The sequence below is a fragment of the Pleurodeles waltl genome, chromosome 3_1 (genome assembly GCF_031143425.1).
Source record: "Pleurodeles waltl isolate 20211129_DDA chromosome 3_1, aPleWal1.hap1.20221129, whole genome shotgun sequence".
NCBI lineage: Eukaryota > Metazoa > Chordata > Amphibia > Caudata > Salamandridae > Pleurodeles > Pleurodeles waltl.
The window spans coordinates 979,297,103-979,369,191 of record NC_090440.1 but is presented as its reverse complement, the minus strand read 5'-3'; the positions used below and the strand labels follow the sequence as shown (position 1 = coordinate 979,369,191).

The 72,089-nt window shown below is 45.1% G+C and overlaps 1 protein-coding gene across 2 annotated transcripts; it reads left to right on the top strand.

Moving 5' to 3' along the window:
- The first annotated feature begins 12,140 nt into the window (after positions 1-12,140).
- LOC138284870 (interferon alpha-inducible protein 27-like protein 2A) lies at positions 12,141-70,859 on the top strand. 2 transcript variants are annotated; one of them, XM_069224094.1, is made up of 8 exons: positions 12,141-12,410; positions 41,038-41,126; positions 44,117-44,182; positions 45,039-45,200; positions 49,335-49,400; positions 50,257-50,418; positions 67,226-67,353; positions 70,426-70,859. In XM_069224094.1, the coding sequence occupies exons 4-7, from the start codon at positions 45,125-45,127 to the stop codon at positions 67,327-67,329; spliced, it is 408 nt and encodes a 135-aa protein (XP_069080195.1). In that variant the 5' UTR covers positions 12,141-12,410; positions 41,038-41,126; positions 44,117-44,182; positions 45,039-45,124; the 3' UTR covers positions 67,330-67,353; positions 70,426-70,859. The 2 variants fall into 2 exon arrangements, with proteins under 2 accessions (XP_069080195.1, XP_069080194.1); XM_069224093.1 differs by lacking the exon at positions 41,038-41,126 and having other exon boundaries at positions 12,143-12,410.
- Positions 70,860-72,089: the final 1,230 nt, after the last annotated feature.

The window sequence follows — 72,089 nt, the reverse complement described above, 5'->3', positions numbered from 1 at the left end:
CTATTAACTATTAACAGTGCTTTTCATTTTTGTAACATCTCTGTTAGTAAAATTGTATATATTGAACCATCATTCACCAAGAGAGTGAGAAGCGAGAGCTCTCTCACCTTCCCAAATTACTATCAACAACCACAAGAAGCAAGCACGCTGTCAAGTCTCTTACTTCTGTGATGTCCCAAACACTCAAATTATGAGAATACCTTTGGCCGAGGTAACCACATTCTAAAACACTCCTTATTGCTGGGAAATCACAAGACAATTTTATTGCACTTCTTTGAGTTTGGAATTCAACTCACAAAAAAAAACCTGCGCTGCTGTAATCATGCATCAAAGTACACCACTAACATGCAAGGTGTCTTGGGTGGGACCCCAGTAATGAAGCATGCAACTAACTAGGTTGGTGGGAGAAGGGTCTTTTAACAAAACCCAAGGGCATTTTCTTCACAATTTGAGTGTTTGGACATCACAGAATTAAAAGTCCTTGTAGCGTGTGTGAGCGTGTCTGACCTTATTGGTTTGTTATTATAAAATGATAAGGGGGCGAGCTTAAAGGGTCGATGGACCTTTGGATTCTTTTAAGGTGTTCACACCCCTAAGTCTGTACATATCATATATATTATCAAACAATCAATAAAATTTCCTTAGAGTCAGTCATTTTCACACACCATGACCCATTTGGCCACGAATAACCACACCTTTAGTATCAATTAGAAAATGTATTTCCATAGATTAACAATGCTAGTATCACGTAAATTAGTCTCAAAACCACATGATATAAGTTCAAGAACAACACTGGTTGACCAAATCTTCTAAAGAATCTTAAATTAACTAATGCGTTAACAATTAGTCCTTCTAAAGCTAGAGTACAAATCAACAATAAGAGTAATTGTGCAATAGAAATAACATACATTTGAATTCAGCAATTGAGTAACATCAATCAGTAATTTAGTTGAATAGAATTAAATCTCTCTAACATCAGATTAGCATCAGCATGTTTGGGCTTCATGGAAAAGATTTAGTCAACATAAATTTGGAAAGACATCTAACTATGGCTCTATCAAAAGCAGCAGTTGGTACCTAGAAACATAAGACAAATCATTACCAAAGACATTTACAGATTGGTATACCTGTCCTTTACGGATCAGCAAGCGGTGATTAGTCAGTTCGGTCACTATCGGCAACAGGACATGGAAAGGGGTAATGGTTCAGAATCAGGGACTCTAAGCTCTCCAAACCATTAGAAAGAAGTATCTAAGATGAGCATCAAAAGGTGCAATGAGCTCTGAGCATTGAGCGCAAAGTGAGCACTAGCATTTACGCATGGAGCATGTGAAATGAGCAGCGGAGTGGGGTCCCTGCAGAGAAGTGTTGAAGTGACCCAAAAAGAATGAGCTCTGAAATAGCCAAAGGTTCTTAGTTCGGTGCGGTTAAGTTAAAGTTGTCCCACGTTGTCATTGGTCAGAGAATATTATGATAGCTATTAGTCCAATAAAATTAATATTTTAAATCAGAGATATAACTAAACAGTCTTTCACACATTGATGATTGGTTCTTCTTCCTTTACGCACGTTGTTTGACTTGGCATGAAGCAACATTTTCATCCTTCTGTCTTTCCATCAGTAAATCCATTGTTTGTTCCTGGGAACATTGCCTTCACACACATTTCGAGTTAACATTTGTAGCAGTTTTGGAACATTCAAGTTTCTACACACATTACCTAATACACATAATATGAAGACAGGAAAAATATTTGCTAGTACATATGATTTGGTCAACCTTCAGCTAGAAACAATTCAATTTTTTATTATTCGGCAACCATGAGATCATATTTTATTCTGATATTGCATTTTTCAAATATTTATTAGTAAAATTTAAGCACTCACAATTGCTTGCTTCTTGTCTAAGGAAAATCTACTAACTCTAGATATGTTGGAAAACTAGACACCCAGGGGACTACAGTGTGGTGGGCCCCTCGTGGATCCCAACAAGTTTTCTTACCTGCAATGCCCTGCAAAACCTCAAAATGTAACTATAATCACACATTTTCTCTGCATTTCCGTTTATATACTTCCAGAAACAGAAATAAACCACAAATTTCCTACCACCCAGCTCGGTCTCCCAATAAAAATGATACCTTGCTTATGTGGGTGTCCAAAGCAGAGTCAGCCTAAAAACGTATTAACACAAACTGCACTTTTTGACCTGTTTTGGTTCCCATCAAACGCTACACATTTGTGGCCCTTCCCTGTCACAGACACTTGGCCCACCCACATAAGTGAGGTATCATTTTTATTGGGGGACCAGGGAGAAAGCTGAGTGGTAGGGATTCCAGAACTTTCCATCACAGAAATGTGATGAAAATGTGTTTTTAAGACAAATATTGAAGGATGCAAGGGATTCAGGATAAATAAAATGGGGTGCAAGCCACACAAGTCACCCCATCCTGGATTCCACTAGGTGTCTAGTTTTAAAAAATGTACAGGTTTCTCCAGGCTTTGGGTGAGCTAGGGCCCAAAATCCACAGCTAGGCACATTACAAAAACGTGGAAAAATGTGATGTGTCCATGCTCCATTTTGGGCCATTTCCTGGCGCAGGCACTGGGCCCACCCACACAAGTGAGGGGCCATTTTTATTGGAAGACTTGGGAGAATGCTGGGTGGAAGGAAGTTTGTGGGTACCCTCAAATTCCAGAACTTTACATCACAGAAATTCGAGGAAAATGGGTTTTAGACAAATTGTGAGGTTTGCAAGGGATTCTGGGTAACAGAACCAGATGAGAGCCACACAAGTCTCCCCATCCTAGATTTCCCTAGGTATCGAGTTTTCAAAAATGTACAAGTTTGCTAGGTTTCCCTGGGTGCCGGCAGAACTAGGGCCTAAAATCCACAGCTAGGCATATTGCAAAAAAGAGTCTGTTTTCAATGTAAAAATGTGATGTGTCCATGTTGCGTTTTGGGCGCTTTCCTGTCACAGGCACTATGCCTACCCACACAAGTGAGGTACCAATTTTATTGGGAGACTTGGGGGAATGCTGGGTGGAAGGAAGTATGTGGCTCCCCTCAGATTTCAGACTTTCCATCACAGAAATGTGAGCAAAATGTGTCTTTGTAGACACATTTTAAGATTTGCAATGCGTTCTGGGTAACAGAACCTTGTGAGAGTCACACAAGTCACCCCATACCGGAATCCCCTAGTTGTCCCCTTCGGTGTCTGGTTTTAAAAAATGTACATTTGCTAGGTTTCCCTGAGTGCCGGCTGTGCTAGGGCCCAAAATCTACAGCCAGGCACATTGCAAAAAACAAGTCAGTTTTCAGTGGAAAAATCTGATGTGTCCACATTACGTTCGTTTTGGGACGTTTCCTGTTGTGAGCACTAGGCCTAACCACATGAGTGAGGTACCATTTTATTCGAGGACTTGGAGGAATGCTTGTTGGAAGGAAGTTTGTGGCTCCCCTCAGATTACAGAACTTTCCAACACAGATATATGAGGAAAATGTGTTTTTTAGACAAGTTTTGAAATTTGCAAGGGATCCTGGGTAAAAAATGAGGTGGGAGCCACACAAGCCTGCCCATCCTGGATTCCCCTATGTGTCTAATTTTTAAAAATGTACAGGTTTGCTAGGTTTCTTAAAGTGCCCAGTGAGCTAGGGCCCAAAATCCACAGCTAGGCACATTGCACAAAAGGGTCAGTTTTAAGTGGAAAAATGTGATATGTCCACATTGTGTTTTTGGCCATTTTCTGTTGTGGACACTACACCTACCCACACAAGTGAGTTACCATTTTATCGGGAGACTTTGGGGGAATGCAAGGAGTTCTGAATAAAAAGATGTGGTGAGTGCCCCCATCCTAGATTCCCCTAGGTGTCTAGTTTAAAAAAATGTTCAGGTTTGCTAGGTTTCTCTAGGTGCCGGCTGTGCTATGACCCTAAATTCACAGCTAAGCACATTGCAAAAAAACAAGTCAGTTTTCAACAGAAAAAAATTGATGTGTCCACATTGCGTTTTGGACCATTTCCTGTTGTGGGCACTAGGCCTACCCAAACAAATAAGCACCATTTTTATTGGGAAACTAGGGGGAATAAGGAATTGCAGAACAAGTGTTATTACTAATTGTCTTTCTCTACATTTGTGCCTTCCAAATGTAAGACAGTGTGTTAGAAAGAAGTAGAAGTCATTTTGAGAAATGCCCTCTAATTCACATGCTAGTGGGTACCCACAAATTCAATGATGTGCAAATAACCACTGCTTCTAGACTCCATATCTTGTGCCCATTTCGGAAATACATAGGTTTCCTTGATACCTATTTATCTCTCTTTATATTTTACCAAATTAATTGCTATTGACCCAGTACACAATAAAAAACCTTTGCAAGGTGCAGCTCAGTTATTGGCTCTGGGTACCTTGGGTTCTTGGTGAACCTACAAGCCCTTTATATCTTAGCAACCAGAAGGGTCCAGCGAACGCAACAGTATATTGCTTTTAAAAATCTGCCATAGTTTGAAAAAGTTACAGATGATATCCTTAGACACAAATGGCTGTTTTTGTTCCACTCCATTTCAATATTTAAAATTTTGTATACGTTTCAGAAATGTATAGCTTTCTGGGATCCACCATCGGTTTCATACCCATTTCTACCACTAACTGGAAGGAGGTAGAAAGCACAAAAATAGGAAAAATGGGGTATACCCCGGTAAAATGGAAAATTGGGTTGAAAAATGTGGTTTTCTGATTGAAGTCTGGGAAGGTGGTTATTTTAGCACCACAAACCATTCCTTGATGCCATTTGCAAGAGCAAAACAGACGCTTTCTTCATCAGCCCTTTTTCCCATTTTCCCCCCAAAAAACTAAAATGTAACTGTTCTTTGGCGAATTTCTCAGTCCCCCTCCAGAGGAATCCCCAAACCCTGGATACCTTTAGAATCCCTATGATGTTGGAAAAAAAGGATGCAAATTTGACATGGATAGAATTTGTGGACAAAAATGTATGGGGGCCTAAGCGCTAACTACCCCAAATAGGCTTAGCACGATGGGGGGATGGGGGAGCTTAGCAGCGAAGGGATTAAGGAAATTAAGTAAGCATTGCACCCTGCCAATCAATCAAATAATATTAAATAAGCCCCAAATACAGAATGGAGAACATGTGTCCAGTGCTCTCTAAGCAACAAGCAGAATGATTTCAAAAGCATGGCTGTGATGTAGGAACGGTAAAAAAATCTGGCTCATTCCCAAAAAGCATGCTTTTAAAATAATACTCTACACAAATAAAGCACACAATTTTCATAGCACAACTTTAAGTAGAAGCACCACTGAAATGTTACTTGCGCAGTGAACCAGTCAGCTATTCATTTAAAAACAGCTCCTACTTGTACATTATTTACATTGGCAAATATGGCAGATAATTTGTTGCACAAATGAAATCCTATGTTTTATCAGTGCAAACAAGGGAAACAATGAACTGGTTAAAAATATTTCTAGCTAGTGTGTCAAGAATTTTAAATTCTATTAAGGACTCTGAGGTGAGGATTATGCTTCTCCTTCTTTGCTGTTTATGAACAAGAAACTGCCAGCAGCCAATCAATAAGACTTTTTCAACAAACCACATTTCCCATAAAACAAATCATAACATCATATCACATGCACCAATCCTCATATCTCTAGTCGTATAAATTATAATGTTGCCATGTTGACTACCCCTTTCTTTGCCCCAACGGCTGAGTGAAATTCGGAAAATCTTCCTCCAAGGGCTGGATATGAATGGAGTGCTTCTGTCACAAATAAAATGTCAAGGATAAAACTCAAAAGATAAGACATCCATGAGACCAACAGGGTCCTGAAGAATAGGAAAACTGTAGCTCCACTCTTTATGTCTATTTAGGTGTTCAATCAGGATCTGGAGAAAATAGAGAAACACACTATTGTAATACCCAATACTTTGCAGAGTAAAATATCACACAGAAATGTTGTATCACATAATACTCAAGTCCTGTAATTAAAGAACTTAACATAAGAATACCCTATTCCATGAGGATGGGCAGTATAATAAAATGTATATTGCAGTGTAATAATCTAACATTATTTAACTGTGGGTGGGATAATCCTCGCCTCCAAGTCTTTAATAGATTTCCATTTCTTTACGTGTTAGCTAGAAATTTATTCATTCTATGTCAGGACCAGGGGCTTTGGAGTATGCTTGTTCAAAGCTGATGTAACGCAATAGAGGCCTCAATCAACCCATTTGTAGGAAAAGGGAATAAAACTGAATCAGTAGACCAGCTCGCTTTTGATTGGTATGACATCATAGATATGAGAACTTATATTATAGGGTCGAGACCCTCACAACTTGGATTGAATAAGCGCTCATTCATGCGGTATCCACACTTGCTACGGGGCAACACTTTCCCCTTCAGTGTGTTAAGGGAACAACAAGACTGCAAAAAAAAGTATATAAAGGATCCTAAAGAGGAAAATCCCTTAAAGGATTAATGAGAATCCTCAGAACTGAGATCGCATCTCTCTTCACTAAGCACTAAGCGTGAAAATGGGATTGCCTAGAAGCCCAAAGGAATTAGACTATTTAGAGAAAACATCTCCAACAGCCTAACAATGATGACAGAACACAATTCCAGGAAAAAAAACTCTACCTGAGCTGACTAAGGTTAGGCCCTCAACCTTGGTTTATAGAGAACAACATTATAAGTGAATAGTCAACATATCTAGAAACCTGTTCTTAGAATAAAATAAAGTTGGTGTGCCATCTCTGTAACCTGCGGCTAAAATGTATTTCTCAGATGACATCAGCCTTCACAAAACTCAAGTGGAGAGTGGGGGGGGTTGGTTGGGACGGAGACAAGGTAAAGATAAAAAATAGAAAAAGCACTTACCTTGCCTCCGTCCCTGCCGCCTTGCCCTCCTCTTCTCCTGGTGTCCCAGCATTCACCAGCACAGGCTCCCCAGCAAACCTGGTGTTGCTTTCATGCAAAGGTTTGCATGTAAGCAGCGCCAGGATTGGTCTGAGCGGCAGTGACTGCCTCTCAGACACAGCACTGGGGTCTGTGCAGTTTCTCCAGCCCCAGTGTTAAACACAGTGGGCTGAAGAAACTTAAGTGTGCCACAGACGGCCAGACAAACACACACACACTTAGGTGCACTCTTTCCTCCTCTCTACTCCCACCTCCTGGGGCCCAGCCCAGCTCCCTCCCTGCACTGCTGGCTGTGCCAGAAGAAGAAAAATAAAACAATGGTAAACTGTTGTTTTATTTTTCTTCTTTTGGCACAGCCAGAGGGACGACTCGCGACCTCTGGATGGCACGTCCTATTGTAAGAGGGGAATATACTATGGGAATACTCCAAACATTTTGTTGGTCGGAAGAAAGAATAATCTACTGGACTCCTCTGAGATTAAGAAATGATATCTGGATAGTATCAACTGAAAAGTGATCTCGGAAAGGTAAGGAATCCATCAGAATGTTGTTTTGCCTGGTAACGGGCAAACAAGGGAAAACAGAATCTGAGACGTCTTAACAGTATTGTTCCCTCCCAGTTAAACACCACTTTTAGGGAGAGGCATCCCATGAAGAACAGAGTCGGATTATGTTCTGGAGAGATAAAAGATGGATAGGCCGAAGGTTGGAGGTGAATGAGTGTTTATAGAATGTGATAGGCTATGAGATGGAAACAGCCTTGCTAGGATAGGTGACACGGGCTCGCTGGCCCAAACAGGAAGGTTTGGAAAGGTAAGGGAAATCAGAACATCATAGGGTCTCTCAGAAGCATCAGGGATTGAGAGATTATAACTAAATGAAGAAATAATAAAATTTCTGTGTTAAAAATAGAGAGTATAGAACAATACCTTTAGGAACGCCAGAACTGAATAAAAACAGGGTACAACAGGATGTTCCGAAATCGTAGAAAGGCTTTCGAGGAGAAAGACCTATGGATCCGATCTCTCAGAGAGTAAACCTATCCACTTAAGAGTACAGGTATGTGTTAAAATATTTGAATAGACCTAGTTACCATGAGATAGTTGAAAAACTATGAAAAGAGGGACTCCTTTGGAGTAAACTCCTAAGTAAGAAGCGACCCCAAAGGTAGAAAAATCGGAATGGACTATTAAGTTAGGTACTTTCATTCTCCAATTGGGCCAGAAACGGACAGGCAAGGTAATGGCCACTCCACCAAAAAAGCCATGTAGAAGTAGGGACCAAGGTGTCATTATACTTGTGACTAAGAGCCAGATGTGTGAAAAGTTTTTGCACTCGCAAACGGTGCGAATCGCAAAAATCGTCCGTTTGCGAGTGCAAAAACGTGGTCTGCGATGCATGAAAGGAATTCGCAGACCAAAAATAAGAAATCGCAAAAATTTCGATTTTTTGCGTTGCGACCTGTTTTTGGGAGTCGTATTTTGCGATTCGGTATTTCCAGTAGGAAAATGCAAGGCGCAAAATGCGATTCGCAAATTCCAAGTCGCAAATAGATGCATGAAAAAATCGCAATTTGCAAATTTTTCGCAGAATGGCATTTTGCACATGCAAAATACCAATAAGTGAAACCAGGTGGTAACCAGGTGCAACCTATATAAAGAGGCCCAGAATGCCTCAGACTCTTTTCCACAATGGCTGCACTCTATGTCATGGCGAGGAGGATGAGGATCTTGGCAGGTTTGAGGAGAGGGAGGAGGAGACAGGAGCGCATTTTCAGAGTGCGCATTACACTATTTGACCTGACAGAGGAGGAAATATTTGAGAGGTATAGGTTGAACTCAGCCATGATACTTGATCTGATAGCTGAGCTACAACCCATACTGCAGCGCAGAACACTAAGGACTCACAGCATACCCACCCATGTGCAGTTATTATGCTCCCTACACCTACTTGCGTCAGGGAGCTATCAAGGGGACATAGCAGCGGCTGGGGGGGGTGTCACAGAGTACCCTCTCCAGATTTTTCAATGCATTTATCAACGCCATGCTAAGCAAACTCCAACAGTACATCAGATTCCCCCACACCCCACAGGAAATACAGCAGACAAAAATAGAGTTTTACCAGATAGCACAGTTCCCCCACGTCCTAGGTGCCATAGATGGCACACATGTGGCAATCTGTCCACCATCAGCCACAGAGTATGTGTACCGAAACCGTAAATACCAACATTCCATGAATATACAGATGATATGCAATGCCTCCTATATCATAACTGATCTCGTGGCCAGGTACCCAGGGAGCACACAATTCGTACATCTTTCGCCACAGCGGCATTCACACAAGACTGCTAGCTGGGGAGTTTGGTGAAGGATATCTACTAGGTAATGTCACTCTGTACACTGGTGCATAGATGGCGAACCCATGTCAGATGGCTCAGTTACTCAGCACACCTTCTGTCCCTTCCAGGAGACAGTGCCTACGCAGTGTGCACCTACATGATGACGCCCTACCTCAATCCCACAACACCAGCAGAACGGAGATACAATGCAGCACACAGGGCAACCCGCAACGTTGTGGAGCGCACATTTGGACTGCTGAAGAGTCGCTTCCGTTGCTTGCCTCCACAAAAGTGGAGGGGCACTACAGTACAGTCCAGAAACCACATGTAGAATAATGGCTACTTGTGCAATCTTGCACAATATACTGTAGCTACAAACAGGGGCATACCTATAGAAATCAGTGACACTGAATCAGATGAGGATGACGATCCCATACCACCTCTACAGCCAGCAGACAGGACCAGTGCAGCAGAGGGAAGGCAAAGGCGTGCCGACATCACACACAACCATTTCAGACGTGAGTATGAATGACAATAATCCACTGACAACTGTACCTGTAGTGATATTAATTTACTACCTTACGTCAGGTAATGAATGAGTGATAAATAAAGTAAACAGGTGATGTTAGAAACTCAAATTAACAAATGAACTGAGTCATGCACTATTCCGTCATAGTGGCAACAGCAGTGTAATGGCGGCAAGAGTCACTTTCTCCTCCCACGCACACCATTCGGGTGCCCAGTTAACTCACTGGCACCTTGATTGTCACCTTCAGTGGCAGTGCTGCACCTGGCACTGCGCCGTCTGGTATCTGCTGCTGGTACGGCAACACTACTGAGGCTTGAACTGTCCTCAGTGTCCCCCAAGGCTACCTCACTGGGAGTGGCAGATCTCTGTCCCATGACATGTTCAATCACATTTGTGATGTGCACAAGGCCCTGGACAACATCCCTGCTGGTATGTGCAGCCTCCACTTGTGCCGCCACTGCGCGACGGGCGATTAGTGCTGTTGAGTTCGCCATCCTGTTGGAGGACCTGCAGTAGCTGCCAAACATTGTCCGGAATCTGTGTTCCTGTCTGCACAGGCTAACCCTTTCATGGCGCAGCTCCTGGCAGAGGTCACGGACTGCACTAGTTAGGTCCCTAGTGTCCTCAGAAGCCTGCACCTGTCCCTCATGCAGCTGTGTAATGTTGCTATTCAGTGCGTCCAGTTGCCGATGCAGGCCCATCGTGTGTCGGTTATGCACTCGCAGGTTCCGGTCCAAACTAAGTATGCGCTTGTTTTGCAGGCGCTGCAACATAGCAGCCTCAAGGCCCCCGAACAAGGACGGACCCTCACCTGCCTCATGAGGTTGCTGCTGGGACTCTGTTGCACTCCTGCGTGGTGCTGGCTGACCCCTGCCCTCCAGAATCTGGCTGTGCCTGTCTGGTGCAGACGGTGTGCATGGACCTTCCTGCTGCACATCCGAGTCGCCGCTGAACTCTGGCAGTGGTAGTGCCCTGGGCCTGCGGCGGACAGTGGAGATGTGGAGGGACCCACTGGTGTTGGTGTCTGAGGGCTGATGGGTGTCCGTCTCCCCTACACATGGACTGTGTGTGGCTGCTGGGCTTGGCCCACCTGCAACAACAATATGCAGCATGTCAGTTCTGTATGTTACATTATCTGTCAGAAAATGGCAATAAAGGTACAGGTACTGCTCTACACGGTGTTGTGTGTGTTGTGTTAAAGAAGTTCAACTGCATCCCGTCCTAATAAAGTGGTATTTTACTCTGATGGGAAGCTCTGTTATTGTCTCATACTGGCCACTGCGGCACCAGGGGTCGGGCAGCCTGCAAGGTGCCCCTACGCCCCACTCCCTTCAAGGGTACTTCGGCCAGTGGTACAGTCCTAGGATTCAGTGGGTCCTTGATTAGTTAGCTCAGGTAGTGGGCGGAGAGAATATGATATTTGGGGACAGTCTGAGGCGACAGTTGAGGTGCAATGATGCTCCGTTAGCCAAGACCTAAAAGGCTCCAATGGCTCGATAGATTTGCCCTCCTCCTAATCTCTTAGCAGCAAGTTGGAGATGCTGAAGGCCTAAAGGTAGAGTCAAGGGTCAACCCTCCCAAAATCATAAGTGGTCAAAGGTTGTGTGATGTCACGTATGCTATTCCCACAATCTCAGCTGAATGGCGACCAGGTTCTTTATTTGTTCTTACCAACACTGGAGAAGAAACTTGCTGTGTGGCAGGTTATCGGACAGTGGCTGGCAACAATTCTCTGGCCTTGATGTGGTTGCTCTGGTCTGACAGAGAACGTGAGGTTGGGCAAACACACACAGGCACAGTCTTCCAGTATGATGAGAGGAGATCTGGCTCCTGATAAATGTTTCTCTCCGACGTCCCTACGACATTGCCCTAGAAAGTGAAACAGTAAGCAGGTAAACTGAGCGATGGACAAACCACACACTGCCAGTGGGAAGCGAGGATGTCATACCTACGCTGCAGTAGTCCCGCTCGTAGCCATGGCCCCTGGTACTACTGCACCTCTTGCACGTCCATCCATACATAGTTATGTCCCTGCAGGGTAAATGTAAGCAAGCAGACTGGAAGGAGAGCTATACCGGCCAGAGGTAAGCCGTGCCCTGGCACCCACCCAGCTGACGTTCAACACACACATAATAGAAAGAAGTACGGAACAGGAACATACCAAGAGACAACAATAGACGTCATAAACACGAAAGTGGGCAGACGTGTCTGTGAAGAACATAATACCCTGCGCGCCAACAACAGGTAAATGAGACACCGGCTCTTTAACAACCAGTGAAACGAAACTGTGAGCGGTCCAGAAACGAAACCTATGGCTCGGGTGGGGCGCGGGTATTTATATATGAGGAAATCCAGTCTGCGCCGCCAACCTCCTCAGGGGCTGGGGGAGTGGCGAGTAGTCTCCGTAAGAAGACACCCCACCGTTTCACCTCGTCCATTAATTTGCCAGCAGTGACGGTTCCTACTCCGACCCTCGGCCGAGATAAGTCGTGCCTCCCGCCGCAAGAGCCCGCACTTCAGCACTGCCCCTGCCTGCCGCCTTCGACGCCTCTCTGACCGACCTGCACGAGTCAGGCCAAGTCACACGGAGCGGGCGCTGCGCACTTTCAGATCAATCCTGAGGTAGGTGCAGGGACAGTGTGTGCTGTGCAGGCTGGGAGCGGGGCTAGTAAGGGAGACCACCTGGCACTGAGGCAAATTCTTGACAGGGCTGTAAAACATTCAGAACATAGGGTCAAAATTCAGGACAAAAATTCAGGATAAAGGGTCAAAATTCAGGACAAAAATTCAAGAACAAAGGTCAGTTTTACAGACACACACAAGAGAGGCCATGCCTCACTATGTTGTCAGTGCATTTATTTACTATTTTTTTAACATAGCACTATGTATTCACTGTGGTCTTTTTGTGATTGCCTCCTGGTATGCTACATTCAGGTGTCACATTACGTCCTTGTTCAGTAGTAAATCAATGACCTTCAGTACTGTGTCAAGGCCATCACCCCGACCCAAATCTTCCCAATCTTTCTTGAAGAGAAAGTAACTGCAACGTTTTTATTATGTTTCTGAACATTTTAAAATCCCTGGCAAACAGTTTGGGAAACATTAAGGTAAGTAACCTTAGGCTAGTTTAAATAAATTGAACAAAAACATCTGGCTCACCCCAACTGCCCATGGACTTTCAGCCTAATTTATTTTTTAAGAGGCATGGCAGATGGTGTGGGCGACAATTTCACACCTAATGTCAGGATGTGAGTTACCCACAACTTGTCTGTAGCCTCACAGCACTAGAGTCTATGGGGGTCAACGACCGCGGGAGCAACGCCAACAGGCTGGCGGTGCTCCCAAGGGCATTCTGACCGCGGCGGTGTGGCCGCGGTCAGAAACGGAAAACCGGCGGTCTCCCGCCGGTTTTCCGCTGCCCTGAGGAATCCTCTGCGCCGCCATGGGGATTCCGACCCCCTCACCGCCATCCTGTTCCTGGCGGTTGTGACCGCCAGGAACAGGATGGCAGTGAGGGGTGTCGTGTGGCCCCTGGGGGCCCCTGCAGTGCCCATGCCAGTGGCATGGGCACTGCAGGGGCCCCCGTAAGAGGGCCCCTAAAAGATTTTCAGTGTCTGCCATGCAGACACTGAAAATCGCGACGGGTGCTACTGCACCCGTTGCACCCTTCCCACTCCGCCGGCTCCATTCGGAGCCGGCTTCCTCGTGGGAAGGGGTTTCCCGCTGGGCTGGCGGGCGGCCTTCTGGCGGTCGCCCGCCAGCCCAGCGGGAAACACAGAATAACCGTGGCGGTCTTCTGACCGCGCAGCGGTATTCTGGCGGCTCCCGCCGGCACCGCGGTTACTGCGGCCGGCGGGAGTCAGAATGACCCCCTATGTCTGGTACTCTACATTTATCTCAGATCTGGGACCCCGACTACCAATAAAAGATAATAAAAGAGGAGGATGAAATCGAGATCAAATGGAAGATCCACAGCAAGAGATTCAAAAGGTTGTTGCTCAGAACTGGATAAATGAGGAAGAGAAGAACAAGGTGGGACAAATCCTAAAATCAGACAAGATGGAACCACCAGGACTATCCAAAGGTATTGGGTACCTGGGGAGTTCTCTCTGCACACAGGAGAGAAACAGAAAAGGCACTGTCAAGTGGTTGAACAAGCAACACCCGTCCACCTTGGCAAACTCTTCTGATGTAATGGTCCGCTGTTCGTGCTTGTGAAGGGCCAGCAGGGGCCAGAGCCCTTGCAAGGTTGTGCAAGGAAATTGCCTGCTTTGTCCATCTCTTAAAATGGTTTTGAAATTGAGCAAATGCCAAACTAGTGATCTGGGTTATCCCTAAGTGTCAAGTACACATAGAATCTTCAAAATATTTGGGATGTTAATTGCACAAACAAACTGTAAATATTTTAAAATGTACTCAGTGTTTCTTTAACATATGGTATTGTTCCCCTTTATATACAATTAGATCTCAGATTGAACTGGGAGCCAGTTGCCTTTCGATACCTAGTGATTGACATCTACCATTCTCCCACTGATTTGCAGGATGGAAATCTCAGCAGAGCGTCACGGTCCCTCCAAGCCCAGTTTGCTTTTTGGTCTTCTCTTCTGTGTTCAGTAGTGGGCCACGTGGAAATGGTGAAGATGGTGTGCTACCCCAATGATAGTATTATTTTGCAAGCCTTCCCCTGCTCGTCCTTCATTCCTTCTCAGACATGCCACACATCTGATTTGGTCGCTGGAGCACCGTCGGGTAGCTCTTTCCACTCTAAAGCTACCTGTGACTGCGGGTGGATTAGGCCTTCTGGACTTAGAATGCTATTATTCAGCTGCACATGTCCAATGGGTGGCCCGCTGGCTTTCTGCCCATCTCCCTGCATGACATGGGGTTTATCAGTAATGACTTTTAAGGAGGGCTTACTGCACTGCTCATTGTTTCCTACTGACCATTCTACAGATAACCATCCGGGGTTATCATGCACAGCTTCCTCTTGCCTTGCTAGAACCTGTAAACTCACTGACACAAAGAAACCCTGTGCTCCTCACTATCTTTGCTAAGCCTTCCAACTTGCACAGGATGGCTGCGCTCAGAGCAACTCAATCAGTGACATGCTGTATGTGTCTTAAAGTTGGGGGATTTGTTTCTGGACGGCAAGCTACTAAATTTCCAAACTCTTGTGACAGTCTACCATCTTCACCCAGGTCAACTCCTTACTTACAACCACTTTAAATAATCATTAAATGCCTTATTTCATGTCTGTCACCTAGAACTAACCCTACAAGAGGTGTGCCAGAAGCTCTACACCATAGGAACTGGTGGCAAACTGATAGAATGGGTGTACAGACCTTTCCTGCAACATGGAAACCACTCCAGGTCTTCTCATCATACTACCTGGGTGATTGATTTGGCCAAACCTCTGCAAGATACAGACTGGACTAAAATACTGGACTTTCCCCACAAAGTACTTTAAGTACATTCATAGTGCTTCCTTGGGAATGCATTCCGCCCGTTGCTTGTCATTGGCCTTGTGGTTTGTAACTCACATTTTGTTGCTTTCAATTTGCTGGTTTATTTGTTTTAGGCTATGCAGCTTGAATTCGTTCCTTCCCTTGCCCAAACCTTATTTACAGTATCCTTCCAAGTGCTCCCTTTCTGTAAACAGGCCTGTAAATCAAGTTCTTATCACATTTATTGTGCATTCAAAGAACAAAGTCAAATGTCAGGCTCTGTCTTCGGTGGGAACTTAGTGTTTACTTTTCTTTCTCTGACTTCAAAGTGAGAGGTATCTGTATTTGAGAAGCACTTTTTTTATTTTAACTAAATGTATTTGCACATTTTGTAGCAGCTTATATTATGATGTAATTGTACTAATTGTAATTGCTTACGACCCCTGACGTGGGTTCAAATGCATGTTTAAAATACAATCTTGCTGGATGATGGGGTTAGGAAACAGTTTTTTCTATCACATAACATTTAAATAAACTTCAGAATATATCAGAAATAGAAGTACAAATGAAGCACATTTTTGTTCATTCTGAACTGTGCTGGAAACAAATACCTTTATATGATTAAAACAAATCATTGCATTAGGTGATGCAATTCCCACACATCATCGTCTGTGCACAGTATAGTTTGATTTGAAAAACTATATGTCTGTGCAAATGTAATGGTCATTTCAATAAAAAATGAGTTGTCTGTAATGGCAGTGTGTTACCACACCATGCATACTCCACTCCACGCTGCTCTGCACCACTCCACACCACTGCACCCTTCTCTGTATCACTCCACTTTACGCCACTCCATGCCACTGCACTGTGAGACACTGCACTCTTCTCCATTTTGAACCACTCCACATTTTACCACTGTACTCTATGCTACTTCACACTATCCCTCTCTACTCTACTCTACGCTGTACCTGTCACGGTTTTCAATGGTCTTACCGTCGAAGCTGAGAGACGTAGGGGAACGATCCTTGTTCCGGTAGGTTCTGCTCTGGCCGAGGTAGGGGCGACCCCTTCCAGTAGCCACGGTGCTGTTTGGTATGAGCAAACCACTACAGTCCGTGCCCTCCAGAAGGAGTCCCAGAGGAAAAACCCCAGTAGGGTAAAAAACCTCCACAGGAACTCCCTGAAATGAAAGGAGGACACCAGGGCGTTAGGACCGAGGATCAGGAAGACTGGAAAACAAGGCAGGACAGGAACAGACAGGATTCGCAGGAGGAGATCAATCGGAGCGTGACTACCACCAAGGAGTGTTGCAACGCAATGGACAAGCAGTTGGAATCCCCTTATATACCCCTGGACAGGAAGTAAGAAACAGGAAGTAGAACACCACCATCTTGGATTGGGGAGAAGACAACAATAGTGAATGAAGTATGTGTGTTTAACAATGCATGCTGGGCAGACAGGAAGTGGTCAGCATGCTGGGAAGAAGAAAGACAAGTATAAAGTACCCCAAGTGTAAGGGTTCGGTTTGATCCAGGAACATCGGTAAGTGGTTGGCAGGTAAAGGACATGCAAGAAAAATGTTAAGCGCAAACAGCGCTGATGCAGCCATGCCTGAACCCCCTCGGGGTCTCAGGCTCTGCCGCTTCTGCCTTTACGGCAGAACTTGAAATAGGGCAAACAGCGAGTGCCGCGACCCCTAGACCGGTTCCCTGGAGCCTCCATGGCTCCGGCCCGGGCCGCGGCAACCCCCGCGACCTGAGCGTCGGCCGCGGCGCTCTCCGCGACCCGGGCGCCTGCCACGGCAGAATAAACGTGCTGCGCCGTGGTAACCGGAGCCCGCGGCCGCGGGGAGCGTCGCGGCATAACAGTATGCCCCCCCGAGGCCCCGGGTTTGTGAGGGAAGAGCCGAAAAAAGCGGCGGAGCAAAAGAGGAGCATGGACTGAAGAGGCATCCTCCCAAGAACACTCACTCAAAGGGTATCCCTTCCAATGAATAAGGTATTGGAGGCGCCCATGGAAAAACCGAGAGTCACAGACCTCCTGAACTTCGTACTCAGGCACATTGTCAACCAACAGAGGAGGGGGACAGGGCAACTGCCTATGAAAAAGATCAGGACGGTAAGGTTTCAATTGCGAGCCATGAAATACCGGGTGGATCTTCCATGTCCGAGGTAGGCGAAGACGCACAGACACTGGGTTGATTTTTTTGAGAATTAGAAAGGGACCATAAAAGCGGGGTTTGAATTTGTTTTGGGTGAGTCGGAGAGGTAGGAATCTAGAGGAGAGCCAGACCTTATCATGGACCTGATATAGAGGAGCCGCACAGCGTCTCCTATCTGCTATCTTCTTCATGCGGGACTTGGAGGACACAAGGTTGGAATGGATAATTCGTTGTATACCCCGTAGCTGTCGAACGTAGGAGGAGATGGCGGGAAGATTGGAGTTGTATCTCAGGGGAGTTGGGAAGGCCCTGGGATGGAAACCGTAAGAGCCATAGAAAGGAGAGACCTTAGAGGCACTGTGTAGAGAGTTGTTATAGGAGAATTCTGCAAGCGGTAGGTAGGGAGCCCAATTACTTTGTGTAGCGTTACAGAAGCTACGTAAGTACTGTTCAAGACCCTGATTGAGTCGTTCCATTTGTCCATTGGTTTGTGGGTGGAACCCGGATGATAAGGCCACCTGGATCCCCAAGGTCTTGCAGAATTGATTCCAGAATCGGGAGATATATTGAGGACCCCTGTCTGATATAATAACTTGGGGTAACCCATGTAGCCTGAAGATTTCTTGAGTAAAGATCTGACTTAACTCCTTTGCCGTTGGTAACTTTCTCAAGGCCGTGAAGTGGGCCATCTTGGTGAAGGAGTCCACAGTTACCATTATGACGTGGTTTCCCATTGAGGAAGGTAATGCGCACATAAAATCGGTGGATATGGTATGCCATGGGCCTGGGGGAACAGGTAATGGGCGAAGTAACCCCACAGGTCTGGTTCGGGGTGTCTTGGCTTGAGCACACGTAGGACAGGATAACACATATGCCTCAGTGTCAGCCTTGAGAGTTGGCCACCAGAAAGAGCGAAGCAAAAGATCTTGAGTGGCTTTCATTCCTCGATGACCTGCGATAGGGGAATCATGGCACATGCGTAAAGCTTCGATTTGCACTGCTTTAGTGGGTAAAAACAGGGCCTTATCACAATAGTAATAGTCATGATCTGTGTGCAGCTGCGGACGTAACTTTTTTAGTTCTGTTTCGTGTAGATGGGCATATTCGGACTTGACTTGATCTAAAAAAGTCTGTGCTACCCCTATGATTTTATTGTTGTCAAATAAGTTTTGAACCGCGGAATCACCGCACCCAGGGTAACGTCAGGACAGGGCATCCGCTAGGATGTTCTGAGAACCAGGGATGTAGGTGATATAGAAGTCATATTGGCTGAAGAAGAAGGCCCATCGAGCCTGCCGGCTATTTTGGCACTGAAAATTTTTTAAGCACTGTAGATTTCTGTGATCGGTCTGGGCTTCAAAGGGTTCTTTTGATCCCATCAAAAAGTGTCTCCATTCGGTGCACGCGACTTTTAAGGCGAGTAATTCGTGTTCTAGCACGGAATAGTTTCGCTCAGAATCAGATAGAATGTGTGATAGATAAAATACAGTGTGTTCTAGGTCATCATCGTCTTGTTTTTGTAACAAGGCAGCCCCAATGGCTCTTTCTGAGGCGTCTGTGACAACAATGAATTGTTTGCTGGTGTCTGGGTGTCGAAGAATAGGGGCTTGAATAAAGGCTTTCTTTAAGTCCTGAAAGGCTGACTCAGCGCCTGGTGTCCAACAAAACCCTTTCTTCAGATGTTCCTTTTTGAGGGTTTGAGTAATGAAACTGGTTCTCTGGGCGAAGTCTGCTATGAACTGTCGGTAGAAGTTGGCTAGCCCCAGAAAACATTGAGTCTCCTTGATGGAAGAAGGAGATGGCTAATTCAATATAGCCTGTACTTTGTCTGAGTCCATGGCAACTCCGGTCTGGTTTATACAGTATCCCAGGTATTTTACTTCTATCTGATCAAACTCGCATTTTTCAGGCTTACAGAACAAATGATGTTGTTGGAGTCTCTCTAAGACTTGGCGAACATGCTTGGAATGTTCCTCTGGATGAACCGAATAGATTAGGATATCGTCAAGATACACCACCACTGTTTGTTGCAAAAGATCAGAAAAGATAGAATCCATGAATCTTTGAAAGATGGATGGGGCATTAGTGAGTCCGAATGGCATTACTCTGTATTCGTAGTGACCAAAAGGTGTTCTAACGGCGGTCTTCCACTCATCACCTTCTCTGATTCGTAGTAGATGATAAGCTCCTCGGAGATCCAACTTGGTGAACCTCTTGGCTCCTCTGACTGCTTCTAAGATGTCCTTTATGAGGGGTAACGGATACCGGTCTTTAATAGTGATCCTGTTTAACCCTCTGAAATCAATACAGGGACGCAAATCTTTGGTTTTCTTTGGTACAAAGAAAAGAGGAGCCCCGGCGGGTGAAGAGGAGGGAGTTATCAACCCACTTTGTAGATTCTCATCTAGGTACTCTTTCAAAATTTGTTTCTCTGGTTCTGTGAGAGAGTACATCCGCCCAAAAGGAACTACTGTGTCTGGTTCTAAAGGAATGGCACAGTCGTATTCTCTGTGGGGTGGCAATTCAGGCTTTTCTGGCTTCTGGAATACATCGATATAGTCCTGATAATGTCTGGGAACTCCCTGTAGGACATTAATGGATCCTCCCACCTGAGAAGGTACTGTTGAGAGACTTTTTGGGGACCAATAATCCCCGGCCGGATAGCAGTGGTGTTGACAAAAATGGGAAGATAACAAAATGGTTTTTGTTTCCCAGTTGATGTAAGGATTGTGCCGTGCAAGCCATGGAATCCCCAGGATCATGACGTGGTGTGGTGATGAAATTAAGTCAAACGAGAGAATCTCCTGGTGCTTTCCAAACTGTAAACAGAAGGTAGGGGTGGTATATTGTACAGGTCCAGAGGCCAAGAGTGACCCATCAACGGTATGTACCTGTTCTGGTACTTCTTTGGGTATTTGTGTTATCTGTCGTTCTTTGGCCCAGGTTTCATCTAAATAGAGGCCACTGGCTCCGCAGTCCAATAAGGCCAAAGTTCTTTCTTCCCGGCCATCAGTTAAATGGAGGGTAACTGGTAAGAGAAAAAGAGCAGTTCCTTCCTCCCTGGAAGAGCAAATAGAAGGTATATCACAATATCCCGTCCTCACCCTTCTTACTGAGGACGGGAGTTGGCGTTTCCCAAGGGTTTGGTTGGACGAATGGGGCAAGCGCGAATTAGGTGACCAGCTGCACCACAATATAGACAAAGCCCCTTCCTTCGTCTATGTTCCCTTTCACTGGCGGATAAAGGTCCGCGAGCTGTGTCAATCTGCATGGGCTCTTCCTCGGTATTCCCTTTGGATTCAGGACGGACTTCCTCGGTACGATGGGCGAAGGGACGAGATGGTACTGAGTGAGAAGGCAAACGACTCTTCTTTTTCTCCATTCTTCGTTCATTCAACCGATATTCTATCGTTAGTGCCTGGTCCATCAATCCTTTGAGGTTTTCTATTCTGGCAGAATGCACTAGTTCATCCTTGATGTCCTCTCTGAGACCTCTACGGAAGAGTGTCACCAAGGTACGTTCCACCCAGGTTGTTTCTGCTGCTAATTGTCTGAAACGGGTGATGTATTGTAAGACATCTTGACTCCCTTGTTGGACTTCGCAAAGAGCCTCTTCTGCTGACGCCTCGAGTCCAGGGCGTTCAAACATCTGTTTAAAAGTAGTGATAAAGGTGGAATAATTAGATAGACAGGGATCGTTTCTGGTTACTAGAGGTGTGGCCCAAGCCAAGGCTGGCCCTGATAAGGCACTAATCAAATACCCCACCTTGGTCTTATCTTGTACAAATTGCGAGGGGCGAAAGGCAAAGTACACCGTCAAGGCGTCCAGGAATTCTTTTAATGTGGTGGGATCCCCGGAAAATCGAGGTGTAGAGGTGGCTACTGCAGGGACATCTGTGGTCCTGGAGGCAAAGGCTTGTCGATAAACAGTATTCTCAGTACGTAATTGCTGGAGTTCTTGAGCCTGTTGTTGTATCGTCGCCAGTAGGTCCTGGTTAGTAGGTTCCGTGTTTGCCACTGGGTTATCCATAGTACCGGACTGCAACTGGAATTTTTGGCGTTGCAATCTGTCACGGTTTTCAATGGTCTTACCGTCGAGAGGCGTAGGGGAACGATCCTTGTTCCGGTAGGTTCTGCTCTGGCCGAGGTAGGGGCGACCCCTTCCAGTAGCCACGGTGCTGTTTGGTATGAGCAAACCACTACAGTCCGTGCCCTCCAGAAGGAGTCCCAGAGGAAAAACCCCAGTAGGGTAAAAAACCTCCACAGGAACTCCCTGAAATGAAAGGAGGACACCAGGGCGTTAGGACCGAGGATCAGGAAGACTGGAAAACAAGGCAGGACAGGAACAGACAGGATTCGCAGGAGGAGATCAATCGGAGCGTGACTACCACCAAGGAGTGTTGCAACGCAATGGACAAGCAGTTGGAATCCCCTTATATACCCCTGGACAGGAAGTAAGAAACAGGAAGTAGAACACCACCATCTTGGATTGGGGAGAAGACAACAATAGTGAATGAGGTATGTGTGTTTAACAATGCATGCTGGGCAGACAGGAAGTGGTCAGCATGCTGGGAAGAAGAAAGACAAGTATAAAGTACCCCAAGTGTAAGGGTTCGGTTTGATCCAGGAACATCGGTACGTGGTTGGCAAGTAAAGGACATGCAAGAAAAATGTTAAGCGCAAACAGCGCTGATGCGGCCATGCCTGAACCCCCTCGGGGTCTCAGGCTCTGCCGCTTCTGCCTTTACGGCAGAACTTGAAATAGGGCAAGCGGCGAGTGCCGCGACCCCTAGACCGGTTCCCTGGAGCCTCCATGGCTCCCGCCCGGGCCGCAGCAACCCCCGCGACCTGAGCGTCGGCCGCGGCACTCTCCGCGACCCGGGCGCCTGCCACGGCAGAATAAACGTGCCGCGCCGCGGTAACCGGAGCCCGCGGCCGCGGGGAGCGTCGCGGCATAACAGTACCACTCTACTATATACCAATGCACTTTACGCCTCTCTACACTACTGCATTCTGCTCCTCTGCACGCTATACCACTCCAGTCTAGGCAACATCAATCTAGTCCACACAACTCCACTCTATGTCACTCTGCAACATTCCACTGTACGCCACTGCACTCTAAGCTAATACAGTCTATGCTAGTGCACTTCACTCTGTAACACTCAACTCTATGCCCCTGCACTCTACATGAATACACCGTACGTCACTCTAATCTACTCTGCACCTCTGCACTCTATGCCATGGCACTCTACACCACCTTACTCTATGCCATCACACTCTATGCCACTCTATGCACCTCCATTCTACCCTGCACCTCTCCACTCTAAGCCACTTCACTCTACTGTGAAACAATCTATTCTACGTTACTGCACTCTACGCCACTCTGACCACTGAACTCTAGTTCAATGCACTCTACACTACTGCACGCTGACACTCTACTCTGTAACACTGCACTGGCCGCCACTATACTCTACACCACTCTACTCTGTACTAATACACTCTGCACCAATACACTCTATTCCACTGCACTCTATGCCACTCTACTCTGCCCCATGCCACTGCCTTTTACTCTACACCACTGTACTCTATGCCACTGCTCTCTGTGCCACTTTACTCCACTCTACATCACTGCACTGACATTCTACTCTGCAGCATTGCACTCTCCGCCACTGTACTGTACAGCAATCTACTCTGTACTACTGCATTCTACGCCACTGCACTCTATGCCACTCTACTCTGCATCACTCCACTCTACGCAACTGCACTCTACAGCACTATACTCTACTCTGCACTGCACCACTCTACACTACACCACTGCACTCTCTGCCACGCAAGTCTACTCTGCAGTCTATGTCACTGCACCACTCTACACTACTGCGCTCTCTGCCACTGTTGTATGCCACTCTACTCCACTGCACTCTATGTCACTCTACTTTGTCCCACGCCACTCCATGCCATTGCACTCTAAACCACTGTACTGTGCGCCAATGCACTCTAAACAACTGCACTGCACCCCACTGCACTGTACCCTGCACCACTGGGCTCTACGCCACTGCTCCTATGCCACTCTACTCCACTCCACACCCCTATGCCACTAACGTTTAGCTATGCTGAACAGCAGCCACTCTGGTGCATAACATGACTAAAACACATTGGCAAAGCCAATAACTCTTACTAAGACAAGACCTATTGGCTTTGCCAATGTTTTTAGTACTATGAGGTACCAAGGTCCCTGAAAGAACTGAATGTGTAAGACCTTATTTTAAACATGCATTTGAAGCCTCGTCAGGGGTAGTAAGCATTATATAAATAAAATTGCATCATAATATACGCTGCTACAAAATGCGCAAATACATTTAGTTATAATAAATAAAGTGCTTCTCAGATACAGATTTGAATAATATACAGTTTATACCTAGTACTAACATTTTTTATAACACTCCATTAAAACCACACACTCCACAGCTCACCCTTACAGTACCTTTCTAAATGAAAATATCTTTGCCATCAGAAAGCTTCAAGTGACTCCTTTGGTTAAAGTCAATGCAGGTCTCCAAGCCCCTTTCTAGTTGCAGATTTACCAGTTGTGCACATTTGCATTTCTTTAGCGAAGGAGACACCCTGGCAAGAAGGTCTGTTTCCTATCTGTCTGACCCTCCCTCCCTCAGAGCACAGGAGACTCCCTGCCTTTCAATCCAGCTGGGGAAACTGATCTGCCAATAATTTCGCCCTGCCTCCATTGTCATTTTGGTGAAATGCTAAAATTGTGGACAAATGCTGTCCGTTAAGCCTTTCATCACGGACAACGGACGGCAGGGCGAAATTACGGGCAGTCCGTGAAATTTACAGACGGGTTTTCACCCTAGTGCTAGTCTGCCAGGGACCTACCGCTCTCGGCTTCCTGAGTTTTAAAGGAGGGTGAGAGAGCGAGCGTTTTTGAAGTGCAAGCCGTTTTAAATAAATGCAGAGGAAATAGTGTTTGGAGGGTGACGAATACTTTCAGTGCGTGTGTTTGCACTGAAGCCCACGGAAGGCATTTTACTTGTTTGGAGTGTGAAAATGAGTGAAAGGAAGATAGCACCATACAAATGAGGATGGTTGAGAGGTAGTCAGTCTTTAATCACGAGTACCCGTAATTGAGAGCATAATGGGGCTGGGTCAAACACATGATTAAAAAGAACAAAATATTCTTTAATTGTCTTGTTGCCATTTGCCCTACCGGTAACTGCATTATAAAATTTAACGTGCATCCCTTAAATAAAAAAAAAGCATGTTGAATTATTCTGTGTGAAATGTGTTATTCTGGTGGAAAAGCTATCTTGGTTCATGTGATCATTTCAGATGTCGCTGTGGAGGGTCACTGATAAAAACCCCTCCATGCAGCCTACTCCCGAAATAATGATACATGAGCCCTTTCTGGTTGTGGGAAATATTGGCAGCAGTTTATTAACATAGACGTATACCAAGACCACCCTTGTATTCTTTATAAGGGCCATAAATCATTGTGTCATTGTGTCAGATCTCTCCATTTATGATAACTACAGACCACCTGGAACTATTTGTATTGTATTTGTATTTTGGTATTTATACAGCGCATTCCGGCCGTGGCCTCGAAGCGCTAAGATGAGAACAGTAAGTGTTAAGGAGCATGAGGAGGGCAGGGAAAAGAGATTATAGAGGAAAAAAAAAGGTTTTCACCAACCTCCTGAAGGTCAGAAAATTATGCTCTTTTCTTATATCCAAAGGAAGCGAATTCCAGTGTTTAGCCGCAGGAACCGTGAAGGCTTAATCTCCCCATCTAGCTCTCCGAGTACGACAAACTTGTATCAAGTAAGCTTCTTTTGATCTGAGTTGCTGACTCGGCTTATACCAGCATAACCTCGAAGCCAAGTAGTCAGCTCCACCTCCATGTACAGACTTAAAAGTTAGACATAGAGTTTTAAATATAAGCCGCTTAGCATCCAGTAGCCAATGCAGTAATTTCAAGCTATTGCTAGCAGAAGCTGAGCGAGGGAGAGCTAAAATCAAGCAGGCTGCATTATTTTGAATCAGCTGAAGCTTCCTAAGTGACCATTTATCCAGATCGAGCAGCAAAGAGTTGCAGTAATCCAATCTGGACATTACTAAAGCAAGGATAACCGCAATTCTCTCCTCCATCTGCAAATAAGGAAGGATTTATTTCAGTGTTTTCAGAGTCCAGAAACTTGTTTTGATAATGGAGTTCACTTGGGGCGTAAAGGAAAGACAGTTGTCAAAAATGACTCCTAGGTATCTGGTGGCAGTAACAGGAGCGGGAAGCTTGCCACACTCCGGAGGCCACCATTGAGAATTCCACAGTTCTTTACTAGAGCCGAACAACAAAATTTCTGTTTTGTCACCATTCAGCTTAAGCCAGTTCTGACTTATCCAGTGGTTGATCTCTCGCATGCAATTATAAAACTGATCTGCCACTTCCTCCCAATTTGTTTTAGAAACAGAGATGATCAATTGGGTATCATCAGCATATGAGGTGGACATGAAACCATACAAACAAATCAGTCTGGCTAGAGGAGCAACATAGATATTGAATAAGGTGGGCCTAAGAGCAGAACCTTGTGGAACACCACATGGTAGACAATACGCCGGGGCCCTAATATCGGCCCAGCTCACTGTAATCGGTCTGACACCTAAAAAGGATTCCAAAATCTTCAGTGCCGTATCTCTAATCCCTGCTTGATGGAGACAAGATACTATAATCTGAGGTGAGATGGTGTTGAAGCAGATAAATCCAATAGGACTAGTACTGCTCCCTGCCCCTCATCCACTAACCTACAAATAGTGTCTGAGGTGGTAATGAGCGCAGATTCGGTGCTGTGGGCCTTCCTGAGCCCATGTTGGGAAAAGTCTAAGCTTCCTGAGTTATGGAGAAAACTGGCCAGCTCTTTCTTAATGTGTTTCTCAAAGAACTTATCCTGAATAGGGAGTAAAGAAATAGGCCGTAAATTGCTCAAATCATGTGCTGCTTGGTCCAGTTGGTTTTTCAGAGGAATCACTGTCGCTTCCCTCCAAGATGGAGGAAAGGCTCTTGTGGAAAAAACCTCCTGAAGAACCGGAACAAGAGCTGTGGCAACTAGTTCTGGAACCTGCTGTAGTATGTATTGGGGGCAAGGATCATTCGGGGAGCCCAACTTAATTCCCATTAAAATCTCTTTGATCCTATCGGGAGATAATGGCTGAAAGTTGGTAAGCAAAGGGATGTCATTATCTGAAGTGCTATTCGAGAAATCAAGGAGGCGTAAAGCCTCTTCAGAGTGATTAAAGCTCAAGTGAATTTGTAAAATGTTATTTTCCAAAAAAGTTGCCACCTTATTACAAAATTCTTGAGAATTCTCCACCTTAAGCCAAGGAAGGGGGCCCCATCAAGGCCCGTACCACACTAAACAATTCTCTAGGGGCATTCAATGCCCCCTTAATCTTTAGAGTAAAATAATCTGATTTGGCCTTAAAACTAGCATCTTTATAAGCCTTCAGGACCATTCTAAGCTTATCTTTCTCTACTGAATTAGGAGCTAACTTCCATTGTCGTTCTTGCTGGTGATATTTTCTTTGTAAAACCGTGAGGTCCTTAGTGAACCATGGGCATCTGATTTTTTTGTTTCCTGAAGGGGCCAAGGTCTTGAGCGGAGCAAGTTGATTGATTGCAGTATTAATACCGCAATTAAAACTGTCCAGAGCAGACATAGAGAGATTTACAGCAGCTTCTCAACCTGCAACCGAGGCTGGGCCTAGCTGATGCTTTTAAACCCCTTCGCTGCCAGGCCCTTTCCCCTCCTGTGGCGAGCCTTTTTTTGGCTAATTGGGGCAGTTTGCGCTTAGGCCCTCATAAAGTTTTTGTTCACATAAGCTACCCACGACAAATTTGCGTCCTTTTTTTCCAACATCCTAGGGATTCTAGAGGTACCCAGACTTTGTGGGTTCCCCTGAAGGAGATCAAGAAATTAGCCAAAATAGAGCAAAAATTAAGTTTTTTTCAAACAAATTGGAAAAAAGGGCTGCAGAAGAAGGCTTGCGTTTTTTCCCTGAAAATGGCATCAACAAAGGGTTTGTGGTGGTAAAATCACCATCTTCCCAGTTTCAGGAACAGGCAGACTTGAATTAGAAAACCCAATTTTTCAACACAATTGTGACATTTTACTGGGACATACCCCATTTTTACAATTTTTGTGCTTTCAGCCTCCTTCCAGTTAGTGACAGAAATGGGTGAGAAACCAGTGCTAGATCCCAGAAAGCTAAACATGTCTGAAAAGTAGACAACATTCGGAATTCAGCAAGGGGTCATTTGTGTAGATCCTACAAGTGTTCCCTACAGAAAATAACAGCAGAAATAAAAGAATATTAAAATTGAGGTGAAAAAAAACCAGCCATTTTTCTCCACGTTTTACTCTGTAACTTTTTCCTGCGATGTCAGATTTTTTAATGCAATATACCGTTACGTCAGCTGGACTCTTCTGGTTGCGGGGATATATAGGGCTTGTAGGTTCATTAAGAACCCTAGGTACCCAGAGCCAATAAATGAGCTGCACCTTGTAATTGGTTTTCATTCTATACTGGGTATACAGCAATTCATTTACTGAAATATAAAAAGTGGAAAATAGGTATCAAGAAAACCTTTGTATTTCCAAAATAGCCACAAGATAAGGTGTTGAGAAGCAGTAGTTATTTGCACATCTCTGAATTCCGGGGTGCCCATACTAGCATGTGAATTACAGGGCATTTCTCAAATAGTCGTCTTTTTTACACACTGTCTTTCATTTGGAAGGAACAAATGTCGAGAAAGACAAGGGGCAATAACACTTGTTTTGCTATTCTGCGTTCCCCCATGTCTCCAGATAAAAATGGTACCTCAGTTGCGTGGGTAGGCCTAACAACCGCAACAGGAACTGCCCCAAAACACAACGTGGACACATCACATTTTCACAAAGAAAACAGAGCTGTTTTTTGCAAAGTGCCTAGCTGTGGATTTTGGCCTCTAGCTCAGCCGGCACCTAGGGAAACCTAGCAAACCTGCGCAGTTTTAAAAACTAGACACCTAGGGAAATCCAAGATAGGGTGACTTGTGGGGTTCTGACCAGGTTCTGTTACCCAGAATCCTTTGCAAACCTCAAAATATGGCAAAACCCACTTTTTTCTCTAATTTCAGTGACAGAAAGTTCTGGAATCAGAGAGGAGCCACAAATCTCCTTCCACCCAGCATTCCCCCAAGTCTTCCGATAAAAATGGTACCTCAGTTTTGTGGGTGGGCCTAATCCCCGCGAAAGGAAATGCCCCAAAACACTATCTGGACACATCAAAATTATCAAATCAAAACTACCTGTTTTTGCGGGGGGCACCTGCGTTTTTGGTCCTGGGCTCAGCAGCCTCTAAAAAAACCTACCAAACCCAGACATTTCTGAAAACTAGACACCCGAGGGAGTCCAGTGAAGTGTGACATGCGTGGATCCCCCAATGTTTTCTTACCCAGACTCCTAAGCAAACCTCAAATTTTGCTAAAAAAAAAACACGTTTCCCCCACATTTCTGTGTGGGATCACCGCACTGGGACACATTTTATACCACCCAATGTTCCCCTCAGTCTTGCGGTAAAAATGATACCTCATTTGTGGAGGTGGACCAAGTGCTTGTGAAAGGGAAGAGCCAAAAACATGTCGATATTGAGGGGGAACCTAAGGGGGTCCAAAAGGGCAGTTTGCAAAAAAAAAATCATTTTTAGGCTGACAAGTGCAGCAGAATTTTTATCGGTATAGATGAGACAATGCTGGGTGGTAGGCATTTTGTGGATTCCTGCAGATTCCGGAAGGTTCCATCACAAAAATGTGGGAAAAATGTGTGATTTCCAGCAAAGTTGGAGGTTTGCAGGGCTTTGTGGGTACAAAAATGGTGCGGGTGCATGTGAAACACCACCCTGGAATCACCCAGATGTTTAGTTTTCAGATGTGTCTAGGTCTTGTGGATTTTTCTACATGGCAGTGTCCCAAAGTCCATAAAGTGCAGCCCTCACCATTCCAAGTGGGCCGATTTTGAAAGTTAGCCAAGCTCTCATGGCCCAAATATATATTTATTTCTTTTATTCCCTGGCATCTAGTAGACTTTCTGCCCCCCTGGGGTGTGGATCAGGGGTAATTGCCTCATCTGCCCACTGGTGGGCAGAACAACTTTGGCCCCATTTATTTGGGGTGGGGGTATGCCTCCCCCTCCGGGGAGCGACTCTTGCCTAAGGGGTTGCTCCCCTTGCGTGAAATTGGCGCAAAAAAAAATCCCATGTGGGCAGATTGGCCTAACAAAAATCATCCGATCTGCCCCCAAGGGGGGCAGAAATGGTCTAAATACAATGTGCCCCTCAGGGGAGCGACCCTTGGCTAAGGGGTCGCTCCCCACCTCTAAAAAACAAAAAACAAAAAACCCCAAAAAATTATCCCTGGCGCGTAGTGGCTTCTGCCCCCCCTGGGGGCAGATCGGCCTAATAACAATAGGCGGATCTGCCAAATGGCCTAAAATAAATTTCCCCCTTCCCGGGGAGCGACCCTTGCCTAAGGGGTCGCTCCCCTTGCGTGGCATTGGCACAAAAAAAAAGATCCCCGGTGCCTAGTGGTTTATGCCCCCCTTGGGGGCAGATTGACCTAACAAATATCGGCTGATCTGCCGGAAATGGTCTGAATACAATTTGCCCCCCAGGGGAGCGACCCTTGCCTAAGGGGTCGCTCTTCATCTCTAAAAAAAACCCCCCAAAAAAACACAAACAAAAGCCCTGTGCCCTAGAGGTTTCTGCCCTCAAGGGGGGCAGATCGGCCTAATAACAATAGGCCGATCTGCCCCCAAGGGGGGCAGAAATGGCCTAGATATAATTTGCCCCCGAGGGAGCGACCCTTGCCTAAGGGGTCGCGCCCCAACTTTAAAAAAAAACACAAAAACAAAACAAAAAAAAAGATCCCTGGCGCCTCCAGGGGGGGGCAGAAAAGGCCTTGAAAAATATTGCCCCCCTTGCCCAAGGGGTCGCTCCCCTCATGCCAGTTTCCATACAAAAATAAATCCCTGGTGTCTAGTGGGCATTTTAAAAGCCGGATCGCTTTACGATCCGGCTTTTGAAATGCTCTGAGAGACTTCAAAGGGAAGGAAATTCCTTTCCTTCCCTTTGAAGCCTCTCAGGCCCCCATCACATGATCGGAAGAGAAATGCTTTGCATTTCTCTTCTGATCACGCTGAAAGCTGAGCTCCCAGCGCAATGGGGAAGTGGCCTCTGATGAGGTCAGCGCGCAACTGACGTCATCAGATGTCACTGGGGGGTCAGGGGGGTTGGGGTGGAAGGGGAAGAGGAAGGGCTTCCCCTTCCATCCCTGCCTTGGGGGGTGGGTGGGAAGCCCACGGAGGGAGCGCCAGGAGCATTGTGCCTCGGGACGTAACCCTTAGGTCCGCGGCACAGAAGGGGTTAATACGGTTCCAGTGTTTCACAGATTTACGGTTAACACTAATGTGTTGAGTGGAATGTACATTCGTACACCTAAAGGTTAGGAGATGATGATCAGTCCACTCAAGTGGCATGTTTGTCACCATCACCTGGTCCTCAGGACGGGCAAATATCCCATCTAATATGTGGCCAGCCGTGTGAGTGGCAGATTTAACTTTAAGTTCCCAGTCAAAGACCGCCATGAAATTGAAAAATTCCTTAATGTGAGGGTACTGACTGTCGTCAAGATGACAATTAAAATTCCCTATTATAATACATTTCGTGGAAATGGCTCACGGCTCAATCAAATTAGGCAAATACTGCAGGAAGTTGGAGTAAGGACCTGGAGGCCGGTAGACCAAAAGTCCAAGTAGAACAGAGTTTTTTTGACGAATCTTAAAGTACATTCCGTCACAGATCTTAGATATGGGATTAGCAGCATGTGAGATAAGACCTACATATAATAGCTAAACCACCTCCTCTGCCCGTGGTTCTATCCAATCTATAAAAGGTGTATCCTGGAGGCGTTGTCGCAATAAAATCCGGATTGGAATCGGCTTTAGCCCAAGATTCCGTAATAAAAAGGCAATCTAACTTGTGGTGACCAATCAAATCTTCGATTTCCAACTTATGTTTAGTCAAGGAACGAGCATTAATCATAGCACAAGCTAAAGGGTCAATAATTTGAACCACATTTTAGTCCTTTTGCTTTCCTCATATAAAGGACTACAAGCAACTGAAGTCTGGGGTGACTAGCTGCAGTGTTCGCAAACCCAATTTGTAAGGTTGTCTGAGGCCATTTCATAGAGTACTTACATCACGGGCCTTCTGCTAAAGAGTGGAGAGAGTGAGATGAGTAAGAGATCTGTCTCGAAGTTGCCTGAGGCAGAGCATAATCATTGGCCCCCGGCCCCGGTCAGACACAAACGGGCACAGACGGGCTTTCCCTCGGCGTTCCAGCGGCGCACCTGCTGCACGGCTGCATCGGGTCTATGATAAGCATGCCGGTTAGAAACGTCAGAGCCCACAGCTCTGGGACCGGCAGCAGCTAGACTGCAGACCTGTTACGTGGTAAGAAAAGAGACAATAATGGAAGGGAGGGCTCTGACACACCTGCACCTTCTGAGATTAAAAAGCGCTACTAGCGTCAGTAAGTATGAAAAATCAGTAAAATAATAAAATATATGTCCATAAAACGATTAAATATATAATATGCCCCACCAGAAGTATACGAGTAGGCACACAGGGACACAGACACACTGGTAAATGCACTTACATTCTCTAATTACGTTCTCTAACTATTCTCCTATCACAAATCTTGACAAGTATGTTAATTGCAGTTCTTGTCATAGATCCCTCTGACATTTATTCAAATCCCAGGTCATAAATAATTGTTCACAGGTTTTACCATAAATCACACATCATTTGCATGTCACATGCCCATAAATCATTTAGCCATAAATCAAAATGGTTAGCTCTTTGAGTACCTTGGCGCTGGCATTTGTCGTTTCGTTTCAGGGGTACTCCTTTTCCTTTTAGGCCTAACTCGCTACCTTTGATTATTCCTTGTGTCCAGCCCTCCAGCGGACACAGGCTGCGAGTGGTGTTTTTCGTGTACCCCCCTCCAGTCAGTGCCTTACCCTGCGGTAAGGCATCCCAAGGTAGGTAACCCTGCCACCCCACTGGGCTGGGTGTGGCCTCCCCATCTTCCTTCTTTGCCGCCACGCCGCATGTGGGTTACCGTGCATAGACGGCTACCCCCAACTCGATCCTTTTTATTCGCAGCCCACTAGCCGCTTGGCTGCCCAGAGGTTGGCCCAGAAAACCTCCGTCCCCTCTGTGGATAGGTGCACCCTGTTGTCACTGAAATACTCCAGCCTCTGTAGGTTGATTAGGCCATGATGGATGCTTTCCCAGGCGTTAGCAATGCAGAACTTTTTCACCGCCACCATAAGGCACAGATTAATGGATGGTTTGCACCATTGCAGCGCCACCCTAGCCTATTTTTTTTTGCCCTTTTCTGTATATGCATACTTCTCCCTCCCCCTCATTGCTCTGATATTAAATCAGCCACTGAAACAAGTGGGATACATGTTGGGTTGGATGTTACCCAACCGCACCTTTACCCCTCTCATCCATCCGGCCACCTTATCATTATGGTAGACCCACCCACATGTGGGGAGTGCCCACTAGCTATGAGGCACCTGTAGCCATGCATTATATTTCGCCCCCCGGCAAAACCCCAGAACCACATTGTAATTCAAACAGTGTCTATCATTGACCTCATACTGTCCAGGTATGCAACCGTGCCTTATTGACCAATTCAAGCAACCATATGTGCTGCACCAAGACACTTCAGCTATGTCTAACTGATTTTCATATATTGACAGCAGTAGCATTCGTCCCATATACATTAGTTGTCTATCTGCCCTTAGGGAGAGGCAGCATTGACATCCTGCCATCCCACCTTGGCCAGCCTTCCCTTCAAGAATTGGACAAGCAGTTTATGGTCCGTGAATAGCATTGGCTTGCCATCCACCATTACTCGAAGCATGGCCGGGTAAAGCATGTGGTAATCCATTTTTAATTCTCGTAGTTGGCACTTTCCCTGCAATAAACTGCCGTCTTGCCTCTTGTACTTGCTGTGTGAAATCAGGGTAGAGTGAGATTTCCATCCCTTCATATTGTAGGGTCTTTAGTTCTCTTGCTCGTCTTAGGACTGCATCACGGTCCTTGTAATTCAATAGTTTGGCTATCACCGGCTGGAGTTCAACATTGTGTAATCATCCTCCATATCTGAAATGCCTTTCTCCATCTGATGAAGGCGCTCCGCATTTTTGTCAAGTCTTTCGGTCATTCTATCCATTCTGAAGAATAGAGAGTCCATTTTACTGTCTGTCTTAGCCAAACTCTGTTGCATTGCAGCTAGTATTTGCTTTAGATCAGGTTCTTCCTCCTGCATTGAGGCCTCTGCCCCAGGGTCCGACGCTGCCATCTGCTCTGCTTCTGCTTTAAGTGCTTTGCGCTGATCAAATTGTAGCTTGGAGTGGTTTTTGTCACTTTTACCCATATTGATCAGTGCAGCCAGTAAGCAATCCGTCTCCGCTGTAATGGCTGTAACTGTGGGCATCTGCCGTTATTTAGTTGTAAAATTATGTTTTACAGGCCGCAGATGATATACAGTCTCTTGGTGTCTCTTTAAGCCAGCAGCATTCTTTGCTCCTTGGGGTCCAGTTATAGCAGCTCCCTGTATGTCTTATCCCCAGCGGTTATGACCTGTATCATAGTAGAGAAGTTTCAGCACTGCGCAAAATACTTATGGATATATGAGTCAAAGATACACAAGGCTAGAGGCAGTTTGTCAGGGACGCTTGGCTAGATTATGATAAGGGTTCCAGGCTAAAAATGCAGGCCCAGCCAGACACTAAATGGGTGGGCTCAAAGCGCCTGACTTAGAGACATATTATAGAGTGACCCACTCCATGTTTGCACATTCTTGGATAAATGGTTCCCTTGAGCTGCCTCAACTGAAGTTGGAATGGGATATGTCAGCCCCGCTCCCATTGCCATATCAGCTATTTCAGCCTCCCATTAGGCGGTATGGGGCTCTCGACTACCTACACACGACAACCCACGCGTGGCACAGTCTCATGGCCGGACTGGGGCTTTCCTTGTTATACTCTCCTCGTAAACCTTTGGGGTGGTGTGTCTGGTTCCTTCTGGGGCGAGACAAGAACGGCGTTGCCATGTTTCAAAAACTGGGCATCAAGACAATGGTAGACTTCTTCCATGAGGGCATGATGGACAGCTGGGAGTTGGTTACTGAACAAGTGCACCCAACGTCCCCACTAATGCAGTATCAGTACTATAGGGCCCGTCATGCTATGGGTGCACTGCCGGAGGAAGATATGCTGGAACCACCAGACATGCAGGCCCTTTCCATGATTATAGTGGACACTTAACCCCGAAAGCTAGTGGCCAGACTCTATGCACATGCCGAGGAGGCCCGCAAGAATGGATTGATGAAAGCAAGGGTGGAATGGCAAATAGATTTAGGGATACACTTAACCGATGCACAGAGGTGCTACTGCTTCTCCATGACTCATAACATATCCCTCAATGGCAGACACCGCCTGATACACTTTAAATTCATTAATAGAACATACTACACACCTCTTGGGCTCTTCAGGTATGGGTTGTGCAGAGCGGCAGACTGTCCCAGATGCAGAGAGGGAGAGGCGGGCTTTCTCCATAGGACGTGGACCTGCCTGGGCATAAAGTGTTTCTGGAAAAACGTGTTTAACGTGCTGGAGGATATTGTGGGGGAACCGGGTAGGGCGCACAACCCTCCTTGCTCTCCTAGGCTATGACAGAGGTGTAAAGGAAGGAGATCAGTGTTTGGAGTCCATGGGGGCGCTGCCGGCAAAACCCAGGGTGGTCATGAGATGGGCCCGTGGCCCTTTGCCGACTTTAAAAGAATGTCATGCTGATATGTTATATTGTAATACTCAGACAGATATATACAAGGAGTTGATCCCCCCGAAAAATAGACCCAAACAGTACTGGAGAGCCTATCAGAAATATTTAATTGGAAAGGAGACAAGAGAAGACAATTAAGGGAGTGGTATTGGTGCATATGGATCGGGTAGATAAACTGTTAACCCTTGGGAATGCCACAGTAACTGTGTGGCTGTGAATTAGCAAATTCCATTATGGCATTAGAGATACTGGACCGAGGAGCGGGCATCATCGTCATAATGAACTACCATATTTGACCCTGCCAGTGGAGCATAATACACCTTTATTACATTAATTTGGAAGCATGTTTGTACAACAAAACTATATCGAGTGAGAAGCAACTGTAATTTGTTTAAATTGTTATAAATGCTAAAGCATAAATAAAATAATTTAACAAAAAATCCTTAATGAGTGAAGCCAGTTATCAAAGCTTTTCTACTTATCCTATTTCTCTCTCTCTTCTCCTCTTCCTTCTTGTCTACCATGGTCAAATCGAGGCCCTCCGCTTGTATCTCCAGGAGTGAGAATATATCAATGAGTTCCCTGTGTCAAATACGCTTCTTGACCGCTAAATGTAGCTTACTAGCTAAGCCTGGTGCTCTGACGACCATGTAGGGCCTCCCTAGGCTGCCTCTTTTGTATGCCCCAGGGGCAAGCCCTCCTGTAGCTGAGCTGCCCAATTTTGTCACTTTTGCTCCTGTGTCAGCTCCCCATACCTGTGTAGGCAGTGCCCCAGTGCTGGTCGATGGTAGTTGCTCCTCCATCCTGTCTGGTGATGGGAACCCCTCGCTCTGCACCTCTGCTCCAGTGGAAGTGGCCCTCTTGCCCGGGGAGCCCGCTGTGACATTGGTTCTCTTGGGTGTTACTGCCTCACCCCCACTTGTCGCACCCAACCCCAGCCACCCCCCTTTCGCAAATAGCAATGGCACAAAACACTTTAAACATTCTTGTACAATAGCGCTCATTTGATCACCATTGCTTGTCTTCGCTCGCTTGCTGGGTGAAAGTACCTCCGATGCTATTAGTTCTCCTGCATCTTTCTTGTCCCATTTCTAGCTGCCTCTGCTTGCATTTCACTGATGTTTCTTTGGTTCATCAGCTCTGTCCATCTCCTCCCTGGATGTCTGGCTATGTTCTTCTTCATTGGGCATCTCTTGAGATGGCCGCTCGCTTGCTACATCCCCACTTATCTGCCTCGGGATCCACTCTTTACTATACATTGAAGCCGCCACCCTTGCTGCTTTTAGAATTTCTTCAAGGTTGATCTGCTGGATTGTGCTCTGGTCCTCCATGCTGGCAGCCGGGTTGCTGCGCCTCATTGAGCTGGCCCATGCTGCTTGTTGTTTACTGTTACTCAACTCATGTTGCATCGCCCTTTCGGGCTGTCCCTGGTTGCTTTCCATGCTGATTCTGCAGCCATTGCCCAAGGGTTGTCCCTGGCTGCCCACCCCAATTTATTTGATGGTTCTGCCTTCTCCATTCGGGTCGCGTCACCCTGGGGGGCTGTCCCTGGTTGCCTCCTGTGTTGTTTCCGAAGCCAGGTTGCGTCACCAACGGACTGTCCCTGGCTGCTCGCCCCCAGCTTCCTACTATGCTCAGGAAGGAGGGCAATGTTTATAGGCACACCTGAAATAGCACTTCAACCTCTCAGTGTGAAGGTCTATCAATGTGACCCCGTCCTTTAACTTTGAATGTTCCTGCCCAACATGCTTGTTCAGATGTATGTTCATTCACTAAGGGAAACTGTCATGGACACTTAAAGCAGAATCCTTCAATTTCAGTGTGAGTGGCCTTAATGATTAGGCCACCGGTGACTACTATGTCTTTAAAAAGTATGACTGCTCCTGCCCTAGAGTGCTTGTTCCGCCTTTGCTCGCTTAGGAGGAGTTAATCAACTCCAAGTGAATTAAATAGTGGAGGGGAGGGCTGGTGTCTCAATACGTAGAATGAAATGACCGTGGACACTCCTAAATGGATCTTTACTTCTGTGTGTAGATCTGGCATTTATAATTGGTAGCCCCACAGGTCAATCTGCCAAGCCACTTAAAATGCTTCAGATTCAGCTGAGCTGCTCAGTTGAGCGACCAGTGGTATGAGTTAACCCGAGTGTGGGGGGCAGGGAGTGGCATGGCCACTGTGCTCCATCCATGCTCTCATTCATTCTGCCACTGCTCTGCTTGCTCCCCCCCCCCCCCAGCTGCCGTAAACAAATGCCACACGCTGGACGGACTCTGTCCCCGTAGGTTAAATGCTGACTCCCTTCTCAGACTGCTACACTGGAGAACGCGATGCCGCTTCCGCACGTCTTCCCTCACCGCGCCACCTATTCCCGTGCCTTCCCTGTGAGTCTTTTGTGGGCTGCGGTGTGAAATGGGGACAGCCATCTCCCACAGCAGCCTGCCCCGTGCCGCAGCAGCCTTCACGCTGGCTTTGCCTTGCTGCGCGGCCTGCAGTACCTTCTTGGGCTGTGGCAGTGAATCTTACGCTGTCCCCGCAGGTGGCTTCGCTGCACCACAATCGAGTGGCTCCAGCAGCATCTTCTGTGGCGGAAGGCCGCTGAGCACTGCATGTGGTCATCGACCCGCTAGTTGCTCACTGAACCGTGTTTAGGAGCTCTTGAATATTGAAGGTAGGAGCTCTTCTTCGTTTTATTTGTGCCGTCGCTGTCCGGCCATCCAGGTGAATAGAGGGGTTCCGGCCAGGGCAGCCTCTTTTTATGCCCTCCTATTGGCCTTGGGCTTGTCGCCCTTTTCTTGCATGGCACCTTGCCTCAACCCCCTAACCACCATTTTTCACCCTGCAACAAAGTGGTAAGGGGTGCTGCTTTCCTGCTTCTCCTTCTCTTATTTGTGTGCCCTTCCTGGGGTCCTGGCACGCTTTCTTGTGGGTCTTGGAGGGGGTTTTGCTCCGACCCATCTTGCCCCCTTCAGGTGCAGGCCTTTGCCCTGAAGCCTGGCTGGTGCACTCAGGAGTGATGTGTAGGCATAGTGCTTTCAAGTCCCAGCCAGTGACAGAAAGCACTGGGAATATTTAGGTAATTAGTCTACAAAATGCATATATTTCACACAGTATAATAAGAAATCAATGTTTAAAATTGTATTATAGAATAAGAAAGGTTTCATCCAATATAAAAGAATCTGCCACAATATATGCATAAAAATATGTTTAAGTGTTTACAGTGCGTTCAGAAGTCATACTTTAGTAGTATGCAGTTAGACTGTTCCTAGTGCAAACCGTTTTTGTAGGTTTCCAGAACTGCTAACACTGCTACAGCACCCCTCAAAAAGAATTGTTCTTTGACGCCATGAAGCTTCATATGATTCTCCCAACTAAAGCTTATACTGGCCCATCCAACCTTTACATTTGCTGATTAAAAGATAGCAGGCGCCTGAAGAAAAGGCGTGTTTCTCTTCACGTGTCTGCCCCTCCCCCACTTCTCAACAAGGAGACCCCCTCCTTGCCTATAAAACCTGAGGCAACTCAAGGTCACATTACCATCCCGTTAAAATTATGAGATTCTTATTTACACTTGGAAAATCTGTGTGTCGAAATGGGGAACTACCAGAGGAATTGGACAATGAATTGCAGATTCCCCTGGTAATTCCTAATTTCTTAGACCCTCGTTATGAGTGGCCTATTACAATCCCCATTACTTCCTGCCTGATTTATCATTACCAGGGATCCTGGTAATTCCAGGTGCTGGAAATAACAAGAGATTACACATTTTTGGAGCACAACTTGAGGAAATTGGCTTTTCTGCCCATTTTTGAGTGTTTTCCAACAAAAGCAGATAGAAATTTAGGGGCATATTTATGACTGAGGGTGCGTCGCTCTTGCGTAACACACTGTGGTGAATGCACAACACAGGCCCAAAATGTGATTTATCAAGCCACGCAAGGCCACCTTGCGTGGCCCTGAGTGGCTTGATAAATCTGGAGTAAGTGTAAATCGCTGTGTTGCATTATTCTGCCCCAAGGAGGTGTTTCATGGGTGTTGCATAGGTGTTCCCATGCAACACCCATGGACTGTGATGCATTCCCAGATTTACCAGAAATGGTAAACCTGGGAATGCGCCAAAATGTTAAGCCTTCCCAGGTCAGGAGTAACAATGAGAAATGTCTTTATATCTCATTGTTACTTGCTCTTTCTATGTGAGGTTCCCCTCCCTTCACAACAACAATCCTCCTTACACTGCAGGCACCTTTGCACAGTGGTGCAAGTGGGCCTGCGCTGGAACTAGGCAGCCAGAACTGCACCACAGCAGGGTCAAAGGCAGGAATGCACCATATTCTTTTAAATACAATGCATTCCTGCCCTTTCCCTGTCACGTAGCACAGCAAGGTGACTTGTTGCGCTGCATGATTTTTCCATAAAATGTCCCTTAATCTGGAAACTAAAAATGTACATTCTGATGGGCTCGTAATACAAACTTCACGTATAAAACCAGGACAGTCTGAGTTTTTTTAGATGTTTTCCAAGCACATTATTAAAAATGTAGTTCATGGACATGCGTCGCCAGTCCTCCAAGCCATGAACACACATAAATTGCTTTGAAAAGTCCCTGGCTGTGCTGCCTCTCCACCTTCATTCAGCACAGCAGAATTGAAAGAGTGGAGATCAAAGTCTGAGGAGACCCTTAGGCAAGGCATACAATGACCACCATTTTTCTTGGCCTCAACATAGGATGGGGAATGGGAAATTGATAATTTACTTAAACATTGTTTATCAGTTAGTCAAGGCTGAGGTTTGTACTATTCTAATAACTATATTAATTATAAAGATGGGTCCAGCAATTTTATCTTTTTGGTTCGATATGCAGAGAATGCAAATATTTCCCATTATGAATAAACATGCGTCTCTACCATCTTCCCCTTTGCCACACAGAAGCACATCGAAATTCATCCAGTCTTTGTCTTATCATTGGCTTTCTGGTGTTCGTAGTTTTGGTTTTACCATTAAAAATGCAGTACAGGAATGCAAAGAAAACTATACTAAATCAGCCACTGATGTGCAATACTGGGCAGCTTGAGAGCTCTGTCATCTCTTCATTGGGTTGGTCAAAGCTTTCTGAAATCTAACAAAGTGTAAAACTTCTCAAACAATACTCTTTCTATGATTATCCATCAGTGGGCAATGCCAATATTTAGCGTTAGTTCTGCGTGTAGGGGCACTCCTGCTTGTTGAATTTTAAAATCTGGTCACTGAGGTGAGACCTTGCATGTAAAACTCCAGATTCCAAAGGAGAGCCAGGTCACATGTTCTAATGGGAAGTCACAACAAAACTCTAGAATCGGAGTGAGATTATATTGTGGGAAGTTTGTTTAACTTTTTTTGGAATCTAAAGCTACACAAAATTGTTCTCCTTTGAGTGTCTAATATAACCCTCAATGCCCTAGATACACCCGCTGCTGCTTCTCCATGGCTCACTTAGAGAAGAGATGCCCTCAACATACGAGAGAGTGAAGGACCACAAGCTTTGTGCTTCCAGAGAGCTGGAAGTCTTCCCAAGTCTGTTGTTCCTTCAGGAAAATGCTGCCTTGTTACTTTATAGGGCTATGTATAGGACACTGTTGTCAGAGGGCAGACTGGAAGCTCAGTTGGGTTCATGTAGAGATAGATCCTGAGGGCTTTTCCTTTTCCTTAACAGGTTGTAGAGCGCGGCCAACGTTCACCATGTGGAACCAGTGGAAGCCGATTGTGATGCTGTTCTAGTCTCTTCCACCTCCCTCGTGGTCGGTAGGTGCCAATCACACACTTGCACTGTTGTTCCCACTGTTAGTGAGCGAGATCAGTTTTACTACAAGTAGCACTGAACATCCCCTTTTGCCCAAGCAATTTTGCTGGTGTGTTACATGTATCCCATTTGCCATCAGGTCTGATGTACAGTGGATATTGTGAAAATGGTTTGATAGAGAATTTGAAACCAGTTTGACAGAGTAATAACACAACAATGTCAGATAACTATACAGCAACTTACAAATAGTTTACCCTTTAAAATTCTTGAAAACATTTCTATTTTAACTGCAGGCCTTGATCATTTGGAGGAAAGAATGTGTTGCTCGGTCTATGCTACTTTATGAAATCCTTGGGAACGCTGGGAGCATTTTTCCCCCAATGATCACGATGCTCAGATCTGCCTGAAGGTCTCTTCCTTCCTTTTTGTTTCTTTTGACAAATGTTTTATTAGAAGTTATGACTTGTAAATAACTGTACATTAACATTGCAATGTACATTTATCGGGCTGCGCCCCCCCCCCTTCTCCCTCCAGGTAATACCCTCAAATGTTATGTGCTTAGTAAATGTCTTTTACCCCATCCCTCAGCCACCCACCCACGACCCCCCCTCCCTGATGAGTCATGTCCCATATGCTTGGAGTGTAGTGTGTCATTAAGCCAGCTGAAGGTCTCTTCCTTGATGACATTACCCTTTGACCGACACCTTGGCAAGAATTCAAACATAGATGTTCATTCAAAACCATAAACTTAACCCTTAGAAAACCAGAATTGTTTCTTATTTCTCCAAAGAAATCTAACATATGTGCACAAGAATAGATAGAGTCCCTCTCTTCCCTGAAGTGCCAACCTACCATTGTTCAGAATGCCAAGTCGCTTGGTTTCATCACCGACAGTGAGTTTTGAGTGCTGGGTTCCACTTAAGGCTGATCTGGGGGATCAGGCAGATCATTCTGTAACAGAATTTAAGATTAGTTGTTCAGAAGTTGGTTCTCTCTAGAATAGACTGCGGGAACCCACTCCTCTCATGCTTCTCAAATGGACACTTAGCTTCACTCAGAACAGTCCTTCATGTTGCAGCCCGTTTTGTTACTGGTCACAAAAAGTTTGACCACAACTCATCTATCCCGCTGTCCTTCCAGTGGGTTCCTATTGAGGGGAGACCTCAAATTAAAACTGCTGACACCACACACAAGGCCCTGAATTCTTCTTTGCCCCTCTACTTACCTGAAAAGTATCAACCTTCGGGCACTAAACGTGGTTAAAAAAATGCACAGTACCTTCTCTTTGGGCTTCTCTCTTTTAAGCGAGAACAACACATGAAACAATCAAATTTCTTCCTCCAACCCTCTGTATGAGCACACGCTCTGCTACCTTTAAAAACTAACTGAATTAAGACTCTTCACTTTGAAAGACACTTGAGCTAAATCTATGGTCAGGGCCACTGATATTATGGAATTGTGTGGTGATATTCGCTGTATTCACCACATAATCCATCATCTGACGCATAATCTTCAGATTTTCCCCGCCCCCAAATTTTTTGTTTCTATCTCACACGGTTCAAAAGTTACAAAAAATGCAGTGACGTGCTGCCGCGCAGTGGAAGTCCCGCTGCAAAGTTGAACTGGTCACCTTTTTGGTGCTTGTTGCTATATTTGAGTAATAAACTGGTACTAATGAGGTGCAACAAATGCCCAGACAGTGTGACAAAGTTTAAAATTGAAGGAATAATGAAGTAATACTATTACAAAATGTGTCAAAATATGCTGCATGATTTGCCTTTTCATGCCACATAATTTACTCAATCCTGTTGCATAACTTGGTCCTCTCCTACCGCATTATTTCAGTTGCCCTGTCTATGATCTCCCACACACTCGTGAATGTCTGTTCTTTCACTTTTCCTGTGCTGTATATCAAATAAATTCTCGCGAGGATTGTTGGCAACTGTACTCTTGATAGCACTATGATGCCCCAGGGCCATGTCCGCACATAAATAAATCAGAACAATAAATAAATTTACAAGTTTAGCAGCTGAGCCACGGGCTAGTTCTGGAATGCAGACAGAAATGAGCAGTTCCATGTAGTTTTGAAGACACTGGACCCTGTACCATAGAGTCAGCATAGATCCCAGCTGAGATTAGACAATAGACGCTATTTCTGGCACGAGGAGACTGTACAGGAAATGGGAAGAGTGGGAGGGCATTCTAGTGAACAACAGCAGCAGCAGCGTAGTGGGAAACAGGCATACTACGAAATAGGGGAACAAACTACCAAAGAGGGTTCTGGTAGACTGGCTCTGTGCCTGTGTCTGAGTCATTTGTTCCCATGCCCCTCAGAACTCTGCAACAAACTATCTGTGGCGTGTAGCTGTTAAGAGGGCCTTATGCAACCCAGTCAGGATACAAACTCAGCATACGTAGGACAGAGACATTACCCCCTCAGGAAACGAGAATGAAGATCAGATCCCATATAGTGGCTTAAGGTAGCAGAATCCAACTGGGAGTTTATTTGACGTTGCCACAAAACCATTCAAAATGTTATGTGGACGTTAATGGGGGACATCAGAAGTCAATAATCCTTAAGGCCCTGAACACAATGGATCTCATACAACTGTTTTGGGGGCAAATTTCCATTTGCTTCTAACACTGGATTATAGTGGGGGACTACAAATCTGAGGTAGTGGTTCTGTGATTTGCGGCAAGTGAAAACTGGAGCAAACCGCAAAGCACATAGTGCACAGGCGATATTTTACTCACAGTGGTTTGTGAAACAACATATACTGTCAGCATGTTATTCTCAATTGAAAGGTGACCGCCATGTAATCTGGCACTAATTATGCACTCACGTAATTGCAAACCTTGACCATTCTCAGATTAGCGGGTGTGTGCAATTTTCCTCGGATTTCAGCAGGTCAGTTGTGATCAGCCCTGAGTTGACTGTGATTTAAGTGCAGTTTTCAGTCATGATCAAGTCTTTTCTGTGCTTCATTTTTAGCTTCAGAGGAGAAAGAGGAAAGTAGTTCGCTTTGGTCTTCACTTCCTTACATCGCAGTGGGTGCAGGTAAGATGTTACACCGATACTCTTGCTGAAAATATCCTGTCATGTTGTTCTTGACCAACAAGGCATAGTGGAGGCACCAAGGGGCAACAGGTTGGTGTTTTTGTAGAATTTCAAGATTAATATGATCATCCACATTTTGAGTGGCCAAGGAGCTCCTTTTATTTACAGGGCCCTGGCTATGTCTGTGGGTGCAAAGCCCAAGAAGGAGTCAGGTTACCACAGTGTGAGACCAGTGGGGGTAATTGTAAGTGCCTGAAGTAGATTCACTTGTAAGGAAGACTCAGCTACTGAAGGACTAGATGGTAAAGCCTTCTGCAGTGGTTGAAATGAGACAACAAGGCTTAGAAGCAGCAAAGGACCAGGAAGCCTCAAAGTCCACAAAGTGCCATGTTCTCTTTTTTCTTTTTGCAAACAGTGATTCTGGAACCAGGGGATCACGGATGACAGGGAGAAACATTCAAACTTTAACACAAAGAGCACATGTTGGGACAACTTCTGTATACTGTGCCAACGCTTTATCCTGAGAACAAAGCTAATGAATACTTAAAACAATGGAGAAAGAGGTTATACATAATTGCTCCCTCTCTACTTAAACACAAATTCACTATAACTTCCACCCTTCTAGCACAGGTTGTGTAGAGGGAGACTGAGGTGCAAAGGCAGCTCGAGGTCTCTTGGCGTCATTCGTGGAATGAATGTTCAGAGGGGCTATAGGTTAGAGGTGAACTAGATTGACAAGTAGTTATGTCTTTTGGCTGGAATAATGGAAAATTTGATTCTTTTGCATAGTTCATTGTAAAGGGAAGTGGCGTTGGATGCTCGTGTAATATTGGCCTCTGTCTCTTTTTCCGCACAGCGGTTGGTGCTGTTGTGGCCCCTGCTGCATTGGCTGCAGCTGGTTTCACAGGAGGTGGTATAGCAGCTGGGTCCTTGGGGGCTGCAATGATGAAGACGACAGCCATCGCTGCGGGTGGTGGAGTGCCGGCTGGATCAGTAGTTGCCACCCTGCAAAGCGTGGGTAAGAGAAGCACAGTATGAACTGGTGGAATCTCCAAGTGTATGAGGCACCCTCTGTCAGATTTGAGAGTTTTAAGACAGCCTGATTCAAGATGAAATTACTTACTACATTGAACTAGTTGCCATTGAGATAGGGATGGAACAGAATTTATGTTTTATTTTTTTTAATGATGACCCTGGCTGACTGTTGGTAAACCGTGGTTATCACAATGTGGCCTAAGTATTGAATACGCTACTATCTGTCATACAAGAACCTCCACAGTTTGGCACTGATTCAGTGGTCCGATGGCACTCGAGGTAAGATATTTCAAAGGTCAGTAACCTGGGCCGTATTGCACAGTGTGCCCCGGAGGCACCCAACGGGCGTTTGCTCCCTCTTTGCACGCTTCCCGGGACACTTTGGTTTTACAGAAGGGGCTGCAGACGATTGTGCGTCCTTTTCCGTTATACAGAGAGCGCTGGTGCACATGTAGAGGCAGTGCGATCATCGGAGGTCTGACCCCATGCAAGTGAGGAAATCTCTTTGCCTTTGCGCCCGCACTGTATTATAGACTCGGGCACAACGGCAAAGAAGCTCTCAGTAGGCATTCTGACACTGCGCCCCAAAATCGGGCAGACAGTCAGTGAGCCCCCTGATAGCAGAGGGCTAAATGGGATCCTGTGGAACCCCCCAGAAAACCTCTTGCAGGCATGTTCAATGACCCATTGCAACACAGAGTGACTGCTTCAACCCTGCTCCATATTTCACTTGAATGCTCTGCCACCAGGGCAGTATGATTTGCGGCTGCCCTGAGAGCAGCACATTCAATATAATAGGGCACACTTTCCTTGTTTGCTCATGGCGCGCCTGTTTAAAGGTGCGTGTGGCACAAACAGGGAAAGTGCGCCCTCTGCGTTCCTATATGCCCCAGGTAGTCAAAGCAAAAAGCATACTCAAATGTGGAAATTTGTGATGAACCTGGTAAAAGTGCGGAGAATGACCTGAAATTTCTAGAAGTAACTTGAATTCCCCAGTTGTGTGACAGAGTGCCGGTGGCCATCATCTGGTGGTTCGGAACAGGCCGACATTGGCCAGTGAGCATGGAGCAGCCGAGAAGTGTAATTCTTAAGAGCTGATTAGCAACAAGTTATACTTATAAAATGTGATTTGTCGGAGAATGATCTTCATTGCAATTATGTATATATCATTTTTAGTACAAGATTATTTTGATAGAAGTGTAAATATCTTTACAGCTAGACCCTCTTATTGCTGTTGAGTGTTGTGTAATATTTTTAAGGGTATGTTGCGTTTTGTGTTGAAACAGTTATTGTATTTGGATTTTTTGGTGGGTTCCTGGTTGGCTAAGGCCTGGCTGTCCTGTAATAGACACCAGCTGTACCTGCTATGCTTCAATAAAGGCAGCAACGGCTCCTCCATTATGGCGGAGGAGCATCGCGCCACCCCCACCACCAGCAGCAGCTGCTAAACTTTAAAAATAAAACGAAAATAAATAATGTTTATTATCGTTTTATTTTTAAAGGGGCAGGGCCATGGGGGATGACGCCATAGAGTGTTGTGGTGTGCACTCCCCTCGACACGCATGTCTGCTTGGACAGCCGTCTCAGGATGACCAAACACACATACGCGCTGAGCTCTCTCCAACCCGGCACTGTGTTCCCGGGTTGGAGAGAGCAGGCACAGGCTCACAGTCTTCCTGGGAGCACAAAGCCAGGGCACTCAGGCCAATCCTGACGCTGCTTTGATGCTACCAGCAGCATCAGGATTGGCCGCAGGGCAGGCTGGGAGCCTGTGCCTGCCTGCAGTGCAGAGGAGAGCAGAAGTGCAGGGGTCAAGGTAATTATTATTATTTTTTTTGTCCCATCGCCAGCCACGACTGAATACAGGTTTATAATTCCCGCCTGATGTCTACCTGGTGGTAGAACATGTAGCTTTTTCTCTGAGAGACTATTGTTCTTTTCCTTCCTAAGGGAAACAGATTTGCCATTCAGTCTATGCATTTGAGGGATAAAAGAGAGCTCCAGTGGTAGCAATTCCTGAGGCTTTTATCAGAATCTTAACTCTAGCACTGTGTTTAGCTAATTCTAATTGACATTGAGCACTCCATTAAGGGAGGGCAGTGGTTGTGGGGTGCCAGTCAGCATGGCTCCCGCAGTCCCCCACCAATCCATGGATCTTTCCTGTCCATAGATGCAGATCTAAGGGAACGCCAGCTCTGTCCAGTAATCCATCTGCTGTAGGAAAATCGGGGTCCCTTCTTCTAGGTTATACAAATTGATGCTGATTAAGTACCAGATGTGCAGTTTATTGAGGTGCTTTGGTCTCATTGTTTTTTCATACTCGAAAATGGAGGAATTTTCTGGGATGAGTTAGTTTCATCCTTACCTGCTTTCCAACGTGCTGTTAATCTCTTCTGTGGCTTTTCACCACGCCCACCTCACGCCCATCACTTGCATTAATTCCTGGACTTGCCTTTCAAAAATCCCTGGATGTTGTTGGTAAATGCTTGTGTTTGTACTGCCTTGGGGGCGGTTTTGTTTCCGCCTTTGGGACTGACCTTATTACATGGATAATTACACATTTGCCTCTAAGTTTTACTGTGAGCAAACTACTTTTTAGGGTAGAGCCTGAGTTGCATGCGCTCGCGCATGCGTATCGCAGCGAGACTCTTTTGTATTTAGAAAAGGGCTCGGAGCCCTGTCAACTTCATGTCAGTGTTTTTTATTGGTTCGTGGGCTTCCCTAATAAAATCTGCTTGCTTTCATTAGTCGAAGGCATGCGTATGGCATGCCTTTTCCGGTGGCTAGCCCTCCTCGAGCGCAGCGACCAAGTACAGAAAACATGCAAGGCTCGCTGTTTTCCATCGGGCTCGTGGACTTTTTTTTTCTCTAATTTACGAGCGTGATCTCTCTTGGCAGAAGTCGAGCGCTTTACATACTTGATTTCACTTTTTCAGGTTATGTACATAAATGCACTTTTGCCCGATAGGTGCAAAGTCGGGTTAAGAGTTTACAACGCGATCAGCTCTAACATGAGCAAACGCGAGACCCGTTGCATTGTAAATGCTTGTTTATTTTGGCTCTCCTTCACGCTCATGCTTAAGGCGGAAGTTTCATAGAGCACAAACTTGTTTGAGCCTCTTTCCCCTGCGATTGGCAGCTGCACCTTAAAACGTTTTGATAACTATGCAAATAAAGATGTACCTTTTTCCAGATGAATCGGGAGCCTTGCTTTTGCTTACAGCATTTGGGGCCAGATGTAGCAACTTCCCAAATTGCGACTTGCAATTTGCGAGTCACTGCGACTCGCAAATTGCAAGTCGCAATTTGGGATGCAGAAAGGTGTCTCAGACACCTTCTGCGAGTTGCTATGGGGTCGCAAGTATTAATGAGGTAGGTTGCAATTTGCGATCCCATAGCGATTCAGGGCACTCACGGACATAGAGGCCTGCTGGGAACAGCAGACCTCCATGTCCGTGACTGCTTTTAAATAAAGCAGTTTTTATTTTCAAAGTGCAACCCGTTTTCCTTAAAGGAAAACAAGCTGCACTTTGAAAAATAAACCAAAACCTTTTGTTTCGGTATTTTTCAGGGCAGGTAGTGGTCCATTGGACCACTGCCTGCTCTGAAAAATTATTTTTTAGGCCAGACACAAAGGGGAAGGGGTCCCATGGGGACCCCTTCCCGTTTGCGACTGGGTTACCATCCACTTCAAGTGGATGGTAACTGCGAGTCCATTTGAGACCGCTTTCGCGGTCGCAAATGGAATTGCATACCAATGCGACTCGCAAATAGGAAGGGAACACCCCTTCCTATTTGCGCCTCGGAAATGCATTTTGCGAGTCGGTTCCGACTCGCAAAATGCATTTCTACATACCAGATGGGCTTTAGCGACTCGCAAACGGCGTTTTTCGCCGTTTGCGAGTCGCTAAAGCTTTCCTACATCTGGCCCATAGTACTTGTATTTTTCAACCCCACAAACCACTTTAGAGATTGCAAACCTTGACCATTCTCAGATTAGCGGGTGTGTGCAATTTTCCTCGGATTTCAGCAGGTCAGTTGTGATCAGCCCTGAGTTGACTGTGATTTAAGTGCAGTTTTCAGTCATGATCAAGTCTTTTCTGTGCTTCATTTTTAGCTTCAGAGGAGAAAGAGGAAAGTAGTTCGCTTTGGTCTTCACTTCCTTACATCGCAGTGGGTGCAGGTAAGATGTTACACCGATACTCTTGCTGAAAATATCCTGTCATGTTGTTCTTGACCAACAAGGCATAGTGGAGGCACCAAGGGGCAACAGGTTGGTGTTTTTGTAGAATTTCAAGATTAATATGATCATCCACATTTTGAGTGGCCAAGGAGCTCCTTTTATTTACAGGGCCCTGGCTATGTCTGTGGGTGCAAAGCCCAAGAAGGAGTCAGGTTACCACAGTGTGAGACCAGTGGGGGTAATTGTAAGTGCCTGAAGTAGATTCACTTGTAAGGAAGACTCAGCTACTGAAGGACTAGATGGTAAAGCCTTCTGCAGTGGTTGAAATGAGACAACAAGGCTTAGAAGCAGCAAAGGACCAGGAAGCCTCAAAGTCCACAAAGTGCCATGTTCTCTTTTTTCTTTTTGCAAACAGTGATTCTGGAACCAGGGGATCACGGATGACAGGGAGAAACATTCAAACTTTAACACAAAGAGCACATGTTGGGACAACTTCTGTATACTGTGCCAACGCTTTATCCTGAGAACAAAGCTAATGAATACTTAAAACAATGGAGAAAGAGGTTATACATAATTGCTCCCTCTCTACTTAAACACAAATTCACTATAACTTCCACCCTTCTAGCACAGGTTGTGTAGAGGGAGACTGAGGTGCAAAGGCAGCTCGAGGTCTCTTGGCGTCATTCGTGGAATGAATGTTCAGAGGGGCTATAGGTTAGAGGTGAACTAGATTGACAAGTAGTTATGTCTTTTGGCTGGAATAATGGAAAATTTGATTCTTTTGCATAGTTCATTGTAAAGGGAAGTGGCGTTGGATGCTCGTGTAATATTGGCCTCTGTCTCTTTTTCCGCACAGCGGTTGGTGCTGTTGTGGCCCCTGCTGCATTGGCTGCAGCTGGTTTCACAGGAGGTGGTATAGCAGCTGGGTCCTTGGGGGCTGCAATGATGAAGACGACAGCCATCGCTGCGGGTGGTGGAGTGCCGGCTGGATCAGTAGTTGCCACCCTGCAAAGCGTGGGTAAGAGAAGCACAGTATGAACTGGTGGAATCTCCAAGTGTATGAGGCACCCTCTGTCAGATTTGAGAGTTTTAAGACAGCCTGATTCAAGATGAAATTACTTACTACATTGAACTAGTTGCCATTGAGATAGGGATGGAACAGAATTTATGTTTTATTTTTTTTAATGATGACCCTGGCTGACTGTTGGTAAACCGTGGTTATCACAATGTGGCCTAAGTATTGAATACGCTACTATCTGTCATACAAGAACCTCCACAGTTTGGCACTGATTCAGTGGTCCGATGGCACTCGAGGTAAGATATTTCAAAGGTCAGTAACCTGGGCCGTATTGCACAGTGTGCCCCGGAGGCACCCAACGGGCGTTTGCTCCCTCTTTGCACGCTTCCCGGGACACTTTGGTTTTACAGAAGGGGCTGCAGACGATTGTGCGTCCTTTTCCGTTATACAGAGAGCGCTGGTGCACATGTAGAGGCAGTGCGATCATCGGAGGTCTGACCCCATGCAAGTGAGGAAATCTCTTTGCCTTTGCGCCCGCACTGTATTATAGACTCGGGCACAACGGCAAAGAAGCTCTCAGTAGGCATTCTGACACTGCGCCCCAAAATCGGGCAGACAGTCAGTGAGCCCCCTGATAGCAGAGGGCTAAATGGGATCCTGTGGAACCCCCCAGAAAACCTCTTGCAGGCATGTTCAATGACCCATTGCAACACAGAGTGACTGCTTCAACCCTGCTCCATATTTCACTTGAATGCTCTGCCACCAGGGCAGTATGATTTGCGGCTGCCCTGAGAGCAGCACATTCAATATAATAGGGCACACTTTCCTTGTTTGCTCATGGCGCGCCTGTTTAAAGGTGCGTGTGGCACAAACAGGGAAAGTGCGCCCTCTGCGTTCCTATATGCCCCAGGTAGTCAAAGCAAAAAGCATACTCAAATGTGGAAATTTGTGATGAACCTGGTAAAAGTGCGGAGAATGACCTGAAATTTCTAGAAGTAACTTGAATTCCCCAGTTGTGTGACAGAGTGCCGGTGGCCATCATCTGGTGGTTCGGAACAGGCCGACATTGGCCAGTGAGCATGGAGCAGCCGAGAAGTGTAATTCTTAAGAGCTGATTAGCAACAAGTTATACTTATAAAATGTGATTTGTCGGAGAATGATCTTCATTGCAATTATGTATATATCATTTTTAGTACAAGATTATTTTGATAGAAGTGTAAATATCTTTATAGCTAGACCCTCTTATTGCTGTTGAGTGTTGTGTAATATTTTTAAGGGTATGTTGCGTTTTGTGTTGAAACAGTTATTGTATTTGGATTTTTTGGTGGGTTCCTGGTTGGCTAAGGCCTGGCTGTCCTGTAATAGACACCAGCTGTACCTGCTATGCTTCAATAAAGGCAGCAACGGCTCCTCCATTATGGCGGAGGAGCATCGCGCCACCCCCACCACCAGCAGCAGCTGCTAAACTTTAAAAATAAAAGGAAAATAAATAATGTTTATTATCGTTTTATTTTTAAAGGGGCAGGGCCATGGGGGATGACGCCATAGAGTGTTGTGGTGTGCACTCCCCTCGACACGCATGTCTGCTTGGACAGCCGTCTCAGGATGACCAAACACACATACGCGCTGAGCTCTCTCCAACCCGGCACTGTGTTCCCGGGTTGGAGAGAGCAGGCACAGGCTCACAGTCTTCCTGGGAGCACAAAGCCAGGGCACTCAGGCCAATCCTGACGCTGCTTTGATGCTACCAGCAGCATCAGGATTGGCCGCAGGGCAGGCTGGGAGCCTGTGCCTGCCTGCAGTGCAGAGGAGAGCAGAAGTGCAGGGGTCAAGGTAATTATTATTATTTTTTTTGTCCCATCGCCAGCCACGACTGAATACAGGTTTATAATTCCCGCCTGATGTCTACCTGGTGGTAGAACATGTAGCTTTTTCTCTGAGAGACTATTGTTCTTTTCCTTCCTAAGGGAAACAGATTTGCCATTCAGTCTATGCATTTGAGGGATAAAAGAGAGCTCCAGTGGTAGCAATTCCTGAGGCTTTTATCAGAATCTTAACTCTAGCACTGTGTTTAGCTAATTCTAATTGACATTGAGCACTCCATTAAGGGAGGGCAGTGGTTGTGGGGTGCCAGTCAGCATGGCTCCCGCAGTCCCCCACCAATCCATGGATCTTTCCTGTCCATAGATGCAGATCTAAGGGAACGCCAGCTCTGTCCAGTAATCCATCTGCTGTAGGAAAATCGGGGTCCCTTCTTCTAGGTTATACAAATTGATGCTGATTAAGTACCAGATGTGCAGTTTATTGAGGTGCTTTGGTCTCATTGTTTTTTCATACTCGAAAATGGAGGAATTTTCTGGGATGAGTTAGTTTCATCCTTACCTGCTTTCCAACGTGCTGTTAATCTCTTCTGTGGCTTTTCACCACGCCCACCTCACGCCCATCACTTGCATTAATTCCTGGACTTGCCTTTCAAAAATCCCTGGATGTTGTTGGTAAATGCTTGTGTTTGTACTGCCTTGGGGGCGGTTTTGTTTCCGCCTTTGGGACTGACCTTATTACATGGATAATTACACATTTGCCTCTAAGTTTTACTGTGAGCAAACTACTTTTTAGGGTAGAGCCTGAGTTGCATGCGCTCGCGCATGCGTATCGCAGCGAGACTCTTTTGTATTTAGAAAAGGGCTCGGAGCCCTGTCAACTTCATGTCAGTGTTTTTTATTGGTTCGTGGGCTTCCCTAATAAAATCTGCTTGCTTTCATTAGTCGAAGGCATGCGTATGGCATGCCTTTTCCGGTGGCTAGCCCTCCTCGAGCGCAGCGACCAAGTACAGAAAACATGCAAGGCTCGCTGTTTTCCATCGGGCTCGTGGACTTTTTTTTTCTCTAATTTACGAGCGTGATCTCTCTTGGCAGAAGTCGAGCGCTTTACATACTTGATTTCACTTTTTCAGGTTATGTACATAAATGCACTTTTGCCCGATAGGTGCAAAGTCGGGTTAAGAGTTTACAACGCGATCAGCTCTAACATGAGCAAACGCGAGACCCGTTGCATTGTAAATGCTTGTTTATTTTGGCTCTCCTTCACGCTCATGCTTAAGGCGGAAGTTTCATAGAGCACAAACTTGTTTGAGCCTCTTTCCCCTGCGATTGGCAGCTGCACCTTAAAACGTTTTGATAACTATGCAAATAAAGATGTACCTTTTTCCAGATGAATCGGGAGCCTTGCTTTTGCTTACAGCATTTGGGGCCAGATGTAGCAACTTCCCAAATTGCGACTTGCAATTTGCGAGTCACTGCGACTCGCAAATTGCAAGTCGCAATTTGGGATGCAGAAAGGTGTCTCAGACACCTTCTGCGAGTTGCTATGGGGTCGCAAGTATTAATGAGGTAGGTTGCAATTTGCGATCCCATAGCGATTCAGGGCACTCACGGACATAGAGGCCTGCTGGGAACAGCAGACCTCCATGTCCGTGACTGCTTTTAAATAAAGCAGTTTTTATTTTCAAAGTGCAACCCGTTTTCCTTAAAGGAAAACAAGCTGCACTTTGAAAAATAAACCAAAACCTTTTGTTTCGGTATTTTTCAGGGCAGGTAGTGGTCCATTGGACCACTGCCTGCTCTGAAAAATTATTTTTTAGGCCAGACACAAAGGGGAAGGGGTCCCATGGGGACCCCTTCCCGTTTGCGACTGGGTTACCATCCACTTCAAGTGGATGGTAACTGCGAGTCCATTTGAGACCGCTTTCGCGGTCGCAAATGGAATTGCATACCAATGCGACTCGCAAATAGGAAGGGAACACCCCTTCCTATTTGCGCCTCGGAAATGCATTTTGCGAGTCGGTTCCGACTCGCAAAATGCATTTCTACATACCAGATGGGCTTTAGCGACTCGCAAACGGCGTTTTTCGCCGTTTGCGAGTCGCTAAAGCTTTCCTACATCTGGCCCATAGTACTTGTATTTTTCAACCCCACAAACCACTTTAGCTCAGCCCTGTTTTTCTCCACAGTCCTAGGATCAGCTTAAGTTGTTGCTCCAGAGCCTCTCTAGCAGTGCAGAGAGGGGGCCTACTGCTGCAGGGGAGCCCTTTCTAGCAATTAACCCTTCTTGTGCCATCATTTCCCTTTGGTCTTGGCCATATTTTCTAGCCCTTACAGCTCACTAATATGTTTGCACGAAACTTCCAGTTCTTTTGAAGGTGACTTGTAAGAATTAAACAGATTCTGACGTTTAAGTACATTTATTGACTGCTCCTCAAATGAGCAACCTCGCTGTACAGAACTGTCGACGGTCTTATTTTTCATACAGAATAATTCCAAAATTGTATCCTAGTAATAACAAGAATAATGATCCTCAATGTGTCTGTGTAGTTAAGGCACAAATTACCATTATTAAGTACAAGTTGCCTCACAGTATCTTTCGAGCCTAACATCTTATTGGTATCAGAGGCACTCTGTTTTCTGTTTGAATTGTCGACTTTTACTTTTTTCAGGTGATAATTTATCTTTACAGTTTGTACATGTGCTGTCAATAAATGTACATTGTCTGCGGGATGGATTGAAATAAACCTCTGATGCAGAGTGCCTAACCAGAATATGTTACAATGTGACAACAGGTTTATGGACGGTATACAGCAATATATACTCGCATACATGTTCATATATTTTACAGTGCTCCTGTGTGGCTATATGCACAGGTCTTGGCTTGCTACAGTTTCTCCAAAGAGGTGCAGGCCGTGAGAAATAAGACCCAGGCAACGCATTTGTGTCACTACATCCTATTGTACATGCCCAGGCACATCACATTTAACCTGCAGCTCTTGTCTTTGGATGATATCTGTTACTGTATAATTGTTGTACAGAGTCTGTGAAATTACCCATTATCTACTGCTCAATGCTGTTACTGACTCAAACTTTTCAGAATAAGTTGCCTCTCACCATCCATTATGGCTATTTCATGTCAAACGTGTGTCCTATTTTCTCAATGCATTTACATCTATATTTTTGATCTTCTTATTTACTGTCTAAAACAAACAGGATATTCAACCATCACTGCAGTGAAAAACGTTTATTTCTAGATTAGTTTAATTTTCTGCACTCACATTAATGTTGTTAAATGTTGTCCGTTCTGCCCCATAACTTTTCACTTGGTAATATTGCTTATTTTTCCCAGGAATGCACAGTAGTTTTTCATCCTGCACTCGATTTTGTAGTTCATCACCCTCCAGTTGGTCAGACGTTGTGTGTTGTGGTTTTATGCTTTAAATTGGGAGGGGTAAACATTAATCTTTCTTCACTCTACATCTAGTTATTGTTCAGTGGCGGCTAGTGACATTTGAATGTGGTGGGGCGTCAAAGTTAGGAATTACTTTTAAGTAGCGAGCGAGCACTGCATTTTCTTTTACTTTCACCTTGACATTATTTTAAAGACTGTGTACCCCCATAATGGGGGTCCCATCATACGCACTTGCACAGAATCACAATTACAACTACATGTGACCACTCCCCTGTATACTGTGCAAAGAGGCCAAGGATTGGATGGCTATGTATTCTGAACACGTTTTTGATGGACTGACAGGCACAGTGATAAACTCACACTCCCTTCAGCTCCACAGAGGAGCACTGTGCCAAAGTATGCCACACGTGACGCATCGCCATGAGACTACCTCAGTGTTGTGTGCCACTCACCTGCGGCCTTTGCTCCCTGGATGGTGTCTGTCTTAGAAGGGATCTCTTATCCTAGTAGCCCCGAACTGACTGACAGCAAGTACTCATGATTTTCTGTGTTCCAGGTCTGGCTGAGAGTAGTAAGTTCCAAAGGTAGGGAAGGTGAAAGGCTTTCCAAACGCACCCCCAAAGGGAGATAGTGAGGGTACTGAGAGCAACCTTAATGTTGCCTCTTGACACACCACAGAACTTCTCAGTGCATAACCTGCATTAGCCTACTGATGTGTGGTCCAGCGTTATGCCACGCATACAATGTATGTCTTGTTCTATCTGCATACTGCTCAGGGAACAATGACTCTTGTATCTTTTCCACCCACACACCTAGCACTGTGCTCGCAGAGTGACTGAACTTTCTTAGCCGCAGAGTATTTACTTTTTCACACCTTGCAACATGAATTTATTCTATGGTCGCCCAGTTCTCTAAAAGAAGGAAACAAAGGTACTCATATCTGAAGTAATTATCCAAGGATCACAAAATGTGTACATAAAAGATGCCAAATTAGAGTCACAAACCTGTAGCCTGCAAACACAGAGTTAAGAATGGCTCCCATGATCCATTGATCCCGGCTCACTAGTCTCCACAGGTGAAACCATAAATTATTTTAACAACCATACAGAAGGCGCAGCACAGCTCTGTCACGCTCCCTTTTAAATATGTATTACGCACTCTACCCCTGCAGCCTTCTTTATTCATGAGGGAGTTCTTAAGCCATAAAACAGATCTCAGCCAGGTCTGTGTAGCAAAGCAGTGCTTATGGGTGGAGTATGCGCATTTACAGAGTTCCAATAGGAATCAGCAGCATATCTTAATATCTCCATGCCAGCAAGCTAACAGTTAAAAGTAAATCAATGGCACATTTTGTGTCTTTCTTCGATACCAAGAAAACAACACGTAGCGAATCCAAAGAAACACAGCAGATCTCGGGGCTCACGGTTAACAGGTTCAGCTTTATAGCTCTGTATTAGCCAAATTTGATAGCGACACACTTTACTTGAGTTAGGTAATCCATTGTTTTTTTTGCACTGCTGCAGGTACCCCGAGCCACCTACTGTCACCCAAACGAACACCACAGAATAACTCACGAAGTGCACTGAAAACACAGCTCACCCATGCAGCACGCCAAGCCCACTGCCCACAGGACCCGCACCGGGCTCATGTTCATGGGAGAAGGTCGCAGTCAGGACGCGCTACAAACACCAGCCTCGCTAAAAATGTTTTCCTTTCTCGGAGTTGCCGGGTCTGGCAAAATCACCTGACTAATCGAGAGCAAAACTTGTTGCTTTTGGGAGAGAAAAAAAACGTCTGCCCTCTTGCCTTCTGCGCTCACCCTTAACAACTCGAAAACTGGCTGACAGTTACAATACAAAGCACACAGGGACAGAAAATGTTGAGGGAGAGAGGCCATGGCTGTGCACTTGAAATATGAGGAAGTCAAGCGCCACCGACCGCGGGTTGGAAACTTATTACTCACAGACTGGAGCTGGGAACTGCTGCATCCTCTCTTTCTTCACTTCTTTAGAAGAAGGGATTCTACCGTCCTACTGGCTCCCAACAGCAGCGCGGGAAGCAGACACCTCGTGTTTGCGCAGTTAGTAACACAAACTGCGCAGACTCGATTTTGAGCGTGCTGCCTGCAGCCTCTACCCCGCCCACATTTCCCAACTTGTCACAGGGCTGGACTCACCCTCCGTGACGAATTGGGAAAGGGTGGGGTGACCATCCTCCACTATCCTGACTGACGTGAAGCCCCTAGCGCTACAGGGTTTCAGCCTGAAGCGCCCGGGGCAAACTTTATCCACACGTCATTAGGGGGTGGAGACTGGTCCTCGGAGCTATGTCTTTGCCGAGCTGATGACCTCACAGGCCTCAGGCTGTGAGCTTATCCGCCCGGCAAACATAGACTCAGTCAGGGGAGGGCCTGGCCTGATCCTGCCAGTCTCTTGTCACGTGACACAGTAGCCCGAGCCAGGCCCCAGCCCCAAGAAGAGTTGTGTGCATTTTTGTTTTAGGGATTAAGGGGAGTTTATTTTCACATTTTTTTTTGTTACGAATTTAGGAGGGCGGAGCCCCGACGCCCTTATGCAGAAACCGCCACTGTTATTGTTTCCATTACAGCACTAAGTATACATTTTCCACAGAAAGGCATGTATATTATCCAAGTCACTTTACCCGAGCTCCTTCCAGCTCTATAAAATAGACAAGGGATTTCAAGCTTTACTTTTAGGAGCCATCATCCCATCATGTCTTCTGTATGAACTCTGTATTGTAGAAACACGCCTGGACATGACCCATTTTAAGGCAGTTTGATGCAATTTTTTCTAAACTTGATATCTTTGGATACCTCTGAAGGAGCATGTGCCGTTCTTGTAGTAAGCGTCACAACAGCTTTCTGGGGCTCTTGTCCTTCACTGTTCGGCTAGCTCACCCGCCAAAGATCCAATGCCTACCCATCTTCGTTTCTGACTTGTTTTTTTCTTCCAACATGCTGTCTTTTTACTATGCTATCATCTTCTTTCTTTGAAGCCTTCTTCTCTGTCTTCTTACTTTGTTACCATATGTCTTCTTTTTCCTTTCTGCAAACCGTCTTCTGTCTTCTTTACCGCATGCCATCTTCTGTCTTTTCACGTCTGCACTCTTCTCACACTTTCCGTTTTCTGAGCCTTCTCTCTGCTTCCGTCTTCTCTCTGCTTCCGTCTTCTCTCTGCTTCCGTCTTCTTCCGTGTTCTGTCTTCTTCCGCCTTCAGTCTTCTTCTGTGTTTTGTCTTCTGTCTTCCCCAGTCTTCTGCCATCTTCTGTCTACATTTTTATTCTGTTTACAGCCACCTTTAACCCCTTTAGCTCACAATGCTTAATTTGTAAACAACCATGTGCTGGTGCCTAAAGCTCTCCTTTGCAACGTGCAGCTGTTGCAGTTCAATGTGAATAGTGAGGCACCATTATTCTAAAGCCATCTTGGGCATTTTTAATTTATGTTTTGAGCCCTTTAGCGCAGTGCTTAATTTGTAAAAATTCACATGCCGGTGCCGAAAGCTTTCCTTTGCGATGTGCGGCTGCTGCAGTTCAATGTGAATACTGAGGCACGATTATTCTAAAGCCATCTCGGGCAGTTTTAATATATGCACAGCCACTTTTAACCCCTTCAGCTCACTCTTGCAGTGCTTAATTTGTAAATAATCATGTGCAGGTTGTCGTTGAGTTTTTATCAGAAATAAAGAAGTGACACAATTCTAATAATAATTGAGTATATTTATAAGTAAATAAAATACGTCCGGGAGTACAGCACAGTTCTGTAACTAAAGCCACACTCAACTCAGCTCTTACAAACAGCGTTTTTTATACTCTTGGTGGACGCCTAAGATCCACCTCCTTCATAACATTTACAATTAACAAAGACCGTAATTCTTTAAACGCTATCTGACTGCTTGTTACAAAAATACACCTATAACAGATATAATACATGTATATCTTCCTACATACACAGTGTCCTTCGATCCTACCCTTTGATCTCTATCAATATGTCCTCCCTACACGTCTACCAAACTTTGAAGTTTTACGGTCTGTCTCCCACTCCCTGCCAGCCTTGAAACACAAACATCTAGTGCTGTGTCTCCCTTTCAGTCTGTCATGATTTACCCCTTCGCCTAACCCTGGTATCAGAAAGTGTCTCAGACTCTCCTCTATGTATGCGTCCTTCTAACTTATCTATGGTATGTGACTGTGCCTGCTTTTACCCTGCACCTGACCTCTCTACTCATTCTCCTTTCTGTCCCTGTATCCCCACTTGACCATTGTATTCAAACCGAGGCCTGTTCTTTTCACATATAATATACACTTCTGCACATTTGTTTTCTAAGTCGTGTGTTGACCAGAGTAGGCCTTCTGTCATTTTCTTGAGGCCTATTACAAGGTGCTTAACCCCTTGGGTGCCCTGGATGTAACGTTACGTCCTTCACCCAGCCCACGGAGAGAGCGCTAGCGCTCCCCCACTGGGCTTCCCACCTCCCTCCCTTGGGCAGGGATGAAAGGGGAATCATTTCCCCCTCCACCACCGACCGCTCCCCCCCTCACTCAGAGGTTGCCCCCATTGTGCTGGATCCAGCTGGATTTAGCTGTATTTTGGCACATTTCCTGGCCTCCTCCAGGGGAACCCACAAACTTATGTGGACAAAATGTTATGAGTGCCTCAGCGCGAACTACCCCAAATAGCCAAAAAAGACTCAGCACCTGAGGGGGAAAAGGCCTGGTAGCGAAGGGGTTAAAGCTTTTCTTTCCAACACACTGCTGCTACAGTTCAATGTGAATACTGATGCATGGTTATTCTAAAGCCATCTCGGGCATTTTGAATATATTTACAGCCACTTCTAACCCTGTTGGCGCAGTGCTTAATTTGAAAATAATCACATGCCGGTGCCCAAAGCTTTCTTTAGCAACACGTGGCTGTTGCATTTCAGTGTGAATACTGAGGTACCATTATTCTAAAGCCATCTCGGCATTTTCAATATATGTACAGCCATTTTTAACCCCCTTAGTTCGCAGTTCCTAATTTGTAAACAATCATGTGCCGGTGCCTAAAGTTTTCCTTTGCAACGCGGGGCTGCTGCAGTTCAATGTGAATACAGAGGCACTGTTATTCTAAAGCCATCTCGGGCAATTTTAATATATGTACAGCCACTTTTAACACCTTTAGGGCAGTACTTGATTTGTAAATAATCATGTACTGTGCCTAAAGATTTCCTTTGCAACACGCAGCTGTTGTAGTTCAATGTGAATACTAAGGCATCATTATTCTAAAGACATCTGGGGCATTTTTATTATATGCACAGCCACCTTTAACCCCTTTAGCTCACTCCTGCAATGCTTAATTTGTAAATAATCATGTGCAGGTGCCTAAAGCTTTTCTTTGCAATGTAGGGCTGTTACAGGTCAATGTGAATACTAAGGCACTATTATTCTAAAGCCATCTATGGCATTTGTGATAAAAGTACAACCACTTTTAATCCCTTTACCTCACTCTTGCAGTGCTTAATTTGTAAATAATCAAGTGCAGGTGCCTAAAGCTTTTCTTTGCAACAAAGGGCTACTGCAGTTCAATGTGAATACTGAGGCAGACAATCTCTGGTATTTTTTAATATATGTACATCCACTTTTAACCCCTCTAGCTCACAATGCTTAATTTGTAATTACAGTCTAATGCCAAAAATGTATTTCTGAAAAAGATTTTTATTGGGTTTTTATGATAATTGTATGTTTTATTAATCTCTCTCAATTTTGACCATCATTGAACACTCTTGATATGTTTGAGTGACCCTTCTAGTTGATTTCTTTTGTTACTCCTCTGTGGCTGCTTTGTCTCTTTTTTTAAGAATTGTGTTAGCCAGCCAGCAACTCCGATGGTGGGGTGGTGAAAGTGGTATTCTATTGGAATAAGGATGTCAGATTTTAATTAGGATGCTAAATTGCAACATTTTCATTTGTTACCACAGATAGAGGAAGAAGGTAAATAGAAGTGCTTTAGTGTATGCAGGGCCACTGGAATGATGTGGCAGGAAAAGTCCAGATTATGAGGCAGGATTGACCAATTTATGTGCAAGAAAATTCTAGTTATGAATTTACAACACCAATAGCTCTAACTCAAGTAAATGAAGACCTATTGCATTGAAAATTCTTGTTTAAGTGAGGTGTTAATGTCAGTACTCGATCACTTCCCTAGGTATTTAAGAATGTCTATACAGAACGGTTGTTATTAGCAGAATTAGCCTCCATCCACCCTGTTGTCACTGCCCCTATGTATTTTTTGTGGCTCTTATTGGCCTTTAATGAAGGGGAATGTGCAGAACCTGACATCACTAGTCCGAGACACACATAACTTGAAAAAAACTCTTACATGCTGCTCAGATCTCCCTAAAGCCCTTCAGCGACGATGAGTGAGTACAGAGTTGACACAAACTACAAGAAAGAGGAGAGGAGCTTAGCTTAAAGAGCAGTAGTTCTTTCATGAGTTTAGTCTTTGGACCTGGTGCCCCTGCACCACCAAGCTACCGTTTGTCTTTATGGTTTTGCTTCCCTTTCCTATTCCCAGCACTTTCTGGCCACTTCAGCACTGGGAACACTCCAACACTATGGCCCATATTTATACTTTTTTAGCGCCGCATTTGCGTCATTTTTTGACACAAAAGTGGCGCAAACTTGCAAAATACAATTGTATTTTGTAGGTTTGCGCCGTTTTTGCGTCAAAAAGCGGCGCAAACGTGGCGCTAAAAAAGTATATATATGGGCCTATATATCTTGCTCTTCTCTTATCGGATAACATTGGCCAGTCTCCTGAATGTTTATGTCTGGAGACTACCACCATGTGTTTTCATATGTACCACCTTTTAATTCTAATATGTTTAGTATGTTTTCTTTTCAAATTTGAAGCTGCCCCTAAGGGGCAAAGTAGCCATAGAAGCCCACCGTTCTCCGGTGCACAGCACCCTCACAGGGGGTACGTGCAGCTGCACCTTTGATAGGACTAATACGCGCCTAAACCGTCAATGATACGAAGAAGACATCCCATAATTACTAGTGTTGTGGCAAAAGTCAGTAGTTTGGAAGAGCAATCCTTCTTGTCAATAAATATAACAAAAAGATACATTATGTTGCGATTGACTGGATACAATCAGGTAATTACGTAGAATAATGTGATGTTATTTTAATACAGATGAGCCTGCAATCACTGTATAAACGCCTGCCTTTAATTGCTTTATTACAGTCGTATTGTGACATCTCTAGTCACCAGTACTAGGAAACTGATGTAGCTACTTAAATGTAATAGCTTATTTCAGTTGAGTTGTGATATCATAATGCTTGCTGCCATGCCTGCAGTAGAGGAGAAAAGAAGCACCAGGAGTGTAATTATAGTTGCAGCCAGAGCAAGGAAAACAAGAACTATCTTTTCCACTTTGTGGTCTATTTTCTTAAAAGAAAGTGATCAGTATAAAGGAGATATTGATGGCAACATGTTTATTTTTTTTCACACTGTTGGCCGTTACAGGAGACTTAGAATGTCTGCATGTTTCTACACATTCTGAGCTATTGCATTTTTAACACAACCTAGTTAAACTGACTCCAATATTCTTTTGCATGAAGTTAACTAATTGATTTTCAGTGTGTTTCATTTTTCACTACAGATTCTACTTGTCTTGAAATAAAATATCTCTTTCATATAAAAGAGCAAGACACCAAGGATTTATTTAAACAGTTTGTGGGAAGGGTGATGGCGTGAACATGAATTATAAGCAATACAATACCCTCTGCTGTACTTGAAAAAGATTTGCAAGTTCCCTCCGAGTTCCATGACTTTATAAAGGAACTTGGCCTCCGGCCTTACTCCTGTATATGGTTATGGAACTCCTTGGTGACTTCCAGTAGTGCCATGATATATGGCAGGGGGTACTTTATCCCATATTTATGGCAATCCTTCCTGAAAGCACAAAATATTTATATAAACACTGGTAATGACAAAGCAGTTTTACATTTGGTAAACTTGTACCTACGCAGCAAAGGCAATAAAAATCGTCTAGTGTGTGGTAGATAATACCTACAAAAAGTACGAAATGCAACAAGGTCTGGAATGATTGCTCATCACATGGACAAATGAATATGTCTATAAAAGAGTATTGCCCTAGCGGAAAACATAGCAACCACCTAAATATACCTAGTCTAACTTGGGACAATAAAGTTCGCTCATATACATTCTGCACAAAGAGTAGATAGGGTCAATCCCAGGAGATGTTTGTATTATGCAATAATCCCTCATGGCTGGTTTTACCACCTCCACAGCCTCCCTAGTAGCTTGCCCGTGCTGAATGAAGCAGTCACGGACCCAGGTTTTATCTTTTTTTATGATAGTATATGGATTCTGAAACAAATATCCACAACCCAGGGCCTTGGTGGTATCTTTAATATACTTAAACCATGGGATATCCTTTCCATGATTACAAAAGAGGCAATCTCTTATAACAGCCCAATTTAACTCAGCTTCCTTGTTCGCCCAAACTGAGCTACAGAGAACCAGGGGAGCAACATTAACAAAGTCTTGTACATATTCCAAACCTTGTTCCTGGTACAGAGAAAAATGTGGTGTGGAGTGGGGGAACACCCAAGAAGCGCAGACAGAATCTATTCCCCTCCACCTGAATCGCCACCCGGGTCTCTTCATCCCCAGATCCCCATACCATATGTCACAATTGGGACGCATTTCTTTTTATACATTTCTAAGATCAGGGCAACCAGTTTTCTAACAATAGAGGCAGCAAGCGAGAAGGCCGTTCCAATGGCACAAGAAAAACAAATCAATCTACTTCTAAGGCAAGGAGACCAGTTACAAGCATCATCAAAATCCATGCTGAGCTATGGAAAGGAACTCGCCCTGCCCAATTTCCTTCCTCCTATTCATAAAGTACGGGTTTTAGTATTTCTGAGGCCATACACCATCTTAAATGTTTTTGTGAAGTTGGTCTCCAAATCGAGCCCCTTCATAAATGTCACAGAGCTTGAAATTAGGATCTTTAGGCCGTTAGCCGTCCTAGCTAGAAGTATTGTGTCACCCGCGTATAATAAAGTGGGTACTGCCATATCCCCAACCTGAGGTACATCCGCTTCAACGACCACCAATGTCCATTCCAAATCACTGATATAAAGTAAATATAAAATGGGGGCCAGTACAGAACCTTGGCATACTCCTTGTTTATCTTATGGAGACTGAAAGATCCTGATGGAGGAGTCTTAGAAGGGAGACCAAACCCGCCTCAAGGCCCATAGACTCAAGAGTAGTCCATAATTTGGACCTATTGACACAATAGAAAGCACTCATTAGAACCCTGAATTCAAGGTGGTTCAAGGTGGATAGAGATGCCCTTTGCATATTTATATGTAGCCACTATAAGATGTAAATTAAGGCACTGTTGGATTGTCCCAAGACCCTGAACCCGTATTGTAGCTGAGAAAGAATATTACTTCCATTTAACCAGGAAAAGAGACGTTCCATAATAACTCTACCAATTATTTCAGTCTTGAATCAAGCAGAGAAATTGGGCGGTAACACCTTGGGTCACGGCATTACCTTTTTTAAAGATGGGAAAAATAATTGACAATTGTCAAGAATGCTGGACCCCCTCCAAGCATGGAGAATTGAATACACTAGTGAGCACTGGAGAACAGTACCCAGGATCTTCTTCAAACAGGTCAAGGGGGACTCCATCCGGAACCAGAGCCGGCTTACAGGGGCTATTACAGGTGTATCATAAAATACCAAACTACCTCTTGAGATGAGCATCTGAAAAAGTAAATTCACTCCTTTAGTCTTTTTTTTTTTAAGTTGTGCTCAGCAGGCAGAGCAGGCTGTCTGTTTGCAAAAATCTATTGTGAACTTATACTGCTCTTACCCATTGCTTATCATTGGTTGGCTCTATTGTCATTCTTATTTGCATGCTTCTTATTCAGTTTGTCGTCCTTCCTCCTCTTGTGTTCGCTCCTTTCCTGGAACATAGCTTGTTACAATCCTTTTGATTGGCTGACTTGCATCCTTTCACCACTGACACTTAGGGAACTACTTTTTTCTCATCCATTCAGTACTCCATGAGCATCCATGGGGTATATTTATAAGATAGTGACGCAACGCTGCACAGCACATTACCTAGCAGGGCTGCGTCACAGGTAAAGGACAGGAATGCACCATATTTAAGAGAATACAATGCATGCCTGTCTTTGTTCCTGCTCTGGTGCCTTTTGGATGCCTATTGCCAACACAGGCACCCTTGCCCCATGGTGCAATGTTGCCTGCATTGAAAGGGTTGTTTTGTGCAGAAAGAGGCACCTTCCTGCACAAAATAATCCCCTGGAGCACTTTCCTCTTTCCTGAGGCATTTTCCTCTTTCCTTTTCCCTGAGGAGAAATAAAGATATTTGTCCTCGTTATGCCTCCCCTGGGAAGGCGTATCATTTTGGCACATTCCCAGGTCTACGACTTCTGGTAAATCTTGGAATGCGTCAAAATCCATGGATGTTGTGTGGGAACACCCACGCAAAACCCATGGAACGCATCCGTGGGGCAGAGTAACGCAGTGGTCAATTTGTATTGTGTTGCGTTACTCCAGCTTTATGAAGCCACTCAGAGCCATGCAAGGTGTCCTTGGGTGGCTTCATAAATCACATTTTGGGCTTGTCGTGCATGCACCACATTGCATGGTGCAAGAGTGACGCAAACCAAGCTATAAATATGCCCCCATATATTTCTCTTGTGTGCTGCTCTCCTCCTGTGAAAACCCACCCCTGGCGTTGTGTTGCTCACCACCCTTCTGCGCTTGTCTGTAAAAGCACAGCAATAGGCATAGACTTGCTGGGCTATAGCTGAACAATGGACTATGATTTATCTCCTGTATTCCACATATTGCATGAAAGTACAAGATTTGACACAGAAAGGCTTTTATGACGCTCGGGTAAGAGTTGTCTGCTGTACTCATTCAGCTGGGATCTAAGGCAGAATGTGTGCTTAGCATGACAGTTCTCCTGGAGGCCCATAAATCTGCTCCCTAAGCTACTGCAGATGACCAAGTGCCTGATTCCTGTGGAACGTAAATTAGGCACTGACAAACAATTACCTATACATTCTGACATTCCGTATACTGTTAAATTTTCAGATTTTCCTGAGCGAAAAGTTTTTGAAAAATAAACTATGTCATTGAATTCAGTGACCAGTTTGAGATACTATAAGGTATGTGTTTGCTTTCCCTCCAGTATTTTGAAATGTTTTTTTATTTTCCTTTGTTAAACCATACTTTACAAACATTGTCAAAGCCAACTGATCGGCACTCACATTTTAAAGGTTCTAGTAGGACACCTGATTTGTGTGAAACCTGTACAAATATGTACGTATTGTGACAAACAGCTTCTTTTACAGCAGTGCCATTCACTCACTATACTTTGTTGTAGTTCGGCTCTCTATTACATCATCTCTTCTGCCAACGTCAGTCACTCGTCTTCTTTCCCTCCAGTTCCCCTTTGTGCTTCTTACTTTGATGCAAGAATCCACTTCTTTTCAGGAGCAACAACTGGAGGGGCCTACGTCAGTTCTGTTGTTGGTGGGGCGGCTGGATATGTGTACGAAAAGTTTACAGGCAAGTCGGACAAGAAGAAGGAAAACTAAGCTGCGCATCTTAATCTTCGCAAGGTAATTGTGCTGTGGGACACCCGTGTGGGAATTAGAAGCACGCCAGTGGGCTGTGTGGCACTGCATCTGTTACTCCTGCATTTAGTCAGCAGTAATTAGACCAGTTAGATCTTTCTCAAGAGCACATTCTTGATAAGGTCGTAAATGGCTCATCATCCGACCATGGATGGGCAGGGTTTTTTGTAGCACAACTATGCACATGTTTGTGTAATGAAATGTATTTCATTGCATTAACATAACCTCCTGCACCCATTACCCACTAGCCTTTCATCACCCAGGAGCATGGTATGTAGCACTAGCTTTAATGCAATGGTTTTAGAAATTCAGACTTGAGAAGGTCTTAAGACCTGGACAGACTTCGGAGACGCATAGTGAGGATCTTTGTACCCTGCGGTGTGGTGTGGGTGGAAGCTCAAGAATTGTTGGCTTACCAAAGGCTTGCTCCATACCCTTCCATGGACACCGGCAGAGCTCTAGAAATTATGGGTCACAGCAAAGCTATAGTGTGCCCCAGTGAAAGCTCCCTGTGGAATGACACAGAAGTTGGTCAGGTGAATATTGCAACCTGGTCACAGCATGGACAGTGGCGTAACAAAACTTTAGGGGCCTCCCTGCAAAATATATGGAGGGGACCCCCTCCCCCCTGGACCCAGTCAGGAGTCTGCCTCCCGCGCAGTGTACTGTGCTGACGGGCCCCCTGGAGCTCAGGGGGCCGCCTGCACAGCAAAGGCTGTGAGGGCCTTTGTTACGCCACTGAGAATTGATTTAGTTATGAGGAAGGGTTTGGTCTGTGCATGCTCCAGTTGGCTCCCTAATGTGTCAATGTTACACACCACTTAATGGGGGGTAGGCGGGGGGCGATAATTGGGTGTTTCCCTAGTAACCAGTGATTGGACGCTGGTTTTCAGTGGGGCATTTGGAAGCAAAGGGCATATTTACATGCCCCTTGTGCTGTCATAGCGTCATTTTTTAGACACTGAGGTGGCCTTTTCCCCACGCCAGATTTAGAAAGTGGTGCAATGCTAGCAACCCCATGTGCCACATTATGCCTGAGCCAGTCATAAAGTGGCACAAGGTGGCGTTCCGATGCAGGGAGGCCTGAAAAAATGGCACAGTGAAATTTACATTTCAGTGCGCCATTTTTTCCCGTTGTTTTTATCACCTGCTCAAAGCAGGCGTTAAAATGACGCACCCATATAAACCTACGGGCCTCCCTCTGCTTTGCTGCACTAGCGTCAAAATTTTAGATGCTAGTGCAGCAAAGCGCAACAATAGCGTCACATTTTGATGCTAGTGTGCTAATGACCGCCATGGTGCACCGTAATATAAATACTGCACAACCATGGTGTCATTAGGTGCCAGTAGGGGGACGGAAGAAAAGTGGTGCATCGGGACCAATGCACCACTTTCCTGTAAATATGCCCCTAAGTGTCTGCTGGATAGATAGCTGATAGAGCAGCTGGTGGTTTAGCCTCTTCGCAGCAGTATTCATGGGAAGGCCCTGCCAGCAAAGGGTCTTGGTAGGGAGGGGAAAGGAAAGTGAACCTAGGGTATCAAAAAAGCTGGGCTTAAGCACACTCTCCATCCTGAGCAACTGGCTAGTATTCCCCTGGGACATCTAAACCCTTCACCCCTCAGTGGATGCTACCTGCATTGGGGTGACAAAGCTGAGTGAATGGACAACCATGTTGGGTCACCACATTAATGCCATAAGCCTGTAGATAGATCTGGACACCAGACAGACTCCCAATGTCATAATGGGTGGACACTGGTGTGAAGACAATATTAATCTTGGGCACTATCTGAGCATAGTAGTCATGGCTGTCTCATTTCCGCACAATGTAGACATTTCTTAATGCGCACCCTAACAAGGTGGTGAGAGACTGGCAGTTCTCTTCAAAGGCTGGTATGATAAGGGCCATGAGGGAAGCCTCTAAGACTAGGACGAGGATAGTTTGTGTCCCCGACAGTGAGTAAATCTCATGGAACAAGACATTAGCACCTAATTCCACTCTCAGTAACCTCACAGGTGAAGAAGCTGGCGAAGCCGCCTTACTTTCAATTCACTAAATGAGTCTTATAAATGTCTGAAGAAGGTGTGGTCTAGAAGTTATTGGAGGCTCTTTGAAAATTATTTCTTGATTTTTCCCTCTTCGAAGTGCAACACGTGCCTCTTATATCTACGCACAATAGAGCAGCTTGCACACAGAATGTTGGTATGTGCTTATTTGGAAACAATTGAAACCGACTCCACACTCCCCAGATATCTAGGGGACACAAAGAACTGCATGGATTGGAGTTCACAAGACACTGCATGCACCACATTCCTCCTCATGTCCCTCAGAGTGACAGGGAACAGCGCCATATCCTGTGAACATCATAGCTTCTAGGGGGCACATGTGGCTAGGAAGGTCCACAGGCATTTAATGTTACATCAAGGGCCTGATTTAGATCACAATGGACGGGTTACTCCATCGCAATGATGACGAATATCCCGTCAGCCGAAATCTAAATCCCAGTGTTTTCTATGGGATTTAGATTTCGGCAGATGGGATATCTGTCACCATTGTGATGGAGTAACCCCTCTTCCAGGATCTAAATCAGGCCCTGAGTTTTTTGGTAGGGAAAATACATGCTTATATCTAATGCTGTGCACCTAATATTAGTAAACTGGAACCACTTGATGTTGCACTATATACATTTATGTATTCAAAGGGTTAGTCAAATATGGAATTTGTATTTTTTGTCTATTCCTGTTTTTTAGAGGGAAAAATGTCTATTTGAACCTACACTATTCATATATTCAGCACTGCTCACTTCTAAAGAAACATATCTAGTTTGATTTATTTTTGGTAGTATTATCAAATATTTATGAGTGTTCATAAAGAGGGAGGGTACTAGCGGATAATTATTGACTGTAGCCAAAGGACATATTGCGCATGTGGGGTTTGAACCTGGCATTATCGCTCTAATATACAATATCTTTATAAATTAGGAGTATACATTGGCTTTTTTTGCTTTAACTGTGCTATATATTGGCTGATTGTTCTCACTGATCCCTATCTTTTCTAGGTTGGTTGAGCAATTACAACGACAAACCTTGGCATCCTAAAGTGAAACTTTGACAGAACAAGTATGACAGCAGGAAGCAGCTGGCGAATCTGTTACTGAAGCAAGGGACATAGTTAATTCCTAGCCTTGGAATGTTTTAACATAGGACCTACTTTAGAAGAATAGTAATGTAAAATCCTTAGAAATTTCTCCATCATAAACACATTATTATTGGAAAAATCTGCTTGTGTGTTCTCTGAATTGTGCCTTTTCTGCAAACAGAAGATTACTACTGACTTTAATTGAGGTCTATAGTTTTTAGGTTGAAGGTTATCTTTAGTTATTTTAATATTTTTATGGATTATTCAATTAAATGATTACAAACACAAATAAACTCCATGTTTTCTGTTGCGAAGGAAACAGAAGTACAGAAACAACCAACAGAGAACCATTCATTTGTATGTTGTTATGTTGATTTGTGTAGCGCACTAATCACCTGAAAGGGTTTCCAGGTGCTTGGGCAAGATGTGTAGATGTGGTATCCAAGGTGCTTATACGAAGAGCCAAGTCTTCAGGTCCATACGGAACTCAAGAAGTGATGCGGGGGCTCTGATGTGTTGAGGGAGGTCGTTCCATGTTGTGGGTGCGATGTACGAGAATGAGCAACCTCTAACTGCTTTGCAGATGCAAGAAATGTGTGCAAGTAAAAGTGAGACAGAGTGTAGCTGTGTGGTGGGTTGGTGAAAGTGCATGTGGCTGTTCAGGTATTGTGGTTCTGTGTTGTGTAGGGCTTTGTATGTGTGTGTTAGAATTTTGAATTGGCTGAGCGTGTGAATGGGGATCCAGTGAAGCTTCCGGAAGTGCGGTGTGATGGAGTGTGTGTAGCAGTTGTTTGGAGATTCTGGCATAGAGACTGTTGCTACAGTTCAACCTGATGGTGATGAGTACTTACATGACCGTCCATCTAGTGTCCTGAGGCATCCAGTTGAAGATCTTGCATAGCATGTGTAGGATGTTGAAGCAGGAGGTGCACACTGCATTGACTTGAGCAGCCATATTAAGTTTGTTGTCTAGAATGATCCCTAGATTTCTTGTGTGGTCTGTGGGTGTGGGTATTGGTCCTAGCACGCAAAAAACATTATGAAATGTCAGGTCAGCTACTATTGGTGACCACCATTACTACAAAGACTTTTTTATTTTATTACAGGCCTCAAATAGGAGTTCCCTTCTATTTTAAGATCCATGCAAAACTCCTCTCTGCACAGGTATCTCGACTACATGTGCAACGTTCTTCAGTGGTAGTAAATCTAATCCTTCTCCTCTCTATGCTACAGTCTAGTCTTTGCTGGATATGAGCACATCAGACATCATTAAGTTCCCCAGTTGCTTACGCACCTGTTATTCCCCTGCAGTCAGTTCACCTCTGAATGTGCAATGTTGATCCATAGAAGGGACTGCAATGTGCATTTATTTTCTGTCCATATTCTCCCTTGTAAACACTATGGGGCTTATATACAAGCCCTTTGCCCCAGCGGGGCAACACGTTTTCCCATATACAAAGTGACACACCCGCGATGGAAATGGCTTGTAAATAAGTCCCTATATCCCTAGTTGGGAGAAGCTGAAATCATCCCTGTGCCACATAGTCAGTGCATGAGCATCATTTTACTTATCACTGTCTTTTC

What these genes read in the sequence shown, in the direction of transcription:
- LOC138284870 (XM_069224094.1), top strand. Translation starts at nt 45,125, where the DNA reads ATGATGAAGACGACAGCCATCGCTGCGGGTGGTGGAGTGCCGGCTGGA. An exon ending in TGCCACCCTGCAAAGCGTGG is followed by an intron (nt 45,201 to 49,334) that starts GTAAGAGAAGCA and finishes CTTCATTTTTAG; the next exon opens with CTTCAGAGGAGAAAGAGGAA. An exon ending in TTACATCGCAGTGGGTGCAG is followed by an intron (nt 49,401 to 50,256) that starts GTAAGATGTTAC and finishes TTTTCCGCACAG; the next exon opens with CGGTTGGTGCTGTTGTGGCC.